Genomic DNA, 72089 nt, shown 5'->3' on the forward strand with positions numbered 1-72089 from the left:
AGACTACAAGGATGAGTTGAAGCTGGGCCAGCAAAACCTGGTCCTGTGTATTGCTGCCAATGCTCAGACTGTTGGCTGGCTGGTACAGTCAGAGTCAATCCCACAAATACATGAAAACTATCAGATCTAAAGATTTGTTTGCTTCTTTCAAATCCCAAAGACACTGTTGGCATCTGCTGTATTTTTTGCTAATTTTATGTCCAGGACTCTTTCTTAAATGGAAACTTACATGAATACATTTAGCTTGAAAGCATTAATGTTATGTCCAGTACTCTATCTTTAATTTGATCTCAAATGACCAGCAGAAACCTTAAGCCCACATCAACTATGAAGACTGCTTTAGGATACTTAGGAACAGTAATAAAATGAACAGCCTATTGGCTTTGGGAAGGGAAAATAGAATTTGCAGGCTATAAGATGCCCACAAACTCTATCAGAGCTAAAGAAGTGACTACTGGTCAATGGAGATTTCCACTTAGACCTTGTGGGATTTGAACCTGGGTCTCCCATATGGGAGAATCAGTGCTCTAACCACTAGACTAGAAGGATGAGTTGAAGCTGGGCCAGCAAAACCTGGTCCTGTGTATTGCTGCGTATGCTCAGACTGTTGGCTGGCTGGTACAGTCAGAGTCAATCCCACAAATACATGAAAACTATCAGATCTAAAGATTTGTTTGCTTCTTTCAAAACCCAAAGACACTGTTGGCAACTGCTGTATTTTTTGCTAATTGTATGTCCAGGACTCTTTCTTAAATGGAAACTTAAATGAATACATTTAGCTTGAAAGCACTAAATTTTATGTCCAGTACTCTATCTTAAATTTGATCTCAAATGTCCAGCAGAAACCTTAAGCCCACATCAACTATGAAGACTGCTTTAGGAGACTTAGGAACAGTAATAAAATTAACAGCCTATTGGCTTTGGGAAGGGAAAACTGAATTTGCAGGCTATAAGATGCCCACAAACTCTATCAGAGCTAAAGAAGTGACTACTGGTCAATGGAGATTTCCACTTAAACCTTGTGGGATTTGAACCTGGGTCTCCCATATGGGAGAATCAGTGCTCTAACCACTAGACTACAAGGATCAGTTGAAGCTGGGCCAGCAAAACCTGGTCCTGTGTATTGCTGCCTATGCTCAGACTGTTGGCTGGCTGGTACAGTCAGAGTCAATCCCACAAATACATGAAAACTATCAGATCTAAAGATTTGTTTGCTTCTTTCAAATCCCAAAGACACTGTTGGCATCTGCTGTATTTTTTGCTAATTTTATGTCCAGGACTCTTTCTTAAATGGAAACTTACATGAATACATTTAGCTTGAAAGCATTAACGTTATGTCCAGTACTCTATCTTTAATTTGATCTCAAATGACCAGCAGAAACCTTAAGCCCACATCAACTATGAAGACTGCTTTAGGATACTTAGGAACAGTAATAAAATGAACAGCCTATTGGCTTTGGGAAGGGAAAATAGAATTTGCAGGCTATAAGATGCCCACAAACTCTATCAGAGCTAAAGAAGTGACTACTGGTCAATGGAGATTTCCACTTAAACCTTGTGGGATTTGAACCTGGGTCTCCCATATGGGAGAATCAGTGCTCTAACCACTAGACTACAAGGATGAGTTGAAGCTGGGCCAGCAAAACCTGGTCCTGTGTATTGCTGCCTATGCTCAGACTGTTGGCTGGCTGGTACAGTCAGAGTCAATCCCACAAATACATGAAAACTATCAGATCTAAAGATTTGTTTGCTTCTTTCAAAACCCAAAGACACTGTTGGCAACTGCTGTATTTTTTGCTAATTGTATGTCCAGGACTCTTTCTTAAATGGAAACTTAAATGAATACATTTAGCTTGAAAGCACTAAATGTTATGTCCAGTACTCTATCTTAAATTTGATCTCAAATGTCCAGCAGAAACCTTAAGCCCACATCAACTATGAAGACTGCTTTAGGAGACTTAGGAACAGTAATAAAATGAACAGCCTATTGGCTTTGGGAAGGGAAAACTGAATTTGCAGGCTATAAGATGCCCACAAACTCTATCAGAGCTAAAGAAGTGACTACTGGTCAATGGAGATTTCCACTTAAACCTTGTGGGATTTGAACCTGGGTCTCCCATATGGGAGAATCAGTGCTCTAACCACTAGACTACAAGGATCAGTTGAAGCTGGGCCAGCAAAACCTGGTCCTGTGTATTGCTGCCTATGCTCAGACTGTTGGCTGGCTGCTTTAGGAGACGTAGGAACAGTAGTAAAATGAACAGCCTATTGGCTTTGGGAAGGGAAAATAGAATTTGCAGGCTATAAGATGCCCACAAACTCTATCAGAGCTAAAGAAGTGACTACTGGTCAATGGAGATTTCCACTTAAACCTTGTGGGATTTGAACCTGGGTCTCCCATATGGGAGAATCAGTGCTCTAACCACTAGACTACAAGGATGAGTTGAAGCTGGGCCAGCAAAACCTGGTCCTGTGTATTGCTGCCTATGCTCAGACTGTTGGCTGGCTGGTACAGTTAGAGTCAATCCCACAAATACATGAAAACTATCAGATCTAAAGATTTGTTTGCTTCTTTCAAATCCCAAAGACACTGTTGGCATCTGCTGTATTTTTTGCTAATTTTATGTCCAGGACTCTTTCTTAAATGGAAACTTACATGAATACATTTAGCTTGAAAGCATTAATGTTATGTCCAGTACTCTATCTTTAATTTGATCTCAAATGACCAGCAGAAACCTTAAGCCCACATCAACTATGAAGACTGCTTTAGGATACTTAGGAACAGTAATAAAATGAACAGCCTATTGGCTTTGGGAAGGGAAAATAGAATTTGCAGGCTATAAGATGCCCACAAACTCTATCAGAGCTAAAGAAGTGACTACTGGTCAATGGAGATTTCCAATTAAACCTTGTGGGATTTGAACCTGGGTCTCCCATATGGGAGAATCAGTGCTCTAACCACTAGACTACAAGGATGAGTTGAAGTTGGGCCAGCAAAACCTGGTCCTGTGTATTGCTGCCTATGCTCAGACTGTTGGCTGGCTGGTACAGTCAGAGTCAATCCCACAAATACATGAAAACTATCAGATCTAAAGATTTGTTTGCTTCTTTCAAAACCCAAAGACACTGTTGGCAACTGCTGTATTTTTTGCTAATTGTATGTCCAGGACTCTTTCTTAAATGGAAACTTAAATGTATACATTTAGCTTGAAAGCACTAAATGTTATGTCCAGTACTCTATCTTAAATTTGATCTCAAATGTCCAGCAGAAACCTTAAGCCCACATCAACTATGAAGACTGCTTTAGGAGACTTAGGAACAGTAATAAAATGAACAGCCTATTGGCTTTGGGAAGGGAAAACTGAATTTGCAGGCTATAAGATGCCCACAAACTCTATCAGAGCTAAAGAAGTGACTACTGGTCAATGGAGATTTCCACTTAAACCTTGTGGGATTTGAACCTGGGTCTCCCATATGGGAGAATCAGTGCTCGAACCACTAGACTACAAGGATCAGTTGAAGCTGGGCCAGCAAAACCTGGTCCTGTGTATTGCTGCCTATGCTCAGACTGTTGGCTGGCTGGTACAGTCAGAGTCAATCCCACAAATACATGAAAACTATCAGATCTAAAGATTTGTTTGCTTCTTTCAAATCCCAAAGACACTGTTGGCATCTGCTGTATTTTTTGCTAATTTTATGTCCAGGACTCTTTCTTAAATGGAAACTTACATGAATACATTTAGCTTGAAAGCATTAATGTTATGTCCAGTACTCTATCTTTAATTTGATCTCAAATGACCAGCAGAAACCTTAAGCCCACATCAACTATGAAGACTGCTTTAGGATACTTAGGAACAGTAATAAAATGAACAGCCTATTGGCTTTGGGAAGGGAAAATAGAATATGCAGGCTATAAGATGCCCACAAACTCTATCAGAGCTAAAGAAGTGACTACTGGTCAATGGTGATTTCCAATTAAACCTTGTGGGATTTGAATCTGGGTCTCCCATATGGGAGAATCAGTGCTCTAACCACTAGACTACAAGGATGAGTTGAAGCTGGGCCAGCAAAACCTGGTCCTGTGTATTGCTGCCTATGCTCAGACTGTTGGCTGGCTGCATTAGGAGACGTAGGAACAGTAATAAAATGAACAGCCTATTGGCTTTGGGAAGGGAAAATAGAATTTGCAGGCTATAAGATGCCCACAAACTCTATCAGAGCTAAATAAGTGACTACTGGTCAATGGAGATTTCCACTTAAACCTTGTGGGATTTGAACCTGGGTCTCCCATATGGGAGAATCAGTGCTCTAACCACTAGACTACAAGGATGAGTTGAAGCTGGGCCAGCAAAACCTGGTCCTGTGTATTGCTGCCTATGCTCAGACTGTTGGCTGGCTGGTACAGTCAGAGTCAATCCCACAAATACATGAAAACTATCAGATCTAAAGATTTGTTTGCTTCTTTCAAATCCCAAAGACACTGTTGGCATCTGCTGTATTTTTTGCTAATTTTATGTCCAGGACTCTTTCTTAAATGGAAACTTACATGAATACATTTAGCTTGAAAGCATTAATGTTATGTCCAGTACTCTATCTTTAATTTGATCTCAAATGACCAGCAGAAACCTTAAGCCCACATCAACTATGAAGACTGCTTTAGGATACTTAGGAACAGTAATAAAATGAACAGCCTATTGGCTTTGGGAAGGGAAAATAGAATTTGCAGGCTATAAGATGCCCACAAACTCTATCAGAGCTAATGAAGTGACTACTGGTCAATGGAGATTTCCACTTAAACCTTGTGGGATTTGAACCTGGGTCTCCCATATGGGAGAATCAGTGCTCGAACCACTAGACTACAAGGATCAGTTGAAGCTGGGCCAGCAAAACCTGGTCCTGTGTATTGCTGCCTATGCTCAGACTGTTGGCTGGCTGGTACAGTCAGAGTCAATCCCACAAATACATGAAAACTATCAGATCTAAAGATTTGTTTGCTTCTTTCAAATCCCAAAGACACTGTTGGCATCTGCTGTATTTTTTGCTAATTTTATGTCCAGGACTCTTTCTTAAATGGAAACTTACATGAATACATTTAGCTTGAAAGCATTAATGTTATGTCCAGTACTCTATCTTTAATTTGATCTCAAATGACCAGCAGAAACCTTAAGCCCACATCAACTATGAAGACTGCTTTAGGATACTTAGGAACAGTAATAAAATGAACAGCCTATTGGCTTTGGGAAGGGAAAATAGAATATGCAGGCTATAAGATGCCCACAAACTCTATCAGAGCTAAAGAAGTGACTACTGGTCAATGGTGATTTCCAATTAAACCTTGTGGGATTTGAATCTGGGTCTCCCATATGGGAGAATCAGTGCTCTAACCACTAGACTACAAGGATGAGTTGAAGCTGGGCCAGCAAAACCTGGTCCTGTGTATTGCTGCCTATGCTCAGACTGTTGGCTGGCTGCATTAGGAGACGTAGGAACAGTAATAAAATGAACAGCCTATTGGCTTTGGGAAGGGAAAATAGAATTTGCAGGCTATAAGATGCCCACAAACTCTATCAGAGCTAAATAAGTGACTACTGGTCAATGGAGATTTCCACTTAAACCTTGTGGGATTTGAACCTGGGTCTCCCATATGGGAGAATCAGTGCTCTAACCACTAGACTACAAGGATGAGTTGAAGCTGGGCCAGCAAAACCTGGTCCTGTGTATTGCTGCCTATGCTCAGACTGTTGGCTGGCTGGTACAGTCAGAGTCAATCCCACAAATACATGAAAACTATCAGATCTAAAGATTTGTTTGCTTCTTTCAAATCCCAAAGACACTGTTGGCATCTGCTGTATTTTTTGCTAATTTTATGTCCAGGACTCTTTCTTAAATGGAAACTTACATGAATACATTTAGCTTGAAAGCATTAATGTTATGTCCAGTACTCTATCTTTAATTTGATCTCAAATGACCAGCAGAAACCTTAAGCCCACATCAACTATGAAGACTGCTTTAGGATACTTAGGAACAGTAATAAAATGAACAGCCTATTGGCTTTGGGAAGGGAAAATAGAATTTGCAGGCTATAAGATGCCCACAAACTCTATCAGAGCTAAAGAAGTGACTACTGGTCAATGGAGATTTCCACTTAAACCTTGTGGGATTTGAACCTGGGTCTCCCATATGGGAGAATCAGTGCTCTAACCACTAGACTACAAGGCTGAGTTGAAGCTGGGCCTGCAAAACCTGGTCCTGTGTATTGCTGCCTATGCTCAGACTGTTGGCTGGCTGGTACAGTCAGAGTCAATCCCACAAATACATGAAAACTATCAGATCTAAAGATTTGTTTGCTTCTTTCAAAACCCAAAGACACTGTTGGCAACTGCTGTATTTTTTGCTAATTGTATGTCCAGGACTCTTTCTTAAATGGAAACTTACATGAATACATTTAGCTTGAAAGCATTAATGTTATGTCCAGTACTCTATTTTTTATTTGAACTCAAATGACCAGCAGAAACCTTAAGCCCACATCAACTATGAAGACTGGTTTAGGATACTTAGGAACAGTAATAAAATGAACAGCCTATTGGCTTTGGGAAGGGAAAATAGAATTTGCAGGCTATAAGATGCCCACAAACTCTATCAGAGCTAAAGAAGTGACTACTGGTCAACGGAGATTTCCACTTAAACCTTGTGGGATTTGAACCTGGGTCTCCCATATGGGAGAATCAGTGCTCTAACCACTAGACTACAAGGATGGGTTGTAGCTGGGCCAGCAAAACCTGGTCCTGTGTATTGATGCCTATGCTCAGACTGTTGGCTGGCTGGTACAGTCAGAGTCAATCCCACAAATACATGAAAACTATCAGATCTAAAGATTTGTTTGCTTCTTTCAAAACCCAAAGACACTGTTGGCAACTGCTGTATTTTTTGCTAATTGTTTGTCCAGGACTCTTTCTTAAATGGAAACTTAAATGAATACATTTAGCTTGAAAGCACTAAATGTTATGTCCAGTACTCTATCTTAAATTTGATCTCAAATGTCCAGCAGAAACCTTAAGCCCACATCAACTATGAAGACTGCTTTAGGAGACTTAGGAACAGTAATAAAATGAACAGCCTATTGGCTTTGGGAAGGGAAAATAGAATTTGCAGGCTATAAGATGCCCACAAACTCTATCAGAGCTAAAGAAGTGACTACTGGTCATTGGAGATTTCCACTTAAACCTTGTGGGATTTGAACCTGGGTCTCCCATATGGGAGAATCAGTGCTCTATTCACTAGACTACAAGGATGAGTTGAAGCTGGGCCAGCAAAACCTGGTCCTGTGTATTGCTGCCTATGCTCAGACTGTTGGCTGGCTGGTACAGTCAGAGTCAATCCCACAAATACATGAAAACTATCAGATCTAAAGAAGACTTGTTTGCTTCTTTCAAAACCCAAAGACACTGTTGGCATCTGCTGTATTTTTTGCTAATTGTATGTCCTGGACTCTTTCTTAAATTGAAACTTACATGAATACATTTTGCTTGAAAACACTAAATGTTATGTCCAGTACTCTATCTTAAATTTTATCTCAAACGTCCAGCAGAAACCTTAAGCCCACATCAACTATGAAGACTGCTTTAGGAGACTTAGGAACAGTAGTAAAATGAACAACCTACTGGCTTTGGGAAGGGAAAATAGAATTTGCAGGCTCTAAGATGCCCACAAAGTCTATCAGAGCTAAAGAAGAGACTACTTGTCAATGGAGATTTCCACTTAAACCTTGTGGGATTTGAACCTGGGTCTCCCATATGGGAGAATCAGTGCTCTAACCACTAGACTACAAGGATGAGTTGAAGCTGGGCCAGCAAATCCTGGTCCTGTGTATTGCTGCCTATGCTCAGACTGTTGGCTGGCTTGTACAGTCAGAGTCAATCCCACAAATACATGAGAACTATCAGATCTAAAGAAGACTTGTTTGCTTCTTTCAAAACCCAAAGACACTGTTGGCATCTGCTGTATTTTTTGCTAATTGTATGTCCTGGACTCTTTCTTAAATTGAAACTTACATGAATACATTTTGCTTGAAAGCATTAATGTTATGTCCAGTACTCTATCTTAAATTTGATCTCAAATGTCCAGCAGAAACCTTAAGCCCACATCAACTATGAAGACTGCTTTAGGATACTTAGGAACAGTAATAAAATGAACAACCTACTGGCTTTGGGAAGGGAAAATAGAATTTGCAGGCTCTAAGATGCCCACAAAGTCTATCAGAGCTAAAGAAGTGACTACTGGTCAATGGAGATTTCCACTTAAACCTTGTGGGATTTGAACCTGGGTCTCCCATATGGGAGAATCAGTGCTCTAACCACTAGACTACAAGGATGAGTTGAAGCTGGGCCAGCAAAACCTGGTCCTGTGTATTGCTGCCTATGCTCAGACTGTTGGCTGGCTGGTACAGTCAGAGTCAATCCCACAAATACATGAAAACTATCAGATCTAAAGAAGACTTGTTTGCTTCTTTCAAAACCCAAAGACACTGTTGGCATCTGCTGTATTTTTTGCTAATTTTATGTCCAGGACTCTTTCTTAAATGGAAACTTACATGAATACATTTAGCTTGAAAGCATTAATGTTATGTCCAGTACTCTATCTTAAATTTGATCTCAAATGTCCAGCAGAAACCTTAAGCCCACATCAACTATGAAGACTGCTTTAGGAGACTTAGGAACAGTAGTAAAATGAACAACCTACTGGCTTTGGGAAGGGAAAATAGAATTTGCAGGCTCTAAGATGCCCACAAAGTCTATCAGAGCTAAAGAAGTGACTACTGGTCAATGGAGATTTCCACTTAAACCTTGTGGGATTTGAACCTGGGTCTCCCATATGGGAGAATCAGTGCTCTAACCACTAGACTACAAGGATGAGTTGAAGCTGGGCCAGCAAAACCTGGTCCTGTGTATTGCTGCCTATGCTCAGACTGTTGGCTGGCTGGTACAGTCAGAGTCAATCCCACAAATACATGAAAACTATCAGATCTAAAGAAGACTTGTTTGCTTCTTTCAAAACCCAAAGACACTGTTGGCATCTGCTGTATTTTTTGCTAATTGTATGTCCTGGACTCTTTCTTAAATTGAAACTTACATGAATACATTTTGCTTGAAAACACTAAATGTTATGTCCAGTACTCTATCTTAAATTTTATCTCAAACGTCCAGCAGAAACCTTAAGCCCACATCAACTATGAAGACTGCTTTAGGAGACTTAGGAACAGTAGTAAAATGAACAACCTACTGGCTTTGGGAAGGGAAAATAGAATTTGCAGGCTCTAAGATGCCCACAAAGTCTATCAGAGCTAAAGAAGAGACTACTTGTCAATGAAGATTTCCACTTAAACCTTGTGGGATTTGAACCTGGGTCTCCCATATGGGAGAATCAGTGCTCTCACCACTAGACTACAAGGATGAGTTGAATCTGGGCCAGCAAAACCTGGTCCTGTGTATTGCTGCCTATGCTCAGACTGTTGGCTGGCTGGTACAGTCAGAGTCAATCCCACAAATACATGAAAACTATCAGATCTAAAGATTTGTTTGCTTATTTCAAATCCCAAAGCAACTGTTGGCATCTGCTGTATTTTTTGCTAATTTTATGTCCAGGACTCTTTCTTAAATGGAAACTTACATGAATACATTTAGCTTGAAAGCATTAATGTTATGTCCAGTACTCTATCTTTAATTTGATCTCAAATGACCAGCAGAAACCTTAAGCCCACATCAACTATGAAGACTGCTTTAGGATACTTAGGAACAGTAATAAAATGAACAGCCTATTGGCTTTGGGAAGGGAAAATAGAATTTGCAGGCTATAAGATGCCCACAAACTCTATCAGAGCTAAAGAAGTGACTACTGGTCAATGGAGATTTCCACTTAAACCTTGTGGGATTTGAACCTGGGTCTCCCATATGGGAGAATCAGTGCTCTAACCACTAGACTACAAGGATGAGTTGAAGCTGGGCCAGCAAAACCTGGTCCTGTGTATTGCTGCCTATGCTCAGACTGTTGGCTGGCTTGTACAGTCAGAGTCAATCCCACAAATACATGAAAACTATCAGATCTAAAGAAGACTTGTTTGCTTCTTTCGAAACCCAAAGACACTGTTGGCATCTGCTGTATTTTTTGCTAATTTTATGTCCAGGACTCTTTCTTAAATGGAAACTTACATGAATACATTTAGCTTGAAAGCATTAATGTTATGTCCAGTACTCTATCTTAAATTTGATCTCAAATGTCCAGCAGAAACCTTAAGCCCACATCAACTATGAAGACTGCTTTAGGAGACTTAGGAACAGTAGTAAAATGAACAACCTACTGGCTTTGGGAAGGGAAAATAGAATTTGCAGGCTCTAAGATGCCCACAAAGTCTATCAGAGCTAAAGAAGTGACTACTGGTCAATGGAGATTTCCACTTAAACCTTGTGGGATTTGAACCTGGGTCTCCCATATGGGAGAATCAGTGCTCTAACCACTAGACTACAAGGATGAGTTGAAGCTGGGCCAGCAAAACCTGGTCCTGTGTATTGCTGCCTATGCTCAGACTGTTGGCTGGCTGGTACAGTCAGAGTCAATCCCACAAATACATGAAAACTATCAGATCTAAAGAAGACTTGTTTGCTTCTTTCAAAACCCAAAGACACTGTTGGCATCTGCTGTATTTTTTGCTAATTGTATGTCCTGGACTCTTTCTTAAATTGAAACTTACATGAATACATTTTGCTTGAAAACACTAAATGTTATGTCCAGTACTCTATCTTAAATTTTATCTCAAACGTCCAGAAGAAACCTTAAGCCCACATCAACTATGAAGACTGCTTTAGGAGACTTAGGAACAGTAGTAAAATGAACAACCTACTGGCTTTGGGAAGGGAAAATAGAATTTGCAGGCTCTAAGATGCCCACAAAGTCTATCAGAGCTAAAGAAGAGACTACTTCTCAATGGAGATTTCCACTTAAACCTTGTGGGATTTGAACCTGGGTCTCCCATATGGGAGAATCAGTGCTCTAACCACTAGACTACAAGGATGAGTTGAAGCTGGGCCAGCAAAACCTTGTCTTGTGTTTTGCTGCCTATGCTCAGACTGTTGGCTGGCTGGTACAGTCAGAGTCAATCCCACAAATACATGAAAACTATCAGATCTAAAGAAGACTTGTTTGCTTCTTTCAAAACCCAAAGACACTGTTGGCATCTGCTGTATTTTTTGCTAATTGTATGTCCTGGACTCTTTCTTAAATTGAAACTTACATGAATACATTTTGCTTGAAAACACTAAATGTTATGTCCAGTACTCTATCTTAAATTTTATCTCAAACGTCCAGCAGAAACCTTAAGCCCACATCAACTATGAAGACTGCTTTAGGAGACTTAGGAACAGTAGTAAAATGAACAACCTACTGGCTTTGGGAAGGGAAAATAGAATTTGCAGGCTCTAAGATGCCCACAAAGTCTATCAGAGCTAAAGAAGAGACTACTTGTCAATGGAGATTTCCACTTAAACCTTGTGGGATTTGAACCTGGGTCTCCCATATGGGAGAATCAGTGCTCTAACCACTAGACTACAAGGATGAGTTGAAGCTGGGCCAGCAAAACCTGGTCCTGTGTTTTGCTGCCTATGCTCAGACTGTTGGCTGGCTTGTACAGTCAGAGTCAATCCCACAAATACATGAAAACTATCAGATCTAAAGAAGACTTGTTTGCTTCTTTCAAAACCCAAAGACACTGTTGGCATCTGCTGTATTTTTTGCTAATTGTATGTCCTGGACTCTTTCTTAAATTGAAACTTACATGAATACATTTTGCTTGAAAACACTAAATGTTATGTCCAGTACTCTATCTTAAATTTTATCTCAAACGTCCAGCAGAAACCTTAAGCCCACATCAACTATGAAGACTGCTTTAGGAGACTTAGGAACAGTAGTAAAATGAACAGCCTATTGGCTTTGGGAAGGGAAAATAGAATTTGCAGGCTATAAGATGCCCACAAACTCTATCAGGGCTAAAGAAGTGACTACTGGTCAATGGAGATTTCCACTTAAACCTTGTGGGATTTGAACCTGGGTCTCCCATATGGGAGAATCAGTGCTCGAACCACTAGACTACAAGGATCAGTTGAAGCTGGGCCAGCAAAACCTGGTCCTGTGTATTGCTGCCTATGCTCAGACTGTTGGCTGGCTGGTACAGTCAGAGTCAATCCCACAAATACATGAAAACTATCAGATCTAAATATTTGTTTGCTTCTTTCAAATCCCAAAGACACTGTTGGCATCTGCTGTATTTTTTGCTAATTTTATGTCCAGGACTCTTTCTTAAATGGAAACTTACATGAATACATTTAGCTTGAAAGCATTAATGTTATGTCCAGTACTCTATCTTTAATTTGATCTCAAATGACCAGCAGAAACCTTAAGCCCACATCAACTATGAAGACTGCTTTAGGATACTTAGGAACAGTAATAAAATGAACAGCCTATTGGCTTTGGGAAGGGAAAATAGAATTTGCAGGCTATAAGATGCCCACAAACTCTATCAGAGCTAAATAAGTGACTACTGGTCAATGGAGATTTCCACTTAAACCTTGTGGGATTTGAACCTGGGTCTCCCATATGGGAGAATCAGTGCTCTAACCACTAGACTACAAGGATGAGTTGAAGCTGGGCCAGCAAAACCTGGTCCTGTGTATTGCTGCCTATGCTCAGACTGTTGGCTGGCTGGTACAGTCAGAGTCAATCCCACAAATACATGAAAACTATCAGATCTAAAGATTTGTTTGCTTCTTTCAAATCCCAAAGACACTGTTGGCATCTGCTGTATTTTTTGCTAATTTTATGTCCAGGACTCTTTCTTAAATGGAAACTTACATGAATACATTTAGCTTGAAAGCATTAATGTTATGTCCAGTACTCTATCTTTAATTTGATCTCAAATGACCAGCAGAAACCTTAAGCCCACATCAACTATGAAGACTGCTTTAGGATACTTAGGAACAGTAATAAAATGAACAGCCTATTGGCTTTGGGAAGGGAAAATAGAATTTGCAGGCTATAAGATGCCCACAAACTCTATCAGAGCTAAAGAAGTGACTACTGGTCAATGGAGATTTCCACTTAAACCTTGTGGGATTTGAACCTGGGTCTCCCATATGGGAGAATCAGTGCTCTAACCACTAGACTACAAGGCTGAGTTGAAGCTGGGCCTGCAAAACCTGGTCCTGTGTATTGCTGCCTATGCTCAGACTGTTGGCTGGCTGGTACAGTCAGAGTCAATCCCACAAATACATGAAAACTATCAGATCTAAAGATTTGTTTGCTTCTTTCAAAACCCAAAGACACTGTTGGCAACTGCTGTATTTTTTGCTAATTGTATGTCCAGGACTCTTTCTTAAATGGAAACTTACATGAATACATTTAGCTTGAAAGCATTAATGTTATGTCCAGTACTCTATTTTTTATTTGAACTCAAATGACCAGCAGAAACCTTAAGCCCACATCAACTATGAAGACTGGTTTAGGATACTTAGGAACAGTAATAAAATGAACAGCCTATTGGCTTTGGGAAGGGAAAATAGAATTTGCAGGCTATAAGATGCCCACAAACTCTATCAGAGCTAAAGAAGTGACTACTGGTCAACGGAGATTTCCACTTAAACCTTGTGGGATTTGAACCTGGGTCTCCCATATGGGAGAATCAGTGCTCTAACCACTAGACTACAAGGATGGGTTGTAGCTGGGCCAGCAAAACCTGGTCCTGTGTATTGATGCCTATGCTCAGACTGTTGGCTGGCTGGTACAGTCAGAGTCAATCCCACAAATACATGAAAACTATCAGATCTAAAGATTTGTTTGCTTCTTTCAAAACCCAAAGACACTGTTGGCAACTGCTGTATTTTTTGCTAATTGTTTGTCCAGGACTCTTTCTTAAATGGAAACTTAAATGAATACATTTAGCTTGAAAGCACTAAATGTTATGTCCAGTACTCTATCTTAAATTTGATCTCAAATGTCCAGCAGAAACCTTAAGCCCACATCAACTATGAAGACTGCTTTAGGAGACTTAGGAACAGTAATAAAATGAACAGCCTATTGGCTTTGGGAAGGGAAAATAGAATTTGCAGGCTATAAGATGCCCACAAACTCTATCAGAGCTAAAGAAGTGACTACTGGTCATTGGAGATTTCCACTTAAACCTTGTGGGATTTGAACCTGGGTCTCCCATATGGGAGAATCAGTGCTCTATTCACTAGACTACAAGGATGAGTTGAAGCTGGGCCAGCAAAACCTGGTCCTGTGTATTGCTGCCTATGCTCAGACTGTTGGCTGGCTGGTACAGTCAGAGTCAATCCCACAAATACATGAAAACTATCAGATCTAAAGAAGACTTGTTTGCTTCTTTCAAAACCCAAAGACACTGTTGGCATCTGCTGTATTTTTTGCTAATTGTATGTCCTGGACTCTTTCTTAAATTGAAACTTACATGAATACATTTTGCTTGAAAACACTAAATGTTATGTCCAGTACTCTATCTTAAATTTTATCTCAAACGTCCAGCAGAAACCTTAAGCCCACATCAACTATGAAGACTGCTTTAGGAGACTTAGGAACAGTAGTAAAATGAACAACCTACTGGCTTTGGGAAGGGAAAATAGAATTTGCAGGCTCTAAGATGCCCACAAAGTCTATCAGAGCTAAAGAAGAGACTACTTGTCAATGGAGATTTCCACTTAAACCTTGTGGGATTTGAACCTGGGTCTCCCATATGGGAGAATCAGTGCTCTAACCACTAGACTACAAGGATGAGTTGAAGCTGGGCCAGCAAATCCTGGTCCTGTGTATTGCTGCCTATGCTCAGACTGTTGGCTGGCTTGTACAGTCAGAGTCAATCCCACAAATACATGAGAACTATCAGATCTAAAGAAGACTTGTTTGCTTCTTTCAAAACCCAAAGACACTGTTGGCATCTGCTGTATTTTTTGCTAATTGTATGTCCTGGACTCTTTCTTAAATTGAAACTTACATGAATACATTTTGCTTGAAAGCATTAATGTTATGTCCAGTACTCTATCTTAAATTTGATCTCAAATGTCCAGCAGAAACCTTAAGCCCACATCAACTATGAAGACTGCTTTAGGATACTTAGGAACAGTAATAAAATGAACAACCTACTGGCTTTGGGAAGGGAAAATAGAATTTGCAGGCTCTAAGATGCCCACAAAGTCTATCAGAGCTAAAGAAGTGACTACTGGTCAATGGAGATTTCCACTTAAACCTTGTGGGATTTGAACCTGGGTCTCCCATATGGGAGAATCAGTGCTCTAACCACTAGACTACAAGGATGAGTTGAAGCTGGGCCAGCAAAACCTGGTCCTGTGTATTGCTGCCTATGCTCAGACTGTTGGCTGGCTGGTACAGTCAGAGTCAATCCCACAAATACATGAAAACTATCAGATCTAAAGAAGACTTGTTTGCTTCTTTCAAAACCCAAAGACACTGTTGGCATCTGCTGTATTTTTTGCTAATTTTATGTCCAGGACTCTTTCTTAAATGGAAACTTACATGAATACATTTAGCTTGAAAGCATTAATGTTATGTCCAGTACTCTATCTTAAATTTGATCTCAAATGTCCAGCAGAAACCTTAAGCCCACATCAACTATGAAGACTGCTTTAGGAGACTTAGGAACAGTAGTAAAATGAACAACCTACTGGCTTTGGGAAGGGAAAATAGAATTTGCAGGCTCTAAGATGCCCACAAAGTCTATCAGAGCTAAAGAAGTGACTACTGGTCAATGGAGATTTCCACTTAAACCTTGTGGGATTTGAACCTGGGTCTCCCATATGGGAGAATCAGTGCTCTAACCACTAGACTACAAGGATGAGTTGAAGCTGGGCCAGCAAAACCTGGTCCTGTGTATTGCTGCCTATGCTCAGACTGTTGGCTGGCTGGTACAGTCAGAGTCAATCCCACAAATACATGAAAACTATCAGATCTAAAGAAGACTTGTTTGCTTCTTTCAAAACCCAAAGACACTGTTGGCATCTGCTGTATTTTTTGCTAATTGTATGTCCTGGACTCTTTCTTAAATTGAAACTTACATGAATACATTTTGCTTGAAAACACTAAATGTTATGTCCAGTACTCTATCTTAAATTTTATCTCAAACGTCCAGCAGAAACCTTAAGCCCACATCAACTATGAAGACTGCTTTAGGAGACTTAGGAACAGTAGTAAAATGAACAACCTACTGGCTTTGGGAAGGGAAAATAGAATTTGCAGGCTCTAAGATGCCCACAAAGTCTATCAGAGCTAAAGAAGAGACTACTTGTCAATGAAGATTTCCACTTAAACCTTGTGGGATTTGAACCTGGGTCTCCCATATGGGAGAATCAGTGCTCTCACCACTAGACTACAAGGATGAGTTGAATCTGGGCCAGCAAAACCTGGTCCTGTGTATTGCTGCCTATGCTCAGACTGTTGGCTGGCTGGTACAGTCAGAGTCAATCCCACAAATACATGAAAACTATCAGATCTAAAGATTTGTTTGCTTATTTCAAATCCCAAAGCAACTGTTGGCATCTGCTGTATTTTTTGCTAATTTTATGTCCAGGACTCTTTCTTAAATGGAAACTTACATGAATACATTTAGCTTGAAAGCATTAATGTTATGTCCAGTACTCTATCTTTAATTTGATCTCAAATGACCAGCAGAAACCTTAAGCCCACATCAACTATGAAGACTGCTTTAGGATACTTAGGAACAGTAATAAAATGAACAGCCTATTGGCTTTGGGAAGGGAAAATAGAATTTGCAGGCTATAAGATGCCCACAAACTCTATCAGAGCTAAAGAAGTGACTACTGGTCAATGGAGATTTCCACTTAAACCTTGTGGGATTTGAACCTGGGTCTCCCATATGGGAGAATCAGTGCTCTAACCACTAGACTACAAGGATGAGTTGAAGCTGGGCCAGCAAAACCTGGTCCTGTGTATTGCTGCCTATGCTCAGACTGTTGGCTGGCTTGTACAGTCAGAGTCAATCCCACAAATACATGAAAACTATCAGATCTAAAGAAGACTTGTTTGCTTCTTTCGAAACCCAAAGACACTGTTGGCATCTGCTGTATTTTTTGCTAATTTTATGTCCAGGACTCTTTCTTAAATGGAAACTTACATGAATACATTTAGCTTGAAAGCATTAATGTTATGTCCAGTACTCTATCTTAAATTTGATCTCAAATGTCCAGCAGAAACCTTAAGCCCACATCAACTATGAAGACTGCTTTAGGAGACTTAGGAACAGTAGTAAAATGAACAACCTACTGGCTTTGGGAAGGGAAAATAGAATTTGCAGGCTCTAAGATGCCCACAAAGTCTATCAGAGCTAAAGAAGTGACTACTGGTCAATGGAGATTTCCACTTAAACCTTGTGGGATTTGAACCTGGGTCTCCCATATGGGAGAATCAGTGCTCTAATCACTAGACTACAAGGATGAGTTGAAGCTGGGCCAGCAAAACCTGGTCCTGTGTATTGCTGCCTATGCTCAGACTGTTGGCTGGCTGGTACAGTCAGAGTCAATCCCACAAATACATGAAAACTATCAGATCTAAAGAAGACTTGTTTGCTTCTTTCAAAACCCAAAGACACTGTTGGCATCTGCTGTATTTTTTGCTAATTGTATGTCCTGGACTCTTTCTTAAATTGAAACTTACATGAATACATTTTGCTTGAAAACACTAAATGTTATGTCCAGTACTCTATCTTAAATTTTATCTCAAACGTCCAGAAGAAACCTTAAGCCCACATCAATTATGAAGACTGCTTTAGGAGACTTAGGAACAGTAGTAAAATGAACAACCTACTGGCTTTGGGAAGGGAAAATAGAATTTGCAGGCTCTAAGATGCCCACAAAGTCTATCAGAGCTAAAGAAGAGACTACTTCTCAATGGAGATTTCCACTTAAACCTTGTGGGATTTGAACCTGGGTCTCCCATATGGGAGAATCAGTGCTCTAACCACTAGACTACAAGGATGAGTTGAAGCTGGGCCAGCAAAACCTTGTCTTGTGTTTTGCTGCCTATGCTCAGACTGTTGGCTGGCTGGTACAGTCAGAGTCAATCCCACAAATACATGAAAACTATCAGATCTAAAGAAGACTTGTTTGCTTCTTTCAAAACCCAAAGACACTGTTGGCATCTGCTGTATTTTTTGCTAATTGTATGTCCTGGACTCTTTCTTAAATTGAAACTTACATGAATACATTTTGCTTGAAAACACTAAATGTTATGTCCAGTACTCTATCTTAAATTTTATCTCAAACGTCCAGCAGAAACCTTAAGCCCACATCAACTATGAAGACTGCTTTAGGAGACTTAGGAACAGTAGTAAAATGAACAACCTACTGGCTTTGGGAAGGGAAAATAGAATTTGCAGGCTCTAAGATGCCCACAAAGTCTATCAGAGCTAAAGAAGAGACTACTTGTCAATGGAGATTTCCACTTAAACCTTGTGGGATTTGAACCTGGGTCTCCCATATGGGAGAATCAGTGCTCTAACCACTAGACTACAAGGATGAGTTGAAGCTGGGCCAGCAAAACCTGGTCCTGTGTTTTGCTGCCTATGCTCAGACTGTTGGCTGGCTTGTACAGTCAGAGTCAATCCCACAAATACATGAAAACTATCAGATCTAAAGAAGACTTGTTTGCTTCTTTCAAAACCCAAAGACACTGTTGGCATCTGCTGTATTTTTTGCTAATTGTATGTCCTGGACTCTTTCTTAAATTGAAACTTACATGAATACATTTTGCTTGAAAACACTAAATGTTATGTCCAGTACTCTATCTTAAATTTTATCTCAAACGTCCAGCAGAAACCTTAAGCCCACATCAACTATGAAGACTGCTTTAGGAGACTTAGGAACAGTAGTAAAATGAACAGCCTATTGGCTTTGGGAAGGGAAAATAGAATTTGCAGGCTATAAGATGCCCACAAACTCTATCAGGGCTAAAGAAGTGACTACTGGTCAATGGAGATTTCCACTTAAACCTTGTGGGATTTGAACCTGGGTCTCCCATATGGGAGAATCAGTGCTCTAACCCCTAGACTACAAGGATGAGTTGAAGCTGGGCCAGCAAAACCTTGTCTTGTGTTTTGCTGCCTATGCTCAGACTGTTGGCTGGCTTGTACAGTCAGAGTCAATCCCACAAATACATGAAAACTATCAGATCTAAAGAAGACTTGTTTGCTTCTTTCGAAACCCAAAGACACTGTTGGCATCTGCTGTATTTTTTGCTAATTTTATGTCCAGGACTCTTTCTTAAATGGAAACTTACATGAATACATTTAGCTTGAAAGCATTAATGTTATGTCCAGTACTCTATCTTAAATTTGATCTCAAATGTCCAGCAGAAACCTTAAGCCCACATCAACTATGAAGACTGCTTTAGGAGACTTAGGAACAGTAGTAAAATGAACAACCTACTGGCTTTGGGAAGGGAAAATAGAATTTGCAGGCTCTAAGATGCCCACAAAGTCTATCAGAGCTAAAGAAGTGACTACTGGTCAATGGAGATTTCCACTTAAACCTTGTGGGATTTGAACCTGGGTCTCCCATATGGGAGAATCAGTGCTCTAACCACTAGACTACAAGGATGAGTTGAAGCTGGGCCAGCAAAACCTGGTCCTGTGTATTGCTGCCTATGCTCAGACTGTTGGCTGGCTGGTACAGTCAGAGTCAATCCCACAAATACATGAAACTATCAGATCTAAAGAAGATTTGTTTGTTTCTTTCAAAACCCAAAAACACTGTTGGCATCTGATGTATTTTTTGTTAATTGTATGTCCAGGACATTTTCTTCAATTGAAACGTACATGAACATTTAACTTGAAAGCACTAAATGTTATGTCCAGTACTCTATCTTAAATTTTATCTCAAACGTCCAGCAGAAACCTTAAGCCCACATCAACTATGAAGACTGCTTTAGGAGACTTAGGAACAGTAGTAAAATGAACAACCTACTGGCTTTGGGAAGCGAAAATAGAATTTGCAGGCTATAAGATGCCCACAAACTCTATCAGAGCTAAAGAAGTGACTACTGGTCAATGGAGATTTCCACTTAAACCTTGTGGGATTTGAACCTGGGTCTCCCATATGGGAGAATCAGTGTTCTAACCACTAGACTACAAGGATGAGTTGAAGCTGGGCCAGCAAAACCTGGTCCTGTGTATTGCTGCCTATGCTCAGACTGTTGGCTGGCTGGTACAGTCAGAGTCAATCCCACAAATACATGAAAACTATCAGATCTAAAGATTTGTTTGCTTCTTTCAAATCCCAAAGACACTGTTGGCATCTGCTGTATTTTTTGCTAATTTTATGTCCAGGACTCTTTCTTAAATGGAAACTTACATGAATACATTTAGCTTGAAAGCATTAATGTTATGTCCAGTACTCTATCTTTAATTTGATCTCAAATGACCAGCAGAAACCTTAAGCCCACATCAACTATGAAGACTGCTTTAGGATACTTAGGAACAGTAATAAAATGAACAGCCTATTGGCTTTGGGAAGGGAAAATAGAATTTGCAGGCTATAAGATGCCCACAAACTCTATCAGAGCTAAAGAAGTGACTACTGGTCAATGGAGATTTCCACTTAAACCTTTTGGGATTTGAACCTGGGTCTCCCATATGGGAGAATCAGTGCTCTAACCACTAGACTACAAGGATGAGTTGTAGCTGGGCCAGCAAAACCTTGTCCGGTGTATTGATGCCTATTCTCAGACTGTTGGCTGGCTGGTACAGTCAGAGTCAATCCCACAAATACATGAAAACTATCAGATCTAAAGAAGACTTGTTTGCTTCTTTCAAAACCCAAAGACACTGTTGCCATCTGCTGTATTTTTTGCTAATTTTATGTCCAGGACTCTTTCTTAAATGGAAACTTACATGAATACATTTAGCTTGAAAGCATTAATGTTATGTCCAGTACTCTATCTTAAATTTGATCTCAAATGTCCAGCAGAAACCTTAAGCCCACATCAACTATGAAGACTGCTTTAGGAGACTTAGGAACAGTAGTAAAATGAACAACCTACTGGCTTTGGGAAGGGAAAATAGAAATTGCAGGCTCTAAGATGCCCACAAAGTCTATCAGAGCTAAAGAAGTGACTACTGGTCAATGGAGATTTCCACTTAAACCTTGTGGGATTTGAACCTGGGTCTCCCATATGGGAGAATCAGTGCTCTAACCACTAGACTACAAGGATGAGTTGAAGCTGGGCCAGCAAAACCTGGTCCTGTGTATTGCTGCCTATGCTCAGACTGTTGGCTGGCTGGTACAGTCAGAGTCAATCCCACAAATACATGAAAACTATCAGATCTAAAGATTTGTTTGCTTCTTTCAAATCCCAAAGACACTGTTGGCATCTGCTGTATTTTTTGCTAATTTTATGTCCAGGACTCTTTCTTAAATGGAAACTTACATGAATACATTTAGCTTGAAAGCATTAATGTTATGTCCAGTACTCTATCTTAAATTTTATCTCAAACGTCCAGCAGAAACCTTAAGCCCACATCAACTATGAAGACTGCTTTAGGAGACTTAGGAACAGTAGTAAAATGAACAACCTACTGGCTTTGGGAAGCGAAAATAGAATTTGCAGGCTATAAGATGCCCACAAACTCTATCAGAGCTAAAGAAGTGACTACTGGTCAATGGAGATTTCCACTTAAACCTTGTGGGATTTGAACCTGGGTTTCCCATATGGGAGAATCAGTGCTCTAACCACTAGACTACAAGGATGAGTTGAAGCTGGGCCAGCAAAACCTGGTCCTGTGTATTGCTGCCTATGCTCAGACTGTTGGCTGGCTGGTACAGTCAGAGTCAATCCCACAAATACATGAAAACTATCAGATCTAAAGATTTGTTTGCTTCTTTCAAATCCCAAAAACACTGTTGGCATCTGCTGTAATTTTTGCTAATTTTATGTCCAGGACTCTTTCTTAAATGGAAACTTACATTAATACATTTAGCTTGAAAGCATTAATGTTATGTCCAGTACTCTATCTTTAATTTGATCTCAAATGACCAGCAGAAACCTTAAGCCCACATCAACTATGAAGACTGCTTTAGGAGACTTAGGAACAGTAGTAAAATGAACAACCTACTGGCTTTGGGAAGCGAAAATAGAATTTGCAGGCTATAAGATGCCCACAAACTCTATCAGAGCTAAAGAAGTGACTACTGGTCAAAGGAGATTTCCACTTAAACCTTGTGGGATTTGAACCTGGGTCTCCCATATGGGAGAATCAGTGCTCTAACCACTAGACTACAAGGATGAGTTGAAGCTGGGCCAGCAAAACCTGGTCCTGTGTATTGCTGCCTATGCTTAGACTGTTGGCTGGCTGGTACAGTCAGAGTCAATCCCACAAATACATGAAAACTATCAGATCTAAAGATTTGTTTGCTTCTTTCAAAACCCAAAGACACTGTTGGCAACTGCTGTATTTTTTGCTAATTGTATGTCCAGGACTCTTTCTTAAATGGAAACTTAAATGTATACATTTAGCTTGAAAGCACTAAATGTTATGTCCAGTACTCTATCTTAAATTTGATCTCAAATGTCCAGCAGAAACCTTAAGCCCACATCAACTATGAAGACTGCTTTAGGAGACTTAGGAACAGTAATAAAATGAACAGCCTATTGGCTTTGGGAAGGGAAAACTGAATTTGCAGGCTATAAGATGCCCACAAACTCTATCAGAGCTAAAGAAGTGACTACTGGTCAATGGAGATTTCCACTTAAACCTTGTGGGATTTGAACCTGGGTCTCCCATATGGGAGAATCAGTGCTCGAACCACTAGACTACAAGGATCAGTTGAAGCTGGGCCAGCAAAACCTGGTCCTGTGTATTGCTGCCTATGCTCAGACTGTTGGCTGGCTGGTACAGTCAGAGTCAATCCCACAAATACATGAAAACTATCAGATCTAAAGATTTGTTTGCTTCTTTCAAATCCCAAAGACACTGTTGGCATCTGCTGTATTTTTTGCTAATTTTATGTCCAGGACTCTTTCTTAAATGGAAACTTACATGAATACATTTAGCTTGAAAGCATTAATGTTATGTCCAGTACTCTATCTTTAATTTGATCTCAAATGACCAGCAGAAACCTTAAGCCCACATCAACTATGAAGACTGCTTTAGGATACTTAGGAACAGTAATAAAATGAACAGCCTATTGGCTTTGGGAAGGGAAAATAGAATATGCAGGCTATAAGATGCCCACAAACTCTATCAGAGCTAAAGAAGTGACTACTGGTCAATGGTGATTTCCAATTAAACCTTGTGGGATTTGAATCTGGGTCTCCCATATGGGAGAATCAGTGCTCTAACCACTAGACTACAAGGATGAGTTGAAGCTGGGCCAGCAAAACCTGGTCCTGTGTATTGCTGCCTATGCTCAGACTGTTGGCTGGCTGCATTAGGAGACGTAGGAACAGTAATAAAATGAACAGCCTATTGGCTTTGGGAAGGGAAAATAGAATTTGCAGGCTATAAGATGCCCACAAACTCTATCAGAGCTAAATAAGTGACTACTGGTCAATGGAGATTTCCACTTAAACCTTGTGGGATTTGAACCTGGGTCTCCCATATGGGAGAATCAGTGCTCTAACCACTAGACTACAAGGATGAGTTGAAGCTGGGCCAGCAAAACCTGGTCCTGTGTATTGCTGCCTATGCTCAGACTGTTGGCTGGCTGGTACAGTCAGAGTCAATCCCACAAATACATGAAAACTATCAGATCTAAAGATTTGTTTGCTTCTTTCAAATCCCAAAGACACTGTTGGCATCTGCTGTATTTTTTGCTAATTTTATGTCCAGGACTCTTTCTTAAATGGAAACTTACATGAATACATTTAGCTTGAAAGCATTAATGTTATGTCCAGTACTCTATCTTTAATTTGATCTCAAATGACCAGCAGAAACCTTAAGCCCACATCAACTATGAAGACTGCTTTAGGATACTTAGGAACAGTAATAAAATGAACAGCCTATTGGCTTTGGGAAGGGAAAATAGAATTTGCAGGCTATAAGATGCCCACAAACTCTATCAGAGCTAATGAAGTGACTACTGGTCAATGGAGATTTCCACTTAAACCTTGTGGGATTTGAACCTGGGTCTCCCATATGGGAGAATCAGTGCTCGAACCACTAGACTACAAGGATCAGTTGAAGCTGGGCCAGCAAAACCTGGTCCTGTGTATTGCTGCCTATGCTCAGACTGTTGGCTGGCTGGTACAGTCAGAGTCAATCCCACAAATACATGAAAACTATCAGATCTAAAGATTTGTTTGCTTCTTTCAAATCCCAAAGACACTGTTGGCATCTGCTGTATTTTTTGCTAATTTTATGTCCAGGACTCTTTCTTAAATGGAAACTTACATGAATACATTTAGCTTGAAAGCATTAATGTTATGTCCAGTACTCTATCTTTAATTTGATCTCAAATGACCAGCAGAAACCTTAAGCCCACATCAACTATGAAGACTGCTTTAGGATACTTAGGAACAGTAATAAAATGAACAGCCTATTGGCTTTGGGAAGGGAAAATAGAATATGCAGGCTATAAGATGCCCACAAACTCTATCAGAGCTAAAGAAGTGACTACTGGTCAATGGTGATTTCCAATTAAACCTTGTGGGATTTGAATCTGGGTCTCCCATATGGGAGAATCAGTGCTCTAACCACTAGACTACAAGGATGAGTTGAAGCTGGGCCAGCAAAACCTGGTCCTGTGTATTGCTGCCTATGCTCAGACTGTTGGCTGGCTGCATTAGGAGACGTAGGAACAGTAATAAAATGAACAGCCTATTGGCTTTGGGAAGGGAAAATAGAATTTGCAGGCTATAAGATGCCCACAAACTCTATCAGAGCTAAATAAGTGACTACTGGTCAATGGAGATTTCCACTTAAACCTTGTGGGATTTGAACCTGGGTCTCCCATATGGGAGAATCAGTGCTCTAACCACTAGACTACAAGGATGAGTTGAAGCTGGGCCAGCAAAACCTGGTCCTGTGTATTGCTGCCTATGCTCAGACTGTTGGCTGGCTGGTACAGTCAGAGTCAATCCCACAAATACATGAAAACTATCAGATCTAAAGATTTGTTTGCTTCTTTCAAATCCCAAAGACACTGTTGGCATCTGCTGTATTTTTTGCTAATTTTATGTCCAGGACTCTTTCTTAAATGGAAACTTACATGAATACATTTAGCTTGAAAGCATTAATGTTATGTCCAGTACTCTATCTTTAATTTGATCTCAAATGACCAGCAGAAACCTTAAGCCCACATCAACTATGAAGACTGCTTTAGGATACTTAGGAACAGTAATAAAATGAACAGCCTATTGGCTTTGGGAAGGGAAAATAGAATTTGCAGGCTATAAGATGCCCACAAACTCTATCAGAGCTAAAGAAGTGACTACTGGTCAATGGAGATTTCCACTTAAACCTTGTGGGATTTGAACCTGGGTCTCCCATATGGGAGAATCAGTGCTCTAACCACTAGACTACAAGGCTGAGTTGAAGCTGGGCCTGCAAAACCTGGTCCTGTGTATTGCTGCCTATGCTCAGACTGTTGGCTGGCTGGTACAGTCAGAGTCAATCCCACAAATACATGAAAACTATCAGATCTAAAGATTTGTTTGCTTCTTTCAAAACCCAAAGACACTGTTGGCAACTGCTGTATTTTTTGCTAATTGTATGTCCAGGACTCTTTCTTAAATGGAAACTTACATGAATACATTTAGCTTGAAAGCATTAATGTTATGTCCAGTACTCTATTTTTTATTTGAACTCAAATGACCAGCAGAAACCTTAAGCCCACATCAACTATGAAGACTGGTTTAGGATACTTAGGAACAGTAATAAAATGAACAGCCTATTGGCTTTGGGAAGGGAAAATAGAATTTGCAGGCTATAAGATGCCCACAAACTCTATCAGAGCTAAAGAAGTGACTACTGGTCAACGGAGATTTCCACTTAAACCTTGTGGGATTTGAACCTGGGTCTCCCATATGGGAGAATCAGTGCTCTAACCACTAGACTACAAGGATGGGTTGTAGCTGGGCCAGCAAAACCTGGTCCTGTGTATTGATGCCTATGCTCAGACTGTTGGCTGGCTGGTACAGTCAGAGTCAATCCCACAAATACATGAAAACTATCAGATCTAAAGATTTGTTTGCTTCTTTCAAAACCCAAAGACACTGTTGGCAACTGCTGTATTTTTTGCTAATTGTTTGTCCAGGACTCTTTCTTAAATGGAAACTTAAATGAATACATTTAGCTTGAAAGCACTAAATGTTATGTCCAGTACTCTATCTTAAATTTGATCTCAAATGTCCAGCAGAAACCTTAAGCCCACATCAACTATGAAGACTGCTTTAGGAGACTTAGGAACAGTAATAAAATGAACAGCCTATTGGCTTTGGGAAGGGAAAATAGAATTTGCAGGCTATAAGATGCCCACAAACTCTATCAGAGCTAAAGAAGTGACTACTGGTCATTGGAGATTTCCACTTAAACCTTGTGGGATTTGAACCTGGGTCTCCCATATGGGAGAATCAGTGCTCTATTCACTAGACTACAAGGATGAGTTGAAGCTGGGCCAGCAAAACCTGGTCCTGTGTATTGCTGCCTATGCTCAGACTGTTGGCTGGCTGGTACAGTCAGAGTCAATCCCACAAATACATGAAAACTATCAGATCTAAAGAAGACTTGTTTGCTTCTTTCAAAACCCAAAGACACTGTTGGCATCTGCTGTATTTTTTGCTAATTGTATGTCCTGGACTCTTTCTTAAATTGAAACTTACATGAATACATTTTGCTTGAAAACACTAAATGTTATGTCCAGTACTCTATCTTAAATTTTATCTCAAACGTCCAGCAGAAACCTTAAGCCCACATCAACTATGAAGACTGCTTTAGGAGACTTAGGAACAGTAGTAAAATGAACAACCTACTGGCTTTGGGAAGGGAAAATAGAATTTGCAGGCTCTAAGATGCCCACAAAGTCTATCAGAGCTAAAGAAGAGACTACTTGTCAATGGAGATTTCCACTTAAACCTTGTGGGATTTGAACCTGGGTCTCCCATATGGGAGAATCAGTGCTCTAACCACTAGACTACAAGGATGAGTTGAAGCTGGGCCAGCAAATCCTGGTCCTGTGTATTGCTGCCTATGCTCAGACTGTTGGCTGGCTTGTACAGTCAGAGTCAATCCCACAAATACATGAGAACTATCAGATCTAAAGAAGACTTGTTTGCTTCTTTCAAAACCCAAAGACACTGTTGGCATCTGCTGTATTTTTTGCTAATTGTATGTCCTGGACTCTTTCTTAAATTGAAACTTACATGAATACATTTTGCTTGAAAGCATTAATGTTATGTCCAGTACTCTATCTTAAATTTGATCTCAAATGTCCAGCAGAAACCTTAAGCCCACATCAACTATGAAGACTGCTTTAGGATACTTAGGAACAGTAATAAAATGAACAACCTACTGGCTTTGGGAAGGGAAAATAGAATTTGCAGGCTCTAAGATGCCCACAAAGTCTATCAGAGCTAAAGAAGTGACTACTGGTCAATGGAGATTTCCACTTAAACCTTGTGGGATTTGAACCTGGGTCTCCCATATGGGAGAATCAGTGCTCTAACCACTAGACTACAAGGATGAGTTGAAGCTGGGCCAGCAAAACCTGGTCCTGTGTATTGCTGCCTATGCTCAGACTGTTGGCTGGCTGGTACAGTCAGAGTCAATCCCACAAATACATGAAAACTATCAGATCTAAAGAAGACTTGTTTGCTTCTTTCAAAACCCAAAGACACTGTTGGCATCTGCTGTATTTTTTGCTAATTTTATGTCCAGGACTCTTTCTTAAATGGAAACTTACATGAATACATTTAGCTTGAAAGCATTAATGTTATGTCCAGTACTCTATCTTAAATTTGATCTCAAATGTCCAGCAGAAACCTTAAGCCCACATCAACTATGAAGACTGCTTTAGGAGACTTAGGAACAGTAGTAAAATGAACAACCTACTGGCTTTGGGAAGGGAAAATAGAATTTGCAGGCTCTAAGATGCCCACAAAGTCTATCAGAGCTAAAGAAGTGACTACTGGTCAATGGAGATTTCCACTTAAACCTTGTGGGATTTGAACCTGGGTCTCCCATATGGGAGAATCAGTGCTCTAACCACTAGACTACAAGGATGAGTTGAAGCTGGGCCAGCAAAACCTGGTCCTGTGTATTGCTGCCTATGCTCAGACTGTTGGCTGGCTGGTACAGTCAGAGTCAATCCCACAAATACATGAAAACTATCAGATCTAAAGAAGACTTGTTTGCTTCTTTCAAAACCCAAAGACACTGTTGGCATCTGCTGTATTTTTTGCTAATTGTATGTCCTGGACTCTTTCTTAAATTGAAACTTACATGAATACATTTTGCTTGAAAACACTAAATGTTATGTCCAGTACTCTATCTTAAATTTTATCTCAAACGTCCAGCAGAAACCTTAAGCCCACATCAACTATGAAGACTGCTTTAGGAGACTTAGGAACAGTAGTAAAATGAACAACCTACTGGCTTTGGGAAGGGAAAATAGAATTTGCAGGCTCTAAGATGCCCACAAAGTCTATCAGAGCTAAAGAAGAGACTACTTGTCAATGAAGATTTCCACTTAAACCTTGTGGGATTTGAACCTGGGTCTCCCATATGGGAGAATCAGTGCTCTCACCACTAGACTACAAGGATGAGTTGAATCTGGGCCAGCAAAACCTGGTCCTGTGTATTGCTGCCTATGCTCAGACTGTTGGCTGGCTGGTACAGTCAGAGTCAATCCCACAAATACATGAAAACTATCAGATCTAAAGATTTGTTTGCTTATTTCAAATCCCAAAGACACTGTTGGCATCTGCTGTATTTTTTGCTAATTTTATGTCCAGGACTCTTTCTTAAATGGAAACTTACATGAATACATTTAGCTTGAAAGCATTAATGTTATGTCCAGTACTCTATCTTTAATTTGATCTCAAATGACCAGCAGAAACCTTAAGCCCACATCAACTATGAAGACTGCTTTAGGATACTTAGGAACAGTAATAAAATGAACAGCCTATTGGCTTTGGGAAGGGAAAATAGAATTTGCAGGCTATAAGATGCCCACAAACTCTATCAGAGCTAAAGAAGTGACTACTGGTCAATGGAGATTTCCACTTAAACCTTGTGGGATTTGAACCTGGGTCTCCCATATGGGAGAATCAGTGCTCTAACCACTAGACTACAAGGATGAGTTGAAGCTGGGCCAGCAAAACCTGGTCCTGTGTATTGCTGCCTATGCTCAGACTGTTGGCTGGCTGGTACAGTCAGAGTCAATCCCACAAATACATGAAAACTATCAGATCTAAAGAAGACTTGTTTGCTTCTTTCAAAACCCAAAGACACTGTTGGCATCTGCTGTATTTTTTGCTAATTTTATGTCCAGGACTCTTTCTTAAATGGAAACTTACATGAATACATTTAGCTTGAAAGCATTAATGTTATGTCCAGTACTCTATCTTAAATTTGATCTCAAATGTCCAGCAGAAACCTTAAGCCCACATCAACTATGAAGACTGCTTTAGGAGACTTAGGAACAGTAGTAAAATGAACAACCTACTGGCTTTGGGAAGGGAAAATAGAATTTGCAGGCTCTAAGATGCCCACAAAGTCTATCAGAGCTAAAGAAGTGACTACTGGTCAATGGAGATTTCCACTTAAACCTTGTGGGATTTGAACCTGGGTCTCCCATATGGGAGAATCAGTGCTCTAACCACTAGACTACAAGGATGAGTTGAAGCTGGGCCAGCAAAACCTGGTCCTGTGTATTGCTGCCTATGCTCAGACTGTTGGCTGGCTGGTACAGTCAGAGTCAATCCCACAAATACATGAAAACTATCAGATCTAAAGAAGACTTGTTTGCTTCTTTCAAAACCCAAAGACACTGTTGGCATCTGCTGTATTTTTTGCTAATTGTATGTCCTGGACTCTTTCTTAAATTGAAACTTACATGAATACATTTTGCTTGAAAACACTAAATGTTATGTCCAGTACTCTATCTTAAATTTTATCTCAAACGTCCAGAAGAAACCTTAAGCCCACATCAACTATGAAGACTGCTTTAGGAGACTTAGGAACAGTAGTAAAATGAACAACCTACTGGCTTTGGGAAGGGAAAATAGAATTTGCAGGCTCTAAGATGCCCACAAAGTCTATCAGAGCTAAAGAAGAGACTACTGGTCAATGGAGATTTCCACTTAAACCTTGTGGGATTTGAACCTGGGTCTCCCATATGGGAGAATCAGTGCTCTAACCACTAGACTACAAGGATGAGTTGAAGCTGGGCCAGCAAAACCTTGTCTTGTGTTTTGCTGCCTATGCTCAGACTGTTGGCTGGCTGGTACAGTCAGAGTCAATCCCACAAATACATGAAAACTATCAGATCTAAAGAAGACTTGTTTGCTTCTTTCAAAACCCAAAGACACTGTTGGCATCTGCTGTATTTTTTGCTAATTGTATGTCCTGGACTCTTTCTTAAATTGAAACTTACATGAATACATTTTGCTTGAAAACACTAAATGTTATGTCCAGTACTCTATCTTAAATTTTATCTCAAACGTCCAGCAGAAACCTTAAGCCCACATCAACTATGAAGACTGCTTTAGGAGACTTAGGAACAGTAGTAAAATGAACAACCTACTGGCTTTGGGAAGGGAAAATAGAATTTGCAGGCTCTAAGATGCCCACAAAGTCTATCAGAGCTAAAGAAGAGACTACTTGTCAATGGAGATTTCCACTTAAACCTTGTGGGATTTGAACCTGGGTCTCCCATATGGGAGAATCAGTGCTCTAACCACTAGACTACAAGGATGAGTTGAAGCTGGGCCAGCAAAACCTGGTCCTGTGTATTGCTGCCTATGCTCAGACTGTTGGCTGGCTGGTACAGTCAGAGTCAATCCCACAAATACATGAAAACTATCAGATCTAAAGAAGACTTGTTTGCTTCTTTCAAAACCCAAAGACACTGTTGGCATCTGCTGTATTTTTTGCTAATTGTATGTCCTGGACTCTTTCTTAAATTGAAACTTACATGAATACATTTTGCTTGAAAACACTAAATGTTATGTCCAGTACTCTATCTTAAATTTTATCTCAAACGTCCAGCAGAAACCTTAAGCCCACATCAACTATGAAGACTGCTTTAGGAGACTTAGGAACAGTAGTAAAATGAACAGCCTATTGGCTTTGGGAAGGGAAAATAGAATTTGCAGGCTATAAGATGCCCACAAACTCTATCAGGGCTAAAGAAGTGACTACTGGTCAATGGAGATTTCCACTTAAACCTTGTGGGATTTGAACCTGGGTCTCCCATATGGGAGAATCAGTGCTCTAACCCCTAGACTACAAGGATGAGTTGAAGCTGGGCCAGCAAAACCTTGTCTTGTGTTTTGCTGCCTATGCTCAGACTGTTGGCTGGCTTGTACAGTCAGAGTCAATCCCACAAATACATGAAAACTATCAGATCTAAAGAAGACTTGTTTGCTTCTTTCGAAACCCAAAGACACTGTTGGCATCTGCTGTATTTTTTGCTAATTTTATGTCCAGGACTCTTTCTTAAATGGAAACTTACATGAATACATTTAGCTTGAAAGCATTAATGTTATGTCCAGTACTCTATCTTAAATTTGATCTCAAATGTCCAGCAGAAACCTTAAGCCCACATCAACTATGAAGACTGCTTTAGGAGACTTAGGAACAGTAGTAAAATGAACAACCTACTGGCTTTGGGAAGGGAAAATAGAATTTGCAGGCTCTAAGATGCCCACAAAGTCTATCAGAGCTAAAGAAGTGACTACTGGTCAATGGAGATTTCCACTTAAACCTTGTGGGATTTGAACCTGGGTCTCCCATATGGGAGAATCAGTGCTCTAACCACTAGACTACAAGGATGAGTTGAAGCTGGGCCAGCAAAACCTGGTCCTGTGTATTGCTGCCTATGCTCAGACTGTTGGCTGGCTGGTACAGTCAGAGTCAATCCCACAAATACATGAAACTATCAGATCTAAAGAAGATTTGTTTGTTTCTTTCAAAACCCAAAAACACTGTTGGCATCTGATGTATTTTTTGTTAATTGTATGTCCAGGACATTTTCTTCAATTGAAACGTACATGAACATTTAACTTGAAAGCACTAAATGTTATGTCCAGTACTCTATCTTAAATTTTATCTCAAACGTCCAGCAGAAACCTTAAGCCCACATCAACTATGAAGACTGCTTTAGGAGACTTAGGAACAGTAGTAAAATGAACAACCTACTGGCTTTGGGAAGGGAAAATAGAATTTGCAGGCTATAAGATGCCCACAAACTCTATCAGAGCTAAAGAAGTGACTACTGGTCAATGGAGATTTCCACTTAAACCTTGTGGGATTTGAACCTGGGTCTCCCATATGGGAGAATCAGTGCTCTAACCACTAGACTACAAGGATGAGTTGAAGCTGGGCCAGCAAAACCTGGTCCTGTGTATTGCTGCCTATGCTCAGACTGTTGGCTGGCTGGTACAGTCAGAGTCAATCCCACAAATACATGAAAACTATCAGATCTAAAGATTTGTTTGCTTCTTTCAAATCCCAAAGACACTGTTGGCATCTGCTGTATTTTTTGCTAATTTTATGTCCAGGACTCTTTCTTAAATGGAAACTTACATGAATACATTTAGCTTGAAAGCATTAATGTTATGTCCAGTACTCTATCTTTAATTTGATCTCAAATGACCAGCAGAAACCTTAAGCCCACATCAACTATGAAGACTGCTTTAGGATACTTAGGAACAGTAATAAAATGAACAGCCTATTGGCTTTGGGAAGGGAAAATAGAATTTGCAGGCTATAAGATGCCCACAAACTCTATCAGAGCTAAAGAAGTGACTACTGGTCAATGGAGATTTCCACTTAAACCTTGTGGGATTTGAACCTGGGTCTCCCATATGGGAGAATCAGTGCTCTAACCACTAGACTACAAGGATGAGTTGAAGCTGGGCCAGCAAAACCTGGTCCTGTGTATTGATGCCTATTCTCAGACTGTTGGCTGGCTGGTACAGTCAGAGTCAATCCCACAAATACATGAAAACTATCAGATCTAAAGAAGACTTGTTTGCTTCTTTCAAAACCCAAAGACACTGTTGGCATCTGCTGTATTTTTTGCTAATTTTATGTCCAGGACTCTTTCTTAAATGGAAACTTACATGAATACATTTAGCTTGAAAGCATTAATGTTATGTCCAGTACTCTATCTTAAATTTGATCTCAAATGTCCAGCAGAAACCTTAAGCCCACATCAACTATGAAGACTGCTTTAGGAGACTTAGGAACAGTAGTAAAATGAACAACCTACTGGCTTTGGGAAGGGAAAATAGAATTTGCAGGCTCTAAGATGCCCACAAAGTCTATCAGAGCTAAAGAAGTGACTACTGGTCAATGGAGATTTCCACTTAAACCTTGTGGGATTTGAACCTGGGTCTCCCATATGGGAGAATCAGTGCTCTAACCACTAGACTACAAGGATGAGTTGAAGCTGGGCCAGCAAAACCTGGTCCTGTGTATTGCTGCCTATGCTCAGACTGTTGGCTGGCTGGTACAGTCAGAGTCAATCCCACAAATACATGAAAACTATCAGATCTAAAGATTTGTTTGCTTCTTTCAAATCCCAAAGACACTGTTGGCATCTGCTGTATTTTTTGCTAATTTTATGTCCAGGACTCTTTCTTAAATGGAAACTTACATGAATACATTTAGCTTGAAAGCATTAATGTTATGTCCAGTACTCTATCTTAAATTTTATCTCAAACGTCCAGCAGAAACCTTAAGCCCACATCAACTATGAAGACTGCTTTAGGAGACTTAGGAACAGTAGTAAAATGAACAACCTACTGGCTTTGGGAAGCGAAAATAGAATTTGCAGGCTATAAGATGCCCACAAACTCTATCAGAGCTAAAGAAGTGACTACTGGTCAATGGAGATTTCCACTTAAACCTTGTGGGATTTGAACCTGGGTCTCCCATATGGGAGAATCAGTGCTCTAACCACTAGACTACAAGGATGAGTTGAAGCTGGGCCAGCAAAACCTGGTCCTGTGTATTGCTGCCTATGCTCAGACTGTTGGCTGGCTGGTACAGTCAGAGTCAATCCCACAAATACATGAAAACTATCAGATCTAAAGATTTGTTTGCTTCTTTCAAATCCCAAAAACACTGTTGGCATCTGCTGTAATTTTTGCTAATTTTATGTCCAGGACTCTTTCTTAAATGGAAACTTACATTAATACATTTAGCTTGAAAGCATTAATGTTATGTCCAGTACTCTATCTTTAATTTGATCTCAAATGTCCACTCTACTGGTCAATGGAGATTTCCACTTAAACCTTGTGGGATTTGAACCTGGGTCTCCCATATGGGAGAATCAGTGCTCTAACCACTAGACTACAAGGATGAGTTGAAGCTGGGCCAGCAAAACCTTGTCCTGTGTTTTGCTGCCTATGCTCAGACTGTTGGCTGGCTTGTACAGTCAGAGTCAATCCCACAAATACATGAAAACTATCAGATCTAAAGAAGACTTGTTTGCTTCTTTCAAACCCAAAGACACTGTTGGCATCTGCTGTATTTTTTGCTAATTTTATGTCCAGGACTCTTTCTTAAATGGAAACTTACATGAATACATTTAGCTTGAAAGCATTAATGTTATGTCCAGTACTCTATCTTAAATTTGATCTCAAATGTCCAGCAGAAACCTTAAGCCAACATCAACTATGAAGACTGCTTTAGGAGACTTAGGAACAGTAGTAAAATGAACAACCTACTGGCTTTGGGAAGCAAAAATAGAATTTGCAGGCTATAAGATGCCCACAAAGTCTATCAGAGCTAAAGAAGAGACTACTTGTCAATGGAGATTTCCACTTAAACCTTGTGGGATTTGAACCTGGGTCTCCCATATGGGAGAATCAGTGCTCTAACCACTAGACTACAAGGATGAGTTGAATCTGGGCCAGCAAAACCTGGTCCTGTGTATTGCTGCCTATGCTCAGACTGTTGGCTGGCTGGTACAGTCAGAGTCAATCCCACAAATACATGAAACTATCAGATCTAAAGAAGATTTGTTTGTTTCTTTCAAAACCCAAAAACACTGTTGGCATCTGATGTATTTTTTGTTAATTGTATGTCCAGGACATTTTCTTCAATTGAAACGTACATGAACATTTAACTTGAAAGCACTAAATGTTATGTCCAGTACTCTATCTTAAATTTTATCTCAAACGTCCAGCAGAAACCTTAAGCCCACATCAACTATGAAGACTGCTTTAGGAGACTTAGGAACAGTAGTAAAATGAACAACCTACTGGCTTTGGGAAGCGAAAATAGAATTTGCAGGCTATAAGATGCCCACAAACTCTATCAGAGCTAAAGAAGTGACTACTGGTCAATGGAGATTTCCACTTAAACCTTGTGGGATTTGAACCTGGGTCTCCCATATGGGAGAATCAGTGCTCTAACCACTAGACTACAAGGATGAGTTGAAGCTGGGCCAGCAAAACCTGGTCCTGTGTATTGCTGCCTATGCTCAGACTGTTGGCTGGCTGGTACAGTCAGAGTCAATCCCACAAATACATGAAAACTATCAGATCTAAAGATTTGTTTGCTTCTTTCAAATCCCAAAGACACTGTTGGCATCTGCTGTATTTTTTGCTAATTTTATGTCCAGGACTCTTTCTTAAATGGAAACTTACATGAATACATTTAGCTTGAAAGCATTAATGTTATGTCCAGTACTCTATCTTTAATTTGATCTCAAATGACCAGCAGAAACCTTAAGCCCACATCAACTATGAAGACTGCTTTAGGATACTTAGGAACAGTAATAAAATGAACAGCCTATTGGCTTTGGGAAGGGAAAATAGAATTTGCAGGCTATAAGATGCCCACAAACTCTATCAGAGCTAAAGAAGTGACTACTGGTCAATGGAGATTTCCACTTAAACCTTGTGGGATTTGAACCTGGGTCTCCCATATGGGAGAATCAGTGCTCTAACCACTAGACTACAAGGATGAGTTGAAGCTGGGCCAGCAAAACCTGGTCCTGTGTATTGCTGCCTATGCTCAGACTGTTGGCTGGCTGGTACAGTCAGAGTCAATCCCACAAATACATGAAAACTATCAGATCTAAAGAAGACTTGTTTGCTTCTTTCAAAACCCAAAGACACTGTTGGCATCTGCTGTATTTTTTGCTAATTGTATGTCCAGGACTCTTTCTTAAATTGAAACTTACATGAATACATTTTGCTTGAAAACACTAAATGTTATGTCCAGTACTCTATCTTTAATTTGATCTCAAATGTCCAGCAGAAACCTTAAGCCCACATCAACTATGAAGACTGCTTTAGGAGACTTAGGAACAGTAATAAAATGAACAGCCTACTGGCTTTGGGAAGGGAAAACTGAATTTGCAGGCTATAAGATGCCCACAAACTCTATTAGGGCTAAAGAAGTGACTACTGGTCAATGGAGATTTCCACTTAAACCTTGTGGGATTTGAACCTGGGTCTCCCATATGGGAGAATCAGTGCTCTAACCACTAGACTACAAGGATGAGTTGAAGCTGGGCCAGCAAAACCTTGTCCTGTGTTTTGCTGCCTATGCTCAGACTGTTGGCTGGCTTGTACAGTCAGAGTCAATCCCACAAATACATGAAAACTATCAGATCTAAAGAAGACTTGTTTGCTTCTTTCAAAACCCAAAGACACTGTTGGCATCTGCTGTATTTTTTGCTAATTTTATGTCCAGGACTCTTTCTTAAATGGAAACTTACATGAATACATTTAGCTTGAAAGCATTAATGTTATGTCCAGTACTCTATCTTAAATTTGATCTCAAATGTCCAGCAGAAACCTTAAGCCCACATCAACTATGAAGACTGCTTTAGGAGACTTAGGAACAGTAGTAAAATGAACAACCTACTGGCTTTGGGAAGGGAAAATAGAATTTGCAGGCTCTAAGATGCCCACAAAGTCTATCAGAGCTAAAGAAGTGACTACTGGTCAATGGAGATTTCCACTTAAACCTTGTGGGATTTGAACCTGGGTCTCCCATATGGGAGAATCAGTGCTCTAACCACTAGACTACAAGGATGAGTTGAAGCTGGGCCAGCAAAACCTGGTCCTGTGTATTGCTGCCTATGCTCAGACTGTTGGCTGGCTGGTACAGTCAGAGTCAATCCCACAAATACATGAAAACTATCAGATCTAAAGAAGACTTGTTTGCTTCTTTCAAAACCCAAAGACACTGTTGGCATCTGCTGTATTTTTTGCTAATTGTATGTCCTGGACTCTTTCTTAAATTGAAACTTACATGAATACATTTTGCTTGAAAACACTAAATGTTATGTCCAGTACTCTATCTTAAATTTTATCTCAAACGTCCAGCAGAAACCTTAAGCCCACATCAACTATGAAGACTGCTTTAGGAGACTTAGGAACAGTAGTAAAATGAACAACCTACTGGCTTTGGGAAGGGAAAATAGAATTTGCAGGCTCTAAGATGCCCACAAAGTCTATCAGAGCTAAAGAAGTGACTACTGGTCAATGGAGATTTCCACTTAAACCTTGTGGGATTTGAACCTGGGTCTCCCATATGGGAGAATCAGTGCTCTAACCACTAGACTACAAGGATGAGTTGAAGCTGGGCCAGCAAAACCTGGTCCTGTGTATTGCTGCCTATGCTCAGACTGTTGGCTGGCTGGTACAGTCAGAGTCAATCCCACAAATACATGAAAACTATCAGATCTAAAGAAGACTTGTTTGCTTCTTTCAAAACCCAAAGACACTGTTGGCATCTGCTGTATTTTTTGCTAATTTTATGTCCAGGACTCTTTCTTAAATGGAAACTTACATGAATACATTTAGCTTGAAAGCATTAATGTTATGTCCAGTACTCTATCTTAAATTTGATCTCAAATGTCCAGCAGAAACCTTAAGCCCACATCAACTATGAAGACTGCTTTAGGAGACTTAGGAACAGTAGTAAAATGAACAACCTACTGGCTTTGGGAAGGGAAAATAGAATTTGCAGGCTCTAAGATGCCCACAAAGTCTATCAGAGCTAAAGAAGTGACTACTGGTCAATGGAGATTTCCACTTAAACCTTGTGGGATTTGAACCTGGGTCTCCCATATGGGAGAATCAGTGCTCTAACCACTAGACTACAAGGATGAGTTGAAGCTGGGCCAGCAAAACCTGGTCCTGTGTATTGCTGCCTATGCTCAGACTGTTGGCTGGCTGGTACAGTCAGAGTCAATCCCACAAATACATGAAAACTATCAGATCTAAAGAAGACTTGTTTGCTTCTTTCAAAACCCAAAGACACTGTTGGCATCTGCTGTATTTTTTGCTAATTGTATGTCCTGGACTCTTTCTTAAATTGAAACTTACATGAATACATTTTGCTTGAAAACACTAAATGTTATGTCCAGTACTCTATCTTAAATTTTATCTCAAACGTCCAGCAGAAACCTTAAGCCCACATCAACTATGAAGACTGCTTTAGGAGACTTAGGAACAGTAGTAAAATGAACAACCTACTGGCTTTGGGAAGGGAAAATAGAATTTGCAGGCTCTAAGATGCCCACAAAGTCTATCAGAGCTAAAGAAGAGACTACTTGTCAATGGAGATTTCCACTTAAACCTTGTGGGATTTGAACCTGGGTCTCCCATATGGGAGAATCAGTGCTCTAACCACTAGACTACAAGGATGAGTTGAAGCTGGGCCAGCAAAACCTGGTCCTGTGTATTGCTGCCTATGCTCAGACTGTTGGCTGGCTTGTACAGTCAGAGTCAATCCCACAAATACATGAAAACTATCAGATCTAAAGAAGACTTGTTTGCTTCTTTCAAAACCCAAAGACACTGTTGGCATCTGCTGTATTTTTTGCTAATTTTATGTCCAGGACTCTTTCTTAAATGGAAACTTACATGAATACATTTAGCTTGAAAGCATTAATGTTATGTCCAGTACTCTATCTTTAATTTGATCTCAAATGTCCAGCAGAAACCTTAAGCCCACATCAACTATGAAGACTGCTTTAGGATACTTAGGAACAGTAATAAAATGAACAGCCTATTGGCTTTGGGAAGGGAAAATAGAATTTGCAGGCTATAAGATGCCCACAAACTCTATCAGAGCTAAAGAAGTGACTACTGGTCAACGGAGATTTCCACTTAAACCTTGTGGGATTTGAACCTGGGTCTCCCATATGGGAGAATCAGTGCTCTAACCACTAGACTACAAGGATGAGTTGAAGCTGGGCCAGCAAAACCTGGTCCTGTGTATTGATGCCTATGCTCAGACTGTTGGCTGGCTGGTACAGTCAGAGTCAATCCCACAAATACATGAAAACTATCAGATCTAAAGAAGACTTGTTTGCTTCTTTCAAAACCCAAAGACACTGTTGGCATCTGCTGTATTTTTTGCTAATTTTATGTCCAGGACTCTTTCTTAAATGGAAACTTACATGAATACATTTAGCTTGAAAGCATTAATGTTATGTCCAGTACTCTATCTTAAATTTGATCTCAAATGTCCAGCAGAAACCTTAAGCCCACATCAACTATGAAGACTGCTTTAGGAGACTTAGGAACAGTAGTAAAATGAACAACCTACTGGCTTTGGGAAGGGAAAATAGAATTTGCAGGCTCTAAGATGCCCACAAAGTCTATCAGAGCTAAAGAAGTGACTACTGGTCAATGGAGATTTCCACTTAAACCTTGTGGGATTTGAACCTGGGTCTCCCATATGGGAGAATCAGTGCTCTAACCACTAGACTACAAGGATGAGTTGAAGCTGGGCCAGCAAAACCTGGTCCTGTGTATTGCTGCCTATGCTCAGACTGTTGGCTGGCTGGTACAGTCAGAGTCAATCCCACAAATACATGAAAACTATCAGATCTAAAGAAGACTTGTTTGCTTCTTTCAAAACCCAAAGACACTGTTGGCATCTGCTGTATTTTTTGCTAATTGTATGTCCTGGACTCTTTCTTAAATTGAAACTTACATGAATACATTTTGCTTGAAAACACTAAATGTTATGTCCAGTACTCTATCTTAAATTTTATCTCAAACGTCCAGCAGAAACCTTAAGCCCACATCAACTATGAAGACTGCTTTAGGAGACTTAGGAACAGTAGTAAAATGAACAACCTACTGGCTTTGGGAAGGGAAAATAGAATTTGCAGGCTCTAAGATGCCCACAAAGTCTATCAGAGCTAAAGAAGAGACTACTTGTCAATGGAGATTTCCACTTAAACCTTGTGGGATTTGAACCTGGGTCTCCCATATGGGAGAATCAGTGCTCTAACCACTAGACTACAAGGGTCAATGGAGATTTCCACTTAAACCTTGTGGGATTTGAACCTGGGTCTCCCATATGGGAGAATCAGTGCTCTAACCACTAGACTACAAGGATGAGTTGAAGCTGGGCCAGCAAAACCTGGTCCTGTGTATTGCTGCCTATGCTCAGACTGTTGGCTGGCTGGTACAGTCAGAGTCAATCCCACAAATACATGAAAACTATCAGATCTAAAGAAGACTTGTTTGCTTCTTTCAAAACCCAAAGACACTGTTGGCATCTGCTGTATTTTTTGCTAATTTTATGTCCAGGACTCTTTCTTAAATGGAAACTTACATGAATACATTTAGCTTGAAAGCATTAATGTTATGTCCAGTACTCTATCTTAAATTTGATCTCAAATGTCCAGCAGAAACCTTAAGCCCACATCAACTATGAAGACTGCTTTAGGAGACTTAGGAACAGTAGTAAAATGAACAACCTACTGGCTTTGGGAAGGGAAAATAGAATTTGCAGGCTCTAAGATGCCCACAAAGTCTATCAGAGCTAAAGAAGTGACTACTGGTCAATGGAGATTTCCACTTAAACCTTGTGGGATTTGAACCTGGGTCTCCCATATGGGAGAATCAGTGCTCTAACCACTAGACTACAAGGATGAGTTGAAGCTGGGCCAGCAAAACCTGGTCCTGTGTATTGCTGCCTATGCTCAGACTGTTGGCTGGCTGGTACAGTCAGAGTCAATCCCACAAATACATGAAAACTATCAGATCTAAAGAAGACTTGTTTGCTTCTTTCAAAACCCAAAGACACTGTTGGCATCTGCTGTATTTTTTGCTAATTGTATGTCCTGGACTCTTTCTTAAATTGAAACTTACATGAATACATTTTGCTTGAAAACACTAAATGTTATGTCCAGTACTCTATCTTAAATTTTATCTCAAACGTCCAGCAGAAACCTTAAGCCCACATCAACTATGAAGACTGCTTTAGGAGACTTAGGAACAGTAGTAAAATGAACAACCTACTGGCTTTGGGAAGGGAAAATAGAATTTGCAGGCTCTAAGATGCCCACAAAGTCTATCAGAGCTAAAGAAGAGACTACTTGTCAATGGAGATTTCCACTTAAACCTTGTGGGATTTGAACCTGGGTCTCCCATATGGGAGAATCAGTGCTCTAACCACTAGACTACAAGGATGAGTTGAACCTGGGCCAGCAAAACCTGGTCCTGTGTATTGCTGCCTATGCTCAGACAGTTGGCTGGCTGGTACAGTCAGAGTCAATCCCACAAATACATGAAAACTATCAGATCTAAAGATTTGTTTGCTTCTTTCAAAACCCAAAGACACTGTTGGCAACTGCTGTATTTTTTGCTAATTGTATGTCTAGGACTCTTTCTTAAATGGAAACTTAAATGAATACATTTAGCTTGAAAGCACTAAATGTTATGTCCAGTACTCTATCTTAAATTTGATCTCAAATGTCCAGCAGAAACCTTAAGCCCACATCAACTATGAAGACTGCTTTAGGAGACTTAGGAACAGTAATAAAATGAACAGCCTATTGGCTTTGGGAAGGGAAAACTGAATTTGCAGGCTATAAGATGCCCACAAACTCTATCAGAGCTAAAGAAGTGACTACTGGTCAATGGAGATTTCCACTTAAACCTTGTGGGATTTGAACCTGGGTCTCCCATATGGGAGAATCAGTGCTCTAACCACTAGACTACAAGGATGAGTTGAAGCTGGGCCAGCAAAACCTGGTCCTGTGTATTGCTGCCTATGCTCAGACTGTTGGCTGGCTGGTACAGTCAGAGTCAATCCCACAAATACATGAAAACTATCAGATCTAAAGATTTGTTTGCTTCTTTCAAATCCCAAAGACACTGTTGGCATCTGCTGTATTTTTTGCTAATTTTATGTCCAGGACTCTTTCTTAAATGGAAACTTACATGAATACATTTAGCTTGAAAGCATTAATGTTATGTCCAGTACTCTATCTTTAATTTGATCTCAAATGACCAGCAGAAACCTTAAGCCCACATCAACTATGAAGACTGCTTTAGGATTATCTTAAATTTGATCTCAAATGTCCAGCAGAAACCTTAAGCCCACATCAACTATGAAGACTGCTTTAGGAGACTTAGGAACAGTAATAAAATGAACAGCCTATTGGCTTTGGGAAGGGAAAACTGAATTTGCAGGCTATAAGATGCCCACAAACTCTATCAGAGCTAAAGAAGTGACTACTGGTCAATGGAGATTTCCACTTAAACCTTGTGGGATTTGAACCTGGGTCTCCCATATGGGAGAATCAGTGCTCTAACCACTAGACTACAAGGATGAGTTGAAGCTGGGCCAGCAAAACCTGGTCCTGTGTATTGCTGCCTATGCTCAGACTGTTGGCTGGCTGGTACAGTCAGAGTCAATCCCACAAATACATGAAAACTATCAGATCTAAAGATTTGTTTGCTTCTTTCAAATCCCAAAGACACTGTTGGCATCTGCTGTATTTTTTGCTAATTTTATGTCCAGGACTCTTTCTTAAATGGAAACTTACATGAATACATTTAGCTTGAAAGCATTAATGTTATGTCCAGTACTCTATCTTTAATTTGATCTCAAATGTCCAGCAGAAACCTTAAGCCCACATCAACTATGAAGACTGCTTTAGGATACTTAGGAACAGTAATAAAATGAACAGCCTATTGGCTTTGGGAAGGGAAAATAGAATTTGCAGGCTATAAGATGCCCACAAACTCTATCAGAGCTAAAGAAGTGACTACTGGTCATTGGAGATTTCCACTTAAACCTTGTGGGATTTGAACCTGGGTCTCCCATATGGGAGAATCAGTGCTCTAACCACTAGACTACAAGGATGAGTTGAAGCTGGGCCAGCAAAACCTGGTCCTGTGTATTGATGCCTATGCTCAGACTGTTGGCTGGCTGGTACAGTCAGAGTCAATCCCACAAATACATGAAAACTATCAGATCTAAAGATTTGTTTGCTTCTTTCAAAACCCAAAGACACTGTTGGCATCTGCTGTATTTTTTGCTAATTGTATGTCCAGGACTCTTTCTTAAATGGAAACTTACATGAATACATTTAGCTTGAAAGCACTAAATGTTATGTCCAGTACTCTATCTTTAATTTGATCTCAAATGTCCAGCAGAAACCTTAAGCCCACATCAACTATGAAGACTGCTTTAGGAGACTTAGGAACAGTAATAAAATGAACAGCCTATTGGCTTTGGGAAGGGAAAATAGAATTTGCAGGCTATAAGATGCCCACAAACTCTATCAGAGCTAAAGAAGTGACTACTGGTCAATGGAGATTTCCACTTAAACCTTGTGGGATTTGAACCTGGGTCTCCCATATGGGAGAATCAGTGCTCTAACCACTAGACTACAAGGATGAGTTGAAGCTGGGCCAGCAAAACCTGGTCCTGTGTATTGCTGCCTATGCTCAGACTGTTGGCTGGCTGGTACAGTCAGAGTCAATCCCACAAATACATGAAAACTATCAGATCTAAAGAAGACTTGTTTGCTTCTTTCAAAACCCAAAGACACTGTTGGCATCTGCTGTATTTTTTGCTAATTTTATGTCCAGGACTCTTTCTTAAATGGAAACTTACATGAATACATTTAGCTTGAAAGCATTAATGTTATGTCCAGTACTCTATCTTAAATTTGATCTCAAATGTCCAGCAGAAACCTTAAGCCCACATCAACTATGAAGACTGCTTTAGGAGACTTAGGAACAGTAGTAAAATGAACAACCTACTGGCTTTGGGAAGGGAAAATAGAATTTGCAGGCTCTAAGATGCCCACAAAGTCTATCAGAGCTAAAGAAGTGACTACTGGTCAATGGAGATTTCCACTTAAACCTTGTGGGATTTGAACCTGGGTCTCCCATATGGGAGAATCAGTGCTCTAACCACTAGACTACAAGGATGAGTTGAAGCTGGGCCAGCAAAACCTGGTCCTGTGTATTGCTGCCTATGCTCAGACTGTTGGCTGGCTGGTACAGTCAGAGTCAATCCCACAAATACATGAAAACTATCAGATCTAAAGAAGACTTGTTTGCTTCTTTCAAAACCCAAAGACACTGTTGGCATCTGCTGTATTTTTTGCTAATTGTATGTCCTGGACTCTTTCTTAAATTGAAACTTACATGAATACATTTTGCTTGAAAACACTAAATGTTATGTCCAGTACTCTATCTTAAATTTTATCTCAAACGTCCAGCAGAAACCTTAAGCCCACATCAACTATGAAGACTGCTTTAGGAGACTTAGGAACAGTAGTAAAATGAACAACCTACTGGCTTTGGGAAGGGAAAATAGAATTTGCAGGCTCTAAGATGCCCACAAAGTCTATCAGAGCTAAAGAAGAGACTACTTGTCAATGGAGATTTCCACTTAAACCTTGTGGGATTTGAACCTGGGTCTCCCATATGGGAGAATCAGTGCTCTAACCACTAGACTACAAGGATGAGTTGAAGCTGGGCCAGCAAAACCTTGTCTTGTGTTTTGCTGCCTATGCTCAGACTGTTGGCTGGCTTGTACAGTCAGAGTCAATCCCACAAATACATGAAAACTATCAGATCTAAAGAAGACTTGTTTGCTTCTTTCAAAACCCAAAGACACTGTTGGCATCTGCTGTATTTTTTGCTAATTGTATGTCCTGGACTCTTTCTTAAATTGAAACTTACATGAATACATTTTGCTTGAAAACACTAAATGTTATGTCCAGTACTCTATCTTAAATTTTATCTCAAACGTCCAGCAGAAACCTTAAGCCCACATCAACTATGAAGACTGCTTTAGGAGACTTAGGAACAGTAGTAAAATGAACAACCTACTGGCTTTGGGAAGGGAAAATAGAATTTGCAGGCTCTAAGATGCCCACAAAGTCTATCAGAGCTAAAGAAGAGACTACTTGTCAATGGAGATTTCCACTTAAACCTTGTGGGATTTGAACCTGGGTCTCCCATATGGGAGAATCAGTGCTCTAACCACTAGACTACAAGGATGAGTTGAAGCTGGGCCAGCAAAACCTGGTCCTGTGTATTGCTGCCTATGCTCAGACTGTTGGCTGGCTGGTACAGTCAGAGTCAATCCCACAAATACATGAAAACTATCAGATCTAAAGAAGACTTGTTTGCTTCTTTCAAAACCCAAAGACACTGTTGGCATCTGCTGTATTTTTTGCTAATTTTATGTCCAGGACTCTTTCTTAAATGGAAACTTACATGAATACATTTAGCTTGAAAGCATTAATGTTATGTCCAGTACTCTATCTTAAATTTGATCTCAAATGTCCAGCAGAAACCTTAAGCCCACATCAACTATGAAGACTGCTTTAGGAGACTTAGGAACAGTAGTAAAATGAACAACCTACTGGCTTTGGGAAGGGAAAATAGAATTTGCAGGCTCTAAGATGCCCACAAAGTCTATCAGAGCTAAAGAAGTGACTACTGGTCAATGGAGATTTCCACTTAAACCTTGTGGGATTTGAACCTGGGTCTCCCATATGGGAGAATCAGTGCTCTAACCACTAGACTACAAGGATGAGTTGAAGCTGGGCCAGCAAAACCTGGTCCTGTGTATTGCTGCCTATGCTCAGACTGTTGGCTGGCTGGTACAGTCAGAGTCAATCCCACAAATACATGAAAACTATCAGATCTAAAGAAGACTTGTTTGCTTCTTTCAAAACCCAAAGACACTGTTGGCATCTGCTGTATTTTTTGCTAATTGTATGTCCAGGACTCTTTCTTAAATTGAAACTTACATGAATACATTTTGCTTGAAAACACTAAATGTTATGTCCAGTACTCTATCTTAAATTTTATCTCAAACGTCCAGCAGAAACCTTAAGCCCACATCAACTATGAAGACTGCTTTAGGAGACTTAGGAACAGTAGTAAAATGAACAACCTACTGGCTTTGGGAAGGGAAAATAGAATTTGCAGGCTCTAAGATGCCCACAAAGTCTATCAGAGCTAAAGAAGTGACTACTTGTCAATGGAGATTTCCACTTAAACCTTGTGGGATTTGAACCTGGGTCTCCCATATGGGAGAATCAGTGCTCTAACCACTAGACTACAAGGATGAGTTGAAGCTGGGCCAGCAAAACCTGGTCCTGTGTTTTGCTGCCTATGCTCAGACTGTTGGCTGGCTTGTACAGTCAGAGTCAATCCCACAAATACATGAAAACTATCAGATCTAAAGATTTGTTTGCTTCTTTCAAATCCCAAAGACACTGTTGGCATCTGCTGTATTTTTTGCTAATTTTATGTCCAGGACTCTTTCTTAAATGGAAACTTACATGAATACATTTAGCTTGAAAGCATTAATGTTATGTCCAGTACTCTATCTTAAATTTGATCTCAAATGTCCAGCAGAAACCTTAAGCCCACATCAACTATGAAGACTGCTTTAGGAGACTTAGGAACAGTAGTAAAATGAACAACCTACTGGCTTTGGGAAGGGAAAATAGAATTTGCAGGCTCTAAGATGCCCACAAAGTCTATCAGAGCTAAAGAAGAGACTACTTGTCAATGGAGATTTCCACTTAAACCTTGTGGGATTTGAACCTGGGTCTCCCATATGGGAGAATCAGTGCTCTAACCACTAGACTACAAGGATGAGTTGAATCTGGGCCAGCAAAACCTGGTCCTGTGTATTGCTGCCTATGCTCAGACTGTTGGCTGGCTGGTACAGTCAGAGTCAATCCCACAAATACATGAAACTATCAGATCTAAAGAAGATTTGTTTGTTTCTTTCAAAACCCAAAAACACTGTTGGCATCTGATGTATTTTTTGTTACTTGTATGTCCAGGACATTTTCTTCAATTGAAACGTACATGAACATTTAACTTGAAAGCACTAAATGTTATGTCCAGTACTCTATCTTAAATTTTATCTCAAACGTCCAGCAGAAACCTTAAGCCCACATCAACTATGAAGACTGCTTTAGGAGACTTAGGAACAGTAGTAAAATGAACAACCTACTGGCTTTGGGAAGCGAAAATAGAATTTGCAGGCTATAAGATGCCCACAAACTCTATCAGAGCTAAAGAAGTGACTACTGGTCAATGGAGATTTCCACTTAAACCTTGTGGGATTTGAACCTGGGTCTCCCATATGGGAGAATCAGTGCTCTAACCACTAGACTACAAGGATGAGTTGAAGCTGGGCCAGCAAAACCTGGTCCTGTGTATTGCTGCCTATGCTCAGACTGTTGGCTGGCTGCCTTAGGAGACGTAGGAACAGTAATAAAATGAACAGCCTATTGGCTTTGGGAAGGGAAAATAGAATTTGCAGGCTATAAGATGCCCACAAACTCTATCAGAGCTGAATAAGTGACTACTGGTCAATGGAGATTTCCACTTAAACCTTGTGGGATTTGAACCTGGGTTTCCCATATGGGAGAATCAGTGCTCTAACCACTAGACTACAAGGATGAGTTGAAGCTGGGCCAGCAAAACCTGGTCCTGTGTATTGCTGCCTATGCTCAGACTGTTGGCTGGCTGGTACAGTCAGAGTCAATCCCACAAATACATGAAAACTATCAGATCTAAAGATTTGTTTGCTTCTTTCAAATCCCAAAGACACTGTTGGCATCTGCTGTATTTTTTGCTAATTTTATGTCCAGGACTCTTTCTTAAATGGAAACTTACATGAATACATTTAGCTTGAAAGCATTAATGTTATGTCCAGTACTCTATCTTTAATTTGATCTCAAATGTCCAGCAGAAACCTTAAGCCCACATCAACTATGAAGACTGCTTTAGGATACTTAGGAACAGTAATAAAATGAACAGCCTATTGGCTTTGGGAAGGGAAAATAGAATTTGCAGGCTATAAGATGCCCACAAACTCTATCAGAGCTAAAGAAGTGACTACTGGTCAATTGGAGATTTCCACTTAAACCTTGTGGGATTTGAACCTGGGTCTCCCATATGGGAGAATCAGTGCTCTAACCACTAGACTACAAGGATGAGTTGAAGCTGTGCCAGCAAAACCTGGTCCTGTGTATTGATGCCTATGCTCAGACTGTTGGCTGGCTGGTACAGTCAGAGTCAATCCCACAAATACATGAAAACTATCAGATCTAAAGATTTGTTTGCTTCTTTCAAAACCCAAAGACACTGTTGGCAACTGCTGTATTTTTTGCTAATTGTATGTCCAGGACTCTTTCTTAAATGGAAACTTAAATGAATACATTTAGCTTGAAAGCACTAAATGTTATGTCCAGTACTCTATCTTAAATTTGATCTCAAATGTCCAGCAGAAACCTTAAGCCCACATCAACTATGAAGACTGCTTTAGGAGACTTAGGAACAGTAATAAAATGAACAGCCTATTGGCTTTGGGAAGGGAAAATAGAATTTGCAGGCTCTAAGATGCCCACAAAGTCTATCAGAGCTAAAGAAGTGACTACTGGTCAATGGAGATTTCCACTTAAACCTTGTGGGATTTGAACCTGGGTCTCCCATATGGGAGAATCAGTGCTCTAACCACTAGACTACAAGGATGAGTTGAAGCTGGGCCAGCAAAACCTGGTCCTGTGTATTGCTGCCTATGCTCAGACTGTTGGCTGGCTGGTACAGTCAGAGTCAATCCCACAAATACATGAAAACTATCAGATCTACTATCAGATCTAAAGAAGACTTGTTTGCTTCTTTCAAAACCCAAAGACACTGTTGGCATCTGCTGTATTTTTTGCTAATTTTATGTCCAGGACTCTTTCTTAAATGGAAACTTACATGAATACATTTAGCTTGAAAGCATTAATGTTATGTCCAGTACTCTATCTTAAATTTGATCTCAAATGTCCAGCAGAAACCTTAAGCCCACATCAACTATGAAGACTGCTTTAGGAGACTTAGGAACAGTAGTAAAATGAACAACCTACTGGCTTTGGGAAGGGAAAATAGAATTTGCAGGCTCTAAGATGCCCACAAAGTCTATCAGAGCTAAAGAAGTGACTACTGGTCAATGGAGATTTCCACTTAAACCTTGTGGGATTTGAACCTGGGTCTCCCATATGGGAGAATCAGTGCTCTAACCACTAGACTACAAGGATGAGTTGAAGCTGGGCCAGCAAAACCTGGTCCTGTGTATTGCTGCCTATGCTCAGACTGTTGGCTGGCTGGTACAGTCAGAGTCAATCCCACAAATACATGAAAACTATCAGATCTAAAGAAGACTTGTTTGCTTCTTTCAAAACCCAAAGACACTGTTGGCATCTGCTGTATTTTTTGCTAATTGTATGTCCTGGACTCTTTCTTAAATTGAAACTTACATGAATACATTTTGCTTGAAAACACTAAATGTTATGTCCAGTACTCTATCTTAAATTTTATCTCAAACGTCCAGCAGAAACCTTAAGCCCACATCAACTATGAAGACTGCTTTAGGAGACTTAGGAACAGTAGTAAAATGAACAACCTACTGGCTTTGGGAAGGGAAAATAGAATTTGCAGGCTCTAAGATGCCCACAAAGTCTATCAGAGCTAAAGAAGAGACTACTTGTCAATGAAGATTTCCACTTAAACCTTGTGGGATTTGAACCTGGGTCTCCCATATGGGAGAATCAGTGCTCTCACCACTAGACTACAAGGATGAGTTGAACCTGGGCCAGCAAAACCTGGTCCTGTGTATTGCTGCCTATGCTCAGACTGTTGGCTGGCTGGTACAGTCAGAGTCAATCCCACAAATACATGAAAACTATCAGATCTAAAGATTTGTTTGCTTATTTCAAATCCCAAAGACACTGTTGGCATCTGCTGTATTTTTTGCTAATTTTATGTCCAGGACTCTTTCTTAAATGGAAACTTACATGAATACATTTAGCTTGAAAGCATTAATGTTATGTCCAGTACTCTATCTTAAATTTGATCTCAAATGTCCAGCAGAAACCTTAAGCCCACATCAACTATGAAGACTGCTTTAGGAGACTTAGGAACAGTAGTAAAATGAACAACCTACTGGCTTTGGGAAGGGAAAATAGAATTTGCAGGCTCTAAGATGCCCACAAAGTCTATCAGAGCTAAAGAAGAGACTACTTGTCAATGAAGATTTCCACTTAAACCTTGTGGGATTTGAACCTGGGTCTCCCATATGGGAGAATCAGTGCTCTCACCACTAGACTACAAGGATGAGTTGAATCTGGGCCAGCAAAACCTGGTCCTGTGTATTGCTGCCTATGCTCAGACTGTTGGCTGGCTGGTACAGTCAGAGTCAATCCCACAAATACATGAAAACTATCAGATCTAAAGATTTGTTTGCTTATTTCAAATCCCAAAGACACTGTTGGCATCTGCTGTATTTTTTGCTAATTTTATGTCCAGGACTCTTTCTTAAATGGAAACTTACATGAATACATTTAGCTTGAAAGCATTAATGTTATGTCCAGTACTCTATCTTAAATTTGATCTCAAATGTCCAGCAGAAACCTTAAGCCCACATCAACTATGAAGACTGCTTTAGGAGACTTAGGAACAGTAGTAAAATGAACAACCTACTGGCTTTGGGAAGGGAAAATAGAATTTGCAGGCTCTAAGATGCCCACAAAGTCTATCAGAGCTAAAGAAGTGACTACTGGTCAATGGAGATTTCCACTTAAACCTTGTGGGATTTGAACCTGGGTCTCCCATATGGGAGAATCAGTGCTCTAACCACTAGACTACAAGGATGAGTTGAAGCTGGGCCAGCAAAACCTGGTCCTGTGTATTGCTGCCTATGCTCAGACTGTTGGCTGGCTGGTACAGTCAGAGTCAATCCCACAAATACATGAAAACTATCAGATCTAAAGAAGACTTGTTTGCTTCTTTCAAAACCCAAAGACACTGTTGGCATCTGCTGTATTTTTTGCTAATTGTATGTCCTGGACTCTTTCTTAAATTGAAACTTACATGAATACATTTTGCTTGAAAACACTAAATGTTATGTCCAGTACTCTATCTTAAATTTTATCTCAAACGTCCAGCAGAAACCTTAAGCCCACATCAACTATGAAGACTGCTTTAGGAGACTTAGGAACAGTAGTAAAATGAACAACCTACTGGCTTTGGGAAGGGAAAATAGAATTTGCAGGCTCTAAGATGCCCACAAAGTCTATCAGAGCTAAAGAAGAGACTACTTGTCAATGAAGATTTCCACTTAAACCTTGTGGGATTTGAACCTGGGTCTCCCATATGGGAGAATCAGTGCTCTCACCACTAGACTACAAGGATGAGTTGAATCTGGGCCAGCAAAACCTGGTCCTGTGTATTGCTGCCTATGCTCAGACTGTTGGCTGGCTGGTACAGTCAGAGTCAATCCCACAAATACATGAAAACTATCAGATCTAAAGAAGACTTGTTTGCTTCTTTCAAAACCCAAAGACACTGTTGGCATCTGCTGTATTTTTTGCTAATTTTATGTCCAGGACTCTTTCTTAAATGGAAACTTACATGAATACATTTAGCTTGAAAGCATTAATGTTATGTCCAGTACTCTATCTTTAATTTGATCTCAAATGTCCAGCAGAAACCTTAAGCCCACATCAACTATGAAGACTGCTTTAGGAGACTTAGGAACAGTAATAAAATGAACAGCCTACTGGCTTTGGGAAGGGAAAACTGAATTTGCAGGCTATAAGATGCCCACAAACTCTATCAGGGCTAAAGAAGTGACTACTGGTCAATGGAGATTTCCACTTAAACCTTGTGGGATTTGAACCTGGGTCTCCCATATGGGAGAATCAGTGCTCTAACCACTAGACTACAAGGATGAGTTGAAGCTGGGCCAGCAAAACCTTGTCCTGTGTTTTGCTGCCTATGCTCAGACTGTTGGCTGGCTTGTACAGTCAGAGTCAATCCCACAAATACATGAAAACTATCAGATCTAAAGAAGACTTGTTTGCTTCTTTCAAAACCCAAAGACACTGTTGGCATCTGCTGTATTTTTTGCTAATTTTATGTCCAGGACTCTTTCTTAAATGGAAACTTACATGAATACATTTAGCTTGAAAGCATTAATGTTATGTCCAGTACTCTATCTTAAATTTGATCTCAAATGTCCAGCAGAAACCTTAAGCCCAACATCAACTATGAAGACTGCTTTAGGAGACTTAGGAACAGTAGTAAAGTGAACAACCTACTGGCTTTGGGAAGCAAAAATAGAATTTGCAGGCTATAAGATGCCCACAAAGTCTATCAGAGCTAAAGAAGTGACTACTGGTCAATGGAGATTTCCACTTAAACCTTGTGGGATTTGAACCTGGGTCTCCCATATGGGAGAATCAGTGCTCTAACCACTAGACTACAAGGATGAGTTGAATCTGGGCCAGCAAAACCTGGTCCTGTGTATTGCTGCCTATGCTCAGACTGTTGGCTGGCTGGTACAGTCAGAGTCAATCCCACAAATACATGAAACTATCAGATCTAAAGAAGATTTGTTTGTTTCTTTCAAAACCCAAAGACACTGTTGGCAACTGCTGTATTTTTTGCTAATTGTATGTCCAGGACTCTTTCTTAAATGGAAACTTAAATGAATACATTTAGCTTGAAAGCACTAAATGTTATGTCCAGTACTCTATCTTAAATTTGATCTCAAATGTCCAGCAGAAACCTTAAGCCCACATCAACTATGAAGACTGCTTTAGGAGACTTAGGAACAGTAGTAAAATGAACAACCTACTGGCTTTGGGAAGGGAAAATAGAATTTGCAGGCTCTAAGATGCCCACAAAGTCTATCAGAGCTAAAGAAGTGACTACTGGTCAATGGAGATTTCCACTTAAACCTTGTGGGATTTGAACCTGGGTCTCCCATATGGGAGAATCAGTGCTCTAACCACTAGACTACAAGGATGAGTTGAAGCTGGGCCAGCAAAACCTGGTCCTGTGTATTGCTGCCTATGCTCAGACTGTTGGCTGGCTGGTACAGTCAGAGTCAATCCCACAAATACATGAAAACTATCAGATCTAAAGAAGACTTGTTTGCTTCTTTCAAAACCCAAAGACACTGTTGGCATCTGCTGTATTTTTTGCTAATTGTATGTCCTGGACTCTTTCTTAAATTGAAACTTACATGAATACATTTTGCTTGAAAACACTAAATGTTATGTCCAGTACTCTATCTTAAATTTTATCTCAAACGTCCAGCAGAAACCTTAAGCCCACATCAACTATGAAGACTGCTTTAGGAGACTTAGGAACAGTAGTAAAATGAACAACCTACTGGCTTTGGGAAGGGAAAATAGAATTTGCAGGCTCTAAGATGCCCACAAAGTCTATCAGAGCTAAAGAAGAGACTACTTGTCAATGGAGATTTCCACTTAAACCTTGTGGGATTTGAACCTGGGTCTCCCATATGGGAGAATCAGTGCTCTAACCACTAGACTACAAGGATGAGTTGAAGCTGGGCCAGCAAAACCTGGTCCTGTGTATTGCTGCCTATGCTCAGACTGTTGGCTGGCTGGTACAGTCAGAGTCAATCCCACAAATACATGAAAACTATCAGATCTAAAGAAGACTTGTTTGCTTCTTTCAAAACCCAAAGACACTGTTGGCAACTGCTGTATTTTTTGCTAATTGTATGTCCTAGGACTCTTTCTTAAATGGAAACTTAAATGAATACATTTAGCTTGAAAGCACTAAATGTTATGTCCAGTACTCTATCTTAAATTTGATCTCAAATGTCCAGCAGAAACCTTAAGCCCACATCAACTATGAAGACTGCTTTAGGAGACTTAGGAACAGTAGTAAAATGAACAACCTACTGGCTTTGGGAAGGGAAAATAGAATTTGCAGGCTCTAAGATGCCCACAAAGTCTATCAGAGCTAAAGAAGTGACTACTGGTCAATGGAGATTTCCACTTAAACCTTGTGGGATTTGAACCTGGGTCTCCCATATGGGAGAATCAGTGCTCTAACCACTAGACTACAAGGATGAGTTGAAGCTGGGCCAGCAAAACCTGGTCCTGTGTATTGCTGCCTATGCTCAGACTGTTGGCTGGCTGGTACAGTCAGAGTCAATCCCACAAATACATGAAAACTATCAGATCTAAAGATTTGTTTGCTTCTTTCAAAACCCAAAGACACTGTTGGCAACTGCTGTATTTTTTGCTAATTGTATGTCCAGGACTCTTTCTTAAATGGAAACTTAAATGAATACATTTAGCTTGAAAGCACTAAATGTTATGTCCAGTACTCTATCTTAAATTTGATCTCAAATGTCCAGCAGAAACCTTAAGCCCACATCAACTATGAAGACTGCTTTAGGAGACTTAGGAACAGTAATAAAATGAACAGCCTATTGGCTTTGGGAAGGGAAAACTGAATTTGCAGGCTATAAGATGCCCACAAACTCTATCAGAGCTAAAGAAGTGACTACTGGTCAATGGAGATTTCCACTTAAACCTTGTGGGATTTGAACCTGGGTCTCCCATATGGGAGAATCAGTGCTCTAACCACTAGACTACAAGGATGAGTTGAAGCTGGGCCAGCAAAACCTGGTCCTGTGTATTGCTGCCTATGCTCAGACTGTTGGCTGGCTGGTACAGTCAGAGTCAATCCCACAAATACATGAAAACTATCAGATCTAAAGATTTGTTTGCTTCTTTCAAATCCCAAAGACACTGTTGGCATCTGCTGTATTTTTTGCTAATTTTATGTCCAGGACTCTTTCTTAAATGGAAACTTACATGAATACATTTAGCTTGAAAGCATTAATGTTATGTCCAGTACTCTATCTTTAATTTGATCTCAAATGACCAGCAGAAACCTTAAGCCCACATCAACTATGAAGACTGCTTTAGGATACTTAGGAACAGTAATAAAATGAACAGCCTACTGGCTTTGGGAAGGGAAAACTAGAATTTGCAGGCTATAAGATGCCCACAAACTCTATCAGAGCTAAAGAAGTGACTACTGGTCAATGGAGATTTCCACTTAAACCTTGTGGGATTTGAACCTGGGTCTCCCATATGGGAGAATCAGTGCTCTAACCACTAGACTACAAGGATGAGTTGAAGCTGGACCAGCAAAACCTGGTCCTGTGTATTGCTGCCTATGCTCAGACTGTTGGCTGGCTGGTACAGTCAGAGTCAATCCCACAAATACATGAAAACTATCAGATCTAAAGATTTGTTTGCTTCTTTCAAAACCCAAAGACACTGTTGGCATCTGCTGTATTTTTTGCTAATTGTATGTCCAGGACTCTTTCTTAAATGGAAACTTAAATGAATACATTTAGCTTGAAAGCACTAAATGTTATGTCCAGTACTCTATCTTAAATTTGATCTCAAATGTCCAGCAGAAACCTTAAGCCCACATCAACTATGAAGACTGCTTTAGGAGACTTAGGAACAGTAATAAAATGAACAGCCTATTGGCTTTGGGAAGGGAAAACTGAATTTGCAGGCTATAAGATGCCCACAAACTCTATCAGAGCTAAAGAAGTGACTACTGGTCAATGGAGATTTCCACTTAAACCTTGTGGGATTTGAACCTGGGTCTCCCATATGGGAGAATCAGTGCTCTAACCACTAGACTACAAGGATGAGTTGAAGCTGGGCCAGCAAAACCTGGTCCTGTGTATTGCTGCCTATGCTCAGACTGTTGGCTGGCTGGTACAGTCAGAGTCAATCCCACAAATACATGAAAACTATCAGATCTAAAGATTTGTTTGCTTCTTTCAAATCCCAAAGACACTGTTGGCATCTGCTGTATTTTTTGCTAATTTTATGTCCAGGACTCTTTCTTAAATGGAAACTTACATGAATACATTTAGCTTGAAAGCATTAATGTTATGTCCAGTACTCTATCTTTAATTTGATCTCAAATGTCCAGCAGAAACCTTAAGCCCACATCAACTATGAAGACTGCTTTAGGATACTTAGGAACAGTAATAAAATGAACAGCCTATTGGCTTTGGGAAGGGAAAATAGAATTTGCAGGCTATAAGATGCCCACAAACTCTATCAGAGCTAAAGAAGTGACTACTGGTCAATGGAGATTTCCACTTAAACCTTGTGGGATTTGAACCTGGGTCTCCCATATGGGAGAATCAGTGCTCTAACCACTAGACTACAAGGATGAGTTGAAGCTGGGCCAGCAAAACCTGGTCCTGTGTATTGCTGCCTATGCTCAGACTGTTGGCTGGCTGGTACAGTCAGAGTCAATCCCACAAATACATGAAAACTATCAGATCTAAAGATTTGTTTGCTTCTTTCAAAACCCAAAGACACTGTTGGCAACTGCTGTATTTTTTGCTAATTGTATGTCCAGGACTCTTTCTTAAATGGAAACTTAAATGAATACATTTAGCTTGAAAGCACTAAATGTTATGTCCAGTACTCTATCTTAAATTTGATCTCAAATGTCCAGCAGAAACCTTAAGCCCACATCAACTATGAAGACTGCTTTAGGAGACTTAGGAACAGTAATAAAATGAACAGCCTATTGGCTTTGGGAAGGGAAAATAGAATTTGCAGGCTATAAGATGCCCACAAACTCTATCAGAGCTAAAGAAGTGACTACTGGTCAATGGAGATTTCCACTTAAACCTTGTGGGATTTGAACCTGGGTCTCCCATATGGGAGAATCAGTGCTCTAACCACTAGACTACAAGGATGAGTTGAAGCTGGGCCAGCAAAACCTGGTCCTGTGTATTGCTGCCTATGCTCAGACTGTTGGCTGGCTGGTACAGTCAGAGTCAATCCCACAAATACATGAAAACTATCAGATCTAAAGAAGACTTGTTTGCTTCTTTCAAAACCCAAAGACACTGTTGGCATCTGCTGTATTTTTTGCTAATTTTATGTCCAGGACTCTTTCTTAAATGGAAACTTACATGAATACATTTAGCTTGAAAGCATTAATGTTATGTCCAGTACTCTATCTTAAATTTGATCTCAAATGTCCAGCAGAAACCTTAAGCCCACATCAACTATGAAGACTGCTTTAGGAGACTTAGGAACAGTAGTAAAATGAACAACCTACTGGCTTTGGGAAGGGAAAATAGAATTTGCAGGCTCTAAGATGCCCACAAAGTCTATCAGAGCTAAAGAAGTGACTACTGGTCAATGGAGATTTCCACTTAAACCTTGTGGGATTTGAACCTGGGTCTCCCATATGGGAGAATCAGTGCTCTAACCACTAGACTACAAGGATGAGTTGAAGCTGGGCCAGCAAAACCTGGTCCTGTGTATTGCTGCCTATGCTCAGACTGTTGGCTGGCTGGTACAGTCAGAGTCAATCCCACAAATACATGAAAACTATCAGATCTAAAGAAGACTTGTTTGCTTCTTTCAAAACCCAAAGACACTGTTGGCATCTGCTGTATTTTTTGCTAATTGTATGTCCTGGACTCTTTCTTAAATTGAAACTTACATGAATACATTTTGCTTGAAAACACTAAATGTTATGTCCAGTACTCTATCTTAAATTTTATCTCAAACGTCCAGCAGAAACCTTAAGCCCACATCAACTATGAAGACTGCTTTAGGAGACTTAGGAACAGTAGTAAAATGAACAACCTACTGGCTTTGGGAAGGGAAAATAGAATTTGCAGGCTCTAAGATGCCCACAAAGTCTATCAGAGCTAAAGAAGAGACTACTTGTCAATGGAGATTTCCACTTAAACCTTGTGGGATTTGAACCTGGGTCTCCCATATGGGAGAATCAGTGCTCTAACCACTAGACTACAAGGATGAGTTGAAGCTGGGCCAGCAAAACCTGGTCCTGTGTATTGCTGCCTATGCTCAGACTGTTGGCTGGCTTGTACAGTCAGAGTCAATCCCACAAATACATGAAAACTATCAGATCTAAAGAAGACTTGTTTGCTTCTTTCAAAACCCAAAGACACTGTTGGCATCTGCTGTATTTTTTGCTAATTTTATGTCCAGGACTCTTTCTTAAATGGAAACTTACATGAATACATTTAGCTTGAAAGCATTAATGTTATGTCCAGTACTCTATCTTAAATTTGATCTCAAATGTCCAGCAGAAACCTTAAGCCCACATCAACTATGAAGACTGCTTTAGGAGACTTAGGAACAGTAGTAAAATGAACAACCTACTGGCTTTGGGAAGGGAAAATAGAATTTGCAGGCTCTAAGATGCCCACAAAGTCTATCAGAGCTAAAGAAGTGACTACTGGTCAATGGAGATTTCCACTTAAACCTTGTGGGATTTGAACCTGGGTCTCCCATATGGGAGAATCAGTGCTCTAACCACTAGACTACAAGGATGAGTTGAAGCTGGGCCAGCAAAACCTGGTCCTGTGTATTGCTGCCTATGCTCAGACTGTTGGCTGGCTGGTACAGTCAGAGTCAATCCCACAAATACATGAAAACTATCAGATCTAAAGAAGACTTGTTTGCTTCTTTCAAAACCCAAAGACACTGTTGGCATCTGCTGTATTTTTTGCTAATTGTATGTCCTGGACTCTTTCTTAAATTGAAACTTACATGAATACATTTTGCTTGAAAACACTAAATGTTATGTCCAGTACTCTATCTTAAATTTTATCTCAAACGTCCAGCAGAAACCTTAAGCCCACATCAACTATGAAGACTGCTTTAGGAGACTTAGGAACAGTAGTAAAATGAACAACCTACTGGCTTTGGGAAGGGAAAATAGAATTTGCAGGCTCTAAGATGCCCACAAAGTCTATCAGAGCTAAAGAAGAGACTACTTGTCAATGGAGATTTCCACTTAAACCTTGTGGGATTTGAACCTGGGTCTCCCATATGGGAGAATCAGTGCTCTAACCACTAGACTACAAGGATGAGTTGAAGCTGGGCCAGCAAAACCTGGTCCTGTGTATTGCTGCCTATGCTCAGACTGTTGGCTGGCTTGTACAGTCAGAGTCAATCCCACAAATACATGAAAACTATCAGATCTAAAGAAGACTTGTTTGCTTCTTTCAAAACCCAAAGACACTGTTGGCATCTGCTGTATTTTTTGCTAATTTTATGTCCAGGACTCTTTCTTAAATGGAAACTTACATGAATACATTTAGCTTGAAAGCATTAATGTTATGTCCAGTACTCTATCTTAAATTTGATCTCAAATGTCCAGCAGAAACCTTAAGCCCACATCAACTATGAAGACTGCTTTAGGAGACTTAGGAACAGTAGTAAAATGAACAACCTACTGGCTTTGGGAAGGGAAAATAGAATTTGCAGGCTCTAAGATGCCCACAAAGTCTATCAGAGCTAAAGAAGAGACTACTTGTCAATGGAGATTTCCACTTAAACCTTGTGGGATTTGAACCTGGGTCTCCCATATGGGAGAATCAGTGCTCTAACCACTAGACTACAAGGATGAGTTGAAGCTGGGCCAGCAAAACCTGGTCCTGTGTATTGCTGCCTATGCTCAGACTGTTGGCTGGCTGGTACAGTCAGAGTCAATCCCACAAATACATGAAAACTATCAGATCTAAAGAAGATTTGTTTGTTTCTTTCAAAACCCAAAAACACTGTTGGCATCTGATGTATTTTTTGTTACTTGTATGTCCAGGACATTTTCTTCAATTGAAACGTACATGAACATTTAACTTGAAAGCACTAAATGTTATGTCCAGTACTCTATCTTAAATTTTATCTCAAACGTCCAGCAGAAACCTTAAGCCCACATCAACTATGAAGACTGCTTTAGGAGACTTAGGAACAGTAGTAAAATGAACAACCTACTGGCTTTGGGAAGCGAAAATAGAATTTGCAGGCTATAAGATGCCCACAAACTCTATCAGAGCTAAAGAAGTGACTACTGGTCAATGGAGATTTCCACTTAAACCTTGTGGGATTTGAACCTGGGTCTCCCATATGGGAGAATCAGTGCTCTAACCACTAGACTACAAGGATGAGTTGAAGCTGGGCCAGCAAAACCTGGTCCTGTGTATTGCTGCCTATGCTCAGACTGTTGGCTGGCTGGTACAGTCAGAGTCAATCCCACAAATACATGAAAACTATCAGATCTAAAGATTTGTTTGCTTCTTTCAAATCCCAAAGACACTGTTGGCATCTGCTGTATTTTTTGCTAATTTTATGTCCAGGACTCTTTCTTAAATGGAAACTTACATGAATACATTTAGCTTGAAAGCATTAATGTTATGTCCAGTACTCTATCTTTAATTTGATCTCAAATGACCAGCAGAAACCTTAAGCCCACATCAACTATGAAGACTGCTTTAGGATACTTAGGAACAGTAATAAAATGAACAGCCTATTGGCTTTGGGAAGGGAAAATAGAATTTGCAGGCTATAAGATGCCCACAAACTCTATCAGAGCTAAAGAAGTGACTACTGGTCAATGGAGATTTCCACTTAAACCTTGTGGGATTTGAACCTGGGTCTCCCATATGGGAGAATCAGTGCTCTAACCACTAGACTACAAGGATGAGTTGAAGCTGGGCCAGCAAAACCTGGTCCTGTGTATTGCTGCCTATGCTCAGACTGTTGGCTGGCTGGTACAGTCAGAGTCAATCCCACAAATACATGAAAACTATCAGATCTAAAGATTTGTTTGCTTCTTTCAAAACCCAAAGACACTGTTGGCAACTGCTGTATTTTTTGCTAATTGTATGTCCAGGACTCTTTCTTAAATGGAAACTTAAATGAATACATTTAGCTTGAAAGCACTAAATGTTATGTCCAGTACTCTATCTTAAATTTGATCTCAAATGTCCAGCAGAAACCTTAAGCCCACATCAACTATGAAGACTGCTTTAGGAGACTTAGGAACAGTAATAAAATGAACAGCCTATTGGCTTTGGGAAGGGAAAACTGAATTTGCAGGCTATAAGATGCCCACAAACTCTATCAGAGCTAAAGAAGTGACTACTGGTCAATGGAGATTTCCACTTAAACCTTGTGGGATTTGAACCTGGGTCTCCCATATGGGAGAATCAGTGCTCTAACCACTAGACTACAAGGATGAGTTGAAGCTGGGCCAGCAAAACCTGGTCCTGTGTATTGCTGCCTATGCTCAGACTGTTGGCTGGCTGGTACAGTCAGAGTCAATCCCACAAATACATGAAAACTATCAGATCTAAAGATTTGTTTGCTTCTTTCAAATCCCAAAGACACTGTTGGCATCTGCTGTATTTTTTGCTAATTTTATGTCCAGGACTCTTTCTTAAATGGAAACTTACATGAATACATTTAGCTTGAAAGCATTAATGTTATGTCCAGTACTCTATCTTTAATTTGATCTCAAATGTCCAGCAGAAACCTTAAGCCCACATCAACTATGAAGACTGCTTTAGGATACTTAGGAACAGTAATAAAATGAACAGCCTATTGGCTTTGGGAAGGGAAAATAGAATTTGCAGGCTATAAGATGCCCACAAACTCTATCAGAGCTAAAGAAGTGACTACTGGTCATTGGAGATTTCCACTTAAACCTTGTGGGATTTGAACCTGGGTCTCCCATATGGGAGAATCAGTGCTCTAACCACTAGACTACAAGGATGAGTTGAAGCTGGGCCAGCAAAACCTGGTCCTGTGTATTGATGCCTATGCTCAGACTGTTGGCTGGCTGGTACAGTCAGAGTCAATCCCACAAATACATGAAAACTATCAGATCTAAAGATTTGTTTGCTTCTTTCAAAACCCAAAGACACTGTTGGCATCTGCTGTATTTTTTGCTAATTGTATGTCCAGGACTCTTTCTTAAATGGAAACTTAAATGAATACATTTAGCTTGAAAGCACTAAATGTTATGTCCAGTACTCTATCTTAAATTTGATCTCAAATGTCCAGCAGAAACCTTAAGCCCACATCAACTATGAAGACTGCTTTAGGAGACTTAGGAACAGTAATAAAATGAACAGCCTATTGGCTTTGGGAAGGGAAAATAGAATTTGCAGGCTATAAGATGCCCACAAACTCTATCAGAGCTAAAGAAGTGACTACTGGTCAATGGAGATTTCCACTTAAACCTTGTGGGATTTGAACCTGGGTCTCCCATATGGGAGAATCAGTGCTCTAACCACTAGACTACAAGGATGAGTTGAAGCTGGGCCAGCAAAACCTGGTCCTGTGTATTGCTGCCTATGCTCAGACTGTTGGCTGGCTGGTACAGTCAGAGTCAATCCCACAAATACATGAAAACTATCAGATCTAAAGAAGACTTGTTTGCTTCTTTCAAAACCCAAAGACACTGTTGGCATCTGCTGTATTTTTTGCTAATTGTATGTCCAGGACTCTTTCTTAAATTGAAACTTACATGAATACATTTTGCTTGAAAACACTAAATGTTATGTCCAGTACTCTATCTTTAATTTGATCTCAAATGTCCAGCAGAAACCTTAAGCCCACATCAACTATGAAGACTGCTTTAGGAGACTTAGGAACAGTAATAAAATGAACAGCCTACTGGCTTTGGGAAGGGAAAACTGAATTTGCAGGCTATAAGATGCCCACAAACTCTATCAGGGCTAAAGAAGTGACTACTGGTCAATGGAGATTTCCACTTAAACCTTGTGGGATTTGAACCTGGGTCTCCCATATGGGAGAATCAGTGCTCTAACCACTAGACTACAAGGATGAGTTGAAGCTGGGCCAGCAAAACCTTGTCTTGTGTTTTGCTGCCTATGCTCAGACTGTTGGCTGGCTTGTACAGTCAGAGTCAATCCCACAAATACATGAAAACTATCAGATCTAAAGAAGACTTGTTTGCTTCTTTCGAAACCCAAAGACACTGTTGGCATCTGCTGTATTTTTTGCTAATTTTATGTCCAGGACTCTTTCTTAAATGGAAACTTACATGAATACATTTAGCTTGAAAGCATTAATGTTATGTCCAGTACTCTATCTTAAATTTGATCTCAAATGTCCAGCAGAAACCTTAAGCCCACATCAACTATGAAGACTGCTTTAGGAGACTTAGGAACAGTAGTAAAATGAACAACCTACTGGCTTTGGGAAGGGAAAATAGAATTTGCAGGCTCTAAGATGCCCACAAAGTCTATCAGAGCTAAAGAAGTGACTACTGGTCAATGGAGATTTCCACTTAAACCTTGTGGGATTTGAACCTGGGTCTCCCATATGGGAGAATCAGTGCTCTAACCACTAGACTACAAGGATGAGTTGAAGCTGGGCCAGCAAAACCTGGTCCTGTGTATTGCTGCCTATGCTCAGACTGTTGGCTGGCTGGTACAGTCAGAGTCAATCCCACAAATACATGAAAACTATCAGATCTAAAGAAGACTTGTTTGCTTCTTTCAAAACCCAAAGACACTGTTGGCATCTGCTGTATTTTTTGCTAATTTTATGTCCAGGACTCTTTCTTAAATGGAAACTTACATGAATACATTTAGCTTGAAAGCATTAATGTTATGTCCAGTACTCTATCTTAAATTTGATCTCAAATGTCCAGCAGAAACCTTAAGCCCACATCAACTATGAAGACTGCTTTAGGAGACTTAGGAACAGTAGTAAAATGAACAACCTACTGGCTTTGGGAAGGGAAAATAGAATTTGCAGGCTCTAAGATGCCCACAAAGTCTATCAGAGCTAAAGAAGTGACTACTGGTCAATGGAGATTTCCACTTAAACCTTGTGGGATTTGAACCTGGGTCTCCCATATGGGAGAATCAGTGCTCTAACCACTAGACTACAAGGATGAGTTGAAGCTGGGCCAGCAAAACCTGGTCCTGTGTATTGCTGCCTATGCTCAGACTGTTGGCTGGCTGGTACAGTCAGAGTCAATCCCACAAATACATGAAAACTATCAGATCTAAAGAAGACTTGTTTGCTTCTTTCAAAACCCAAAGACACTGTTGGCATCTGCTGTATTTTTTGCTAATTGTATGTCCTGGACTCTTTCTTAAATTGAAACTTACATGAATACATTTTGCTTGAAAACACTAAATGTTATGTCCAGTACTCTATCTTAAATTTTATCTCAAACGTCCAGCAGAAACCTTAAGCCCACATCAACTATGAAGACTGCTTTAGGAGACTTAGGAACAGTAGTAAAATGAACAACCTACTGGCTTTGGGAAGGGAAAATAGAATTTGCAGGCTCTAAGATGCCCACAAAGTCTATCAGAGCTAAAGAAGAGACTACTTGTCAATGGAGATTTCCACTTAAACCTTGTGGGATTTGAACCTGGGTCTCCCATATGGGAGAATCAGTGCTCTAACCACTAGACTACAAGGATGAGTTGAATCTGGGCCAGCAAAACCTGGTCCTGTGTATTGCTGCCTATGCTCAGACTGTTGGCTGGCTGGTACAGTCAGAGTCAATCCCACAAATACATGAAAACTATCAGATCTAAAGATTTGTTTGCTTCTTTCAAATCCCAAAGACACTGTTGGCATCTGCTGTATTTTTTGCTAATTTTATGTCCAGGACTCTTTCTTAAATGGAAACTTACATGAATACATTTAGCTTGAAAGCATTAATGTTATGTCCAGTACTCTATCTTTAATTTGATCTCAAATGTCCAGCAGAAACCTTAAGCCCACATCAACTATGAAGACTGCTTTAGGATACTTAGGAACAGTAATAAAATGAACAGCCTATTGGCTTTGGGAAGGGAAAATAGAATTTGCAGGCTATAAGATGCCCACAAACTCTATCAGAGCTAAAGAAGTGACTACTGGTCAATGGAGATTTCCACTTAAACCTTGTGGGATTTGAACCTGGGTCTCCCATATGGGAGAATCAGTGCTCTAACCACTAGACTACAAGGATGAGTTGAAGCTGGGCCAGCAAAACCTGGTCCTGTGTATTGCTGCCTATGCTCAGACTGTTGGCTGGCTGGTACAGTCAGAGTCAATCCCACAAATACATGAAAACTATCAGATCTAAAGAAGACTTGTTTGCTTCTTTCAAAACCCAAAGACACTGTTGGCATCTGCTGTATTTTTTGCTAATTTTATGTCCAGGACTCTTTCTTAAATGGAAACTTACATGAATACATTTAGCTTGAAAGCATTAATGTTATGTCCAGTACTCTATCTTAAATTTGATCTCAAATGTCCAGCAGAAACCTTAAGCCCACATCAACTATGAAGACTGCTTTAGGAGACTTAGGAACAGTAGTAAAATGAACAACCTACTGGCTTTGGGAAGGGAAAATAGAATTTGCAGGCTCTAAGATGCCCACAAAGTCTATCAGAGCTAAAGAAGTGACTACTGGTCAATGGAGATTTCCACTTAAACCTTGTGGGATTTGAACCTGGGTCTCCCATATGGGAGAATCAGTGCTCTAACCACTAGACTACAAGGATGAGTTGAAGCTGGGCCAGCAAAACCTGGTCCTGTGTATTGCTGCCTATGCTCAGACTGTTGGCTGGCTGGTACAGTCAGAGTCAATCCCACAAATACATGAAAACTATCAGATCTAAAGAAGACTTGTTTGCTTCTTTCAAAACCCAAAGACACTGTTGGCATCTGCTGTATTTTTTGCTAATTGTATGTCCTGGACTCTTTCTTAAATTGAAACTTACATGAATACATTTTGCTTGAAAACACTAAATGTTATGTCCAGTACTCTATCTTAAATTTTATCTCAAACGTCCAGCAGAAACCTTAAGCCCACATCAACTATGAAGACTGCTTTAGGAGACTTAGGAACAGTAGTAAAATGAACAACCTACTGGCTTTGGGAAGGGAAAATAGAATTTGCAGGCTCTAAGATGCCCACAAAGTCTATCAGAGCTAAAGAAGAGACTACTTGTCAATGGAGATTTCCACTTAAACCTTGTGGGATTTGAACCTGGGTCTCCCATATGGGAGAATCAGTGCTCTAACCACTAGACTACAAGGATGAGTTGAATCTGGGCCAGCAAAACCTGGTCCTGTGTATTGCTGCCTATGCTCAGACTGTTGGCTGGCTGGTACAGTCAGAGTCAATCCCACAAATACATGAAACTATCAGATCTAAAGAAGATTTGTTTGTTTCTTTCAAAACCCAAAAACACTGTTGGCATCTGATGTATTTTTTGTTAATTGTATGTCCAGGACATTTTCTTCAATTGAAACGTACATGAACATTTAACTTGAAAGCACTAAATGTTATGTCCAGTACTCTATCTTAAATTTTATCTCAAACGTCCAGCAGAAACCTTAAGCCCACATCAACTATGAAGACTGCTTTAGGAGACTTAGGAACAGTAGTAAAATGAACAACCTACTGGCTTTGGGAAGCGAAAATAGAATTTGCAGGCTATAAGATGCCCACAAACTCTATCAGAGCTAAAGAAGTGACTACTGGTCAATGGAGATTTCCACTTAAACCTTGTGGGATTTGAACCTGGGTCTCCCATATGGGAGAATCAGTGCTCTAACCACTAGACTACAAGGATGAGTTGAAGCTGGGCCAGCAAAACCTGGTCCTGTGTATTGCTGCCTATGCTCAGACTGTTGGCTGGCTGGTACAGTCAGAGTCAATCCCACAAATACATGAAACTATCAGATCTAAAGAAGATTTGTTTGTTTCTTTCAAAACCCAAAACACTGTTGGCATCTGATGTATTTTTTGTTACTTGTATGTCCAGGACATTTTCTTCAATTGAAACGTACATGAACATTTAACTTGAAAGCACTAAATGTTATGTCCAGTACTCTATCTTAAATTTTATCTCAAACGTCCAGCAGAAACCTTAAGCCCACATCAACTATGAAGACTGCTTTAGGAGACTTAGGAACAGTAGTAAAATGAACAACCTACTGGCTTTGGGAAGCGAAAATAGAATTTGCAGGCTATAAGATGCCCACAAACTCTATCAGAGCTAAAGAAGTGACTAAATGGGATTTGAACCTGGGTCTCCCATATGGGAGAATCAGTGCTCTAACCACTAGACTACAATGAGTTGAAGCTGGGCCAGCAAAACCTGGTCCTGTGTATTGTTGCCTATGCTCAGACTGTGGCTGGCTGCTTTAGGAGACTAGGAACAGTAATAAAATGAACAGCCTATTGGCGAAAATAGAATTTGCAGGCTATAAGATGCCCACAAACTCTATCAGAGCTAAAGAAGTGACTACTGGTCAATGGAGATTTCCACTTAAACCTTGTGGGATTTGAACCTGGGTCTCCCATATGGGAGAATCAGTGCTCTAACCACTAGACTACAAGGATGAGTTGAAGCTGGGCCAGCAAAACCTGGTCCTGTGTATTGCTGCCTATGCTCAGACTGTTGGCTGGCTGGTACAGTCAGAGTCAATCCCACAAATACATGAAAACTATCAGATCTAAAGATTTGTTTGCTTCTTTCAAATCCCAAAGACACTGTTGGCATCTGCTGTATTTTTTGCTAATTTTATGTCCAGGACTCTTTCTTAAATGGAAACTTACATGAATACATTTAGCTTGAAAGCATTAATGTTATGTCCAGTACTCTATCTTTAATTTGATCTCAAATGACCAGCAGAAACCTTAAGCCCACATCAACTATGAAGACTGCTTTAGGATACTTAGGAACAGTAATAAAATGAACAGCCTATTGGCTTTGGGAAGGGAAAATAGAATTTGCAGGCTATAAGATGCCCACAAACTCTATCAGAGCTAAAGAAGTGACTACTGGTCAATGGAGATTTCCACTTAAACCTTGTGGGATTTGAACCTGGGTCTCCCATATGGGAGAATCAGTGCTCTAACCACTAGACTACAAGGATGAGTTGAAGCTGGGCCAGCAAAACCTGGTCCTGTGTATTGCTGCCTATGCTCAGACTGTTGGCTGGCTGGTACAGTCAGAGTCAATCCCACAAATACATGAAAACTATCAGATCTAAAGAAGACTTGTTTGCTTCTTTCAAAACCCAAAGACACTGTTGGCATCTGCTGTATTTTTTGCTAATTGTATGTCCAGGACTCTTTCTTAAATTGGAAACTTACATGAATACATTTTAGCTTGAAAAGCACTAAATGTTATGTCCAGTACTCTATCTTTAATTTGATCTCAAATGTCCAGCAGAAACCTTAAGCCCACATCAACTATGAAGACTGCTTTAGGAGACTTAGGAACAGTAATAAAATGAACAGCCTACTGGCTTTGGGAAGGGAAAACTAGAATTTGCAGGCTATAAGATGCCCACAAACTCTATCAGGGCTAAAGAAGTGACTACTGGTCAATGGAGATTTCCACTTAAACCTTGTGGGATTTGAACCTGGGTCTCCCATATGGGAGAATCAGTGCTCTAACCACTAGACTACAAGGATGAGTTGAAGCTGGGCCAGCAAAACCTTGTCCTGTGTATTGCTGCCTATGCTCAGACTGTTGGCTGGCTTGTACAGTCAGAGTCAATCCCACAAATACATGAAAACTATCAGATCTAAAGAAGACTTGTTTGCTTCTTTCAAAACCCAAAGACACTGTTGGCATCTGCTGTATTTTTTGCTAATTGTATGTCCAGGACTCTTTCTTAAATTGAAACTTACATGAATACATTTTGCTTGAAAACACTAAATGTTATGTCCAGTACTCTATCTTTAATTTGATCTCAAATGTCCAGCAGAAACCTTAAGCCCACATCAACTATGAAGACTGCTTTAGGAGACTTAGGAACAGTAATAAAATGAACAGCCTACTGGCTTTGGGAAGGGAAAACTGAATTTGCAGGCTATAAGATGCCCACAAACTCTATCAGGGCTAAAGAAGTGACTACTGGTCAATGGAGATTTCCACTTAAACCTTGTGGGATTTGAACCTGGGTCTCCCATATGGGAGAATCAGTGCTCTAACCACTAGACTACAAGGATGAGTTGAAGCTGGGCCAGCAAAACCTGGTCCTGTGTATTGCTGCCTATGCTCAGACTGTTGGCTGGCTGGTACAGTCAGAGTCAATCCCACAAATACATGAAAACTATCAGATCTAAAGAAGACTTGTTTGCTTCTTTCAAAACCCAAAGACACTGTTGGCATCTGCTGTATTTTTTGCTAATTTTATGTCCAGGACTCTTTCTTAAATGGAAACTTACATGAATACATTTAGCTTGAAAGCATTAATGTTATGTCCAGTACTCTATCTTAAATTTGATCTCAAATGTCCAGCAGAAACCTTAAGCCCACATCAACTATGAAGACTGCTTTAGGAGACTTAGGAACAGTAGTAAAATGAACAACCTACTGGCTTTGGGAAGGGAAAATAGAATTTGCAGGCTCTAAGATGCCCACAAAGTCTATCAGAGCTAAAGAAGTGACTACTGGTCAATGGAGATTTCCACTTAAACCTTGTGGGATTTGAACCTGGGTCTCCCATATGGGAGAATCAGTGCTCTAACCACTAGACTACAAGGATGAGTTGAAGCTGGGCCAGCAAAACCTGGTCCTGTGTATTGCTGCCTATGCTCAGACTGTTGGCTGGCTGGTACAGTCAGAGTCAATCCCACAAATACATGAAAACTATCAGATCTAAAGAAGACTTGTTTGCTTCTTTCAAAACCCAAAGACACTGTTGGCATCTGCTGTATTTTTTGCTAATTGTATGTCCTGGACTCTTTCTTAAATTGAAACTTACATGAATACATTTTGCTTGAAAACACTAAATGTTATGTCCAGTACTCTATCTTAAATTTTATCTCAAACGTCCAGCAGAAACCTTAAGCCCACATCAACTATGAAGACTGCTTTAGGAGACTTAGGAACAGTAGTAAAATGAACAACCTACTGGCTTTGGGAAGGGAAAATAGAATTTGCAGGCTCTAAGATGCCCACAAAGTCTATCAGAGCTAAAGAAGAGACTACTTGTCAATGGAGATTTCCACTTAAACCTTGTGGGATTTGAACCTGGGTCTCCCATATGGGAGAATCAGTGCTCTAACCACTAGACTACAAGGATGAGTTGAAGCTGGGCCAGCAAAACCTGGTCCTGTGTATTGCTGCCTATGCTCAGACTGTTGGCTGGCTGGTACAGTCAGAGTCAATCCCACAAATACATGAAAACTATCAGATCTAAAGAAGACTTGTTTGCTTCTTTCAAAACCCAAAGACACTGTTGGCATCTGCTGTATTTTTTGCTAATTTTATGTCCAGGACTCTTTCTTAAATGGAAACTTACATGAATACATTTAGCTTGAAAGCATTAATGTTATGTCCAGTACTCTATCTTAAATTTGATCTCAAATGTCCAGCAGAAACCTTAAGCCCACATCAACTATGAAGACTGCTTTAGGAGACTTAGGAACAGTAGTAAAATGAACAACCTACTGGCTTTGGGAAGGGAAAATAGAATTTGCAGGCTCTAAGATGCCCACAAAGTCTATCAGAGCTAAAGAAGTGACTACTGGTCAATGGAGATTTCCACTTAAACCTTGTGGGATTTGAACCTGGGTCTCCCATATGGGAGAATCAGTGCTCTAACCACTAGACTACAAGGATGAGTTGAAGCTGGGCCAGCAAAACCTGGTCCTGTGTATTGCTGCCTATGCTCAGACTGTTGGCTGGCTGGTACAGTCAGAGTCAATCCCACAAATACATGAAAACTATCAGATCTAAAGAAGACTTGTTTGCTTCTTTCAAAACCCAAAGACACTGTTGGCATCTGCTGTATTTTTTGCTAATTGTATGTCCTGGACTCTTTCTTAAATTGAAACTTACATGAATACATTTTGCTTGAAAACACTAAATGTTATGTCCAGTACTCTATCTTAAATTTTATCTCAAACGTCCAGCAGAAACCTTAAGCCCACATCAACTATGAAGACTGCTTTAGGAGACTTAGGAACAGTAGTAAAATGAACAACCTACTGGCTTTGGGAAGGGAAAATAGAATTTGCAGGCTCTAAGATGCCCACAAAGTCTATCAGAGCTAAAGAAGAGACTACTTGTCAATGGAGATTTCCACTTAAACCTTGTGGGATTTGAACCTGGGTCTCCCATATGGGAGAATCAGTGCTCTAACCACTAGACTACAAGGATGAGTTGAAGCTGGGCCAGCAAAACCTTGGTCCTGTGTATTGCTGCCTATGCTCAGACTGTTGGCTGGCTTGGTACAGTCAGAGTCAATCCCACAAATACATGAAAACTATCAGATCTAAAGAAGACTTGTTTGCTTCTTTCAAAACCCAAAGACACTGTTGGCATCTGCTGTATTTTTTGCTAATTTTATGTCCAGGACTCTTTCTTAAATGGAAACTTACATGAATACATTTAGCTTGAAAGCATTAATGTTATGTCCAGTACTCTATCTTAAATTTGATCTCAAATGTCCAGCAGAAACCTTAAGCCCACATCAACTATGAAGACTGCTTTAGGAGACTTAGGAACAGTAGTAAAATGAACAACCTACTGGCTTTGGGAAGGGAAAATAGAATTTGCAGGCTCTAAGATGCCCACAAATCTATCAGAGCTAAAGAAGTGACTACTGGTCAATGGAGATTTCCACTTAAACCTTGTGGGATTTGAACCTGGGTCTCCCATATGGGAGAATCAGTGCTCTAACCACTAGACTACAAGGATGAGTTGAAGCTGGGCCAGCAAAACCTGGTCCTGTGTATTGCTGCCTATGCTCAGACTGTTGGCTGGCTGGTACAGTCAGAGTCAATCCCACAAATACATGAAAACTATCAGATCTAAAGAAGACTTGTTTGCTTCTTTCAAAACCCAAAGACACTGTTGGCATCTGCTGTA

This window comes from Misgurnus anguillicaudatus, chromosome 24 (genome assembly GCF_027580225.2).
Source record: "Misgurnus anguillicaudatus chromosome 24, ASM2758022v2, whole genome shotgun sequence".
In the NCBI taxonomy this organism is placed as follows: domain Eukaryota; kingdom Metazoa; phylum Chordata; class Actinopteri; order Cypriniformes; family Cobitidae; genus Misgurnus; species Misgurnus anguillicaudatus.